Source organism: Vombatus ursinus, unplaced genomic scaffold (genome assembly GCF_900497805.2).
Source record: "Vombatus ursinus unplaced genomic scaffold, bare-nosed wombat genome assembly UNPS02014839.1, whole genome shotgun sequence".
Classification (NCBI taxonomy): domain Eukaryota; kingdom Metazoa; phylum Chordata; class Mammalia; order Diprotodontia; family Vombatidae; genus Vombatus; species Vombatus ursinus.
This window is the reverse complement of record NW_020954617.1, coordinates 5,447,146-5,503,566: the sequence shown is the minus strand read 5'-3', so window position 1 is coordinate 5,503,566 and position 56,421 is coordinate 5,447,146. Positions and strand designations below refer to the sequence as shown.

General features: G+C 40.4%; 2 protein-coding genes across 4 annotated transcripts; one reads left to right on the top strand and one right to left on the bottom strand.

Moving 5' to 3' along the window:
• Positions 1–9,699: 9,699 nt before the first annotated feature.
• On the top strand, positions 9,700–14,290 carry OPN1SW (opsin 1, short wave sensitive). The gene is made up of 5 exons (XM_027840210.1): positions 9,700–10,045; positions 10,672–10,840; positions 11,398–11,563; positions 12,586–12,825; positions 14,171–14,290. Exons 1-5 carry the CDS (start codon positions 9,700–9,702, stop codon positions 14,288–14,290), a joined length of 1,041 nt encoding a protein of 346 aa, XP_027696011.1.
• A 1,293-nt stretch (positions 14,291–15,583) lies between these two features.
• Positions 15,584–48,031, bottom strand: CALU (calumenin). Of its 3 annotated transcripts, none has more exons than XM_027840144.1 (7): positions 47,940–48,031; positions 31,722–31,955; positions 26,559–26,752; positions 22,504–22,670; positions 21,304–21,364; positions 19,295–19,494; positions 15,584–18,024 (listed from the first exon to the last, which is right to left on the bottom strand). In XM_027840144.1, exons 2-7 carry the CDS (start codon positions 31,940–31,942, stop codon positions 17,920–17,922), a joined length of 948 nt encoding a protein of 315 aa, XP_027695945.1. In that variant the 5' UTR covers positions 31,943–31,955; positions 47,940–48,031; the 3' UTR covers positions 15,584–17,919. The 3 variants fall into 3 exon arrangements, with proteins under 3 accessions (XP_027695945.1, XP_027695944.1, XP_027695946.1); XM_027840143.1 differs by having other exon boundaries at positions 31,722–31,950; XM_027840145.1 differs by lacking the exon at positions 26,559–26,752 and adding an exon at positions 26,297–26,490 and having other exon boundaries at positions 31,722–31,950.
• Between the last annotated feature and the right edge of the window lie 8,390 nt (positions 48,032–56,421).

Below are 56,421 nucleotides of genomic sequence, written 5' to 3'. Positions count from 1 at the left end.
GGGGGGGGGGGGGGGGGGGGGGGGGGGGGGGGGGGGGGGGGGGGGTAGCGGTTAGGTTCCTAGAGTAGCTCAGTTCCTATATAGCACAATCCCAAGTTCCAAGTCCACAATCCCTTTGGTCTCAAATCCCAGCATCCTGGTTTCTTTGGGCAGGGCTTCCCTTCCAGGCCAGCTGACTGCAACATCCTGCCTGCAATCCGATCTCCAAGATCAGCATAGCTAGAACTCCCAGGTCCAGGATGAATCCTAAAACTGAGGACAAGTAACAGAACAGAAACAAACACCCTCAGGCCCATTTCTTGGATCTGGGGTAAAGGTTGGGAGAAGGTATCCCCCCTCCCAGTTCAGTTCATGGCATCCACACTGTGGCTGAGCTGTGATCTTCACCCTCCGGATGCAGTGAGAAAGAGTGTAGAGACTGTCTCAGTCTGGCCTGTTTTGGCCACACAGCCAATCAAAGGAGGCCACTCCTACCCATGTGGTAGGAAAAGGCAGGATGCTGAGGGGCCTCCTTGTTGGGAATTCTGGACATGACCCCCCCCCCATCAGTCCCCATACATAAGCATATATGAAATAGATGCAAGGTTGAAGGGCAAAGACAATAAATTCACTCTGCTCTGCAGCATCTCACTCTGGGCTAGTTCCAATTGCTAGGAAGGCCTTCCTTACTTCAAGGATAAATTAACCTCTATGTTAAATTTGAGCCATTGCTTTTAGTTCTCAAGCAAAACAGATCTAATTACTCCTCCATGAGACATCTTTTCAAGTACTTTAAGACAGCTATGATGCCCTTTCCCATCTTTTAAGGCATCCCTTCTCTGGGCAAAACATATCTAGTTCCTTCAATGATTCTCACACGATGAGGACTTGGTCTAATGCAGGGGTGGAGAACCTGTGGCCTTCTAGGTCCTTGGGTGCGGCCTTTTGACTGAGTCCAAGTTTTACAGAACAAATCTTTTTATTAAGGGGATTTGTTCTGTGAAGTTTGGATTCAGTCAAAGGGCCACACTTGAGGACCTGGAGGGCCACAGGTGTCCTCGAGGCCGAAGTTTCCCCACCCCTGGTCTAATCCCTTCACTGTCCAGGTTCCTCTCCTCTGGACAATCTGGATTATCAATGTCTTTCTTAAAATGTAGTGCCTGGGAGCAGCTAGGTGGCGCAGTAGATAGAGCACCAGTCCTGAAGTCAGGAGGGACCTGAGTTCAAATCTGGCCTCAGACCAAACACTTGACACTTACTAGCTGTGTGACCCTGGGCAAGTTACTTAACTCCAATTGCCTTAAAAATATTTAAAAAAAAAAATGTAGTGCCTGGAGATGAATACAATGGGACCCCTACCTCCTAGCCCTCAATACTTCCTCTTTTAATGCAGTCTGACAAGAGCCAACATTTATATGGCACTTTAAGGTTTGCAAAGGGCTTTATAAATATGATCTCAGCTGATCTTCATAACCACCCTGGGAGGTAGGTGCTATTATTATCTCCATTTTACAAATGAAGAAACTGAGGCACAGAGGGGATAAGTGGCTTGCCCAGGGTCATACAACTAGTAAGTGTCTGAGGATGGATTTGAACTCAGGTCTTCCTTGCTCCAAGACTAGTACTCTATCCACCTTGCCATTTACCTGCCCCTAAGATTCCATTAGCTTTCCTTGCTGCCATAACACATATTGACTGGGGAAGTCCTGAATATTCACTGGAGGTCTTTTAGTTTTAAATTTTATTCATTTTTTATTCTGAACATAACACACAACAAATAAAATGAGCATTTCCATATATAATGCAGAAAAGGAAATTATACATTGAAACTGTGAATCTCTAATATATACAGCTTGCTTTTAAGTACGTAATAAATTCAACATGTAACTTTCAAGGCTGTTCTGCTTGTCTGGGAACTCCTCTGGTTTTCTGTCTGTTTTTTTCCTAATTTTAAAAGGAGACAAACTCAGTTTCTACCCACTTCTCCCTCTTATCTCCCTACCCACTCCAGCCCCACAGTGAAAAGAAAGGCAAAAAAAAAAAACTCCTTTATAACAAATATGTATACTCAAGTGAAACAGATTCCTACATGGCCACAGCCAAGAATGCGTGTCTCATTTTGCTGCCTGAGTCCATCATCTTGCTGTCAGGAGGTGGGTAACATGCCTTATCATTGGTCCTCTGGAATCTTGGTTGGTCATTATAATGATCACAATCCTTAAGTCTTTCAAAGATGGTTGCTTTTCTCTGTTGTTGTTACTGTAAAAATTGTTATACTGGTTCTTCTTACTTCACTCTTCATCAGTTCATATAGGCCTCCCCAAGTTTCTCTGGAACTATCCCTTTCATCACTTTTTATGATGCAATAATATTTCATTTTATTTACATACCATAATTTGTTCAGCCATTCCTCAGTAGATGAGCATTCAGTTTCTAGTTCTTTGCCACTCCCAAAACAGCTGTTATACATATTTTTGTATATATAATCCTTGTTCTCTTTCTATGATCTCTCTGGTGATATAAGCCTAGTAGTAGTATAACTGGATTAAATAGTATGCACAATTTAGTGACTTTAGGGGCATAATTCCAAGTAACTTTCCAAAATGGCGTGAATGCAGAGCTCCACTGACAGTGCATTAATGTACCTGTTTTCCCACAGCTCCTCCAGAATTTGTCACTTCCCTTTTTTGGTAATCTTTGCCAATTTGATGGATGGCTTACTAGAGATTTTCAACAAAGGATGGATGACCCAGTACTGCCAGGGGGTACAACGGATAGAGTACTGGGCTGGGGTCAGGAAGACTCATCTTCATAAGTTCAAATCTGGCCTTAGATACTCACTAGCTGTGTGACCCTGGGCAAGTCACTTAATCCTGTTTGCTTCAGTTTCCTTACCCATAAGATGGACTGGAGAAGGAAATGTCAAACCACTCCAGTATCTCTGCCAAAAACAAAAACAAAAAAAGACAAACAAACCAAGAAAACCCAAAAACCCAGATGGGATCATGAAGAGTCAGACACGACTGAAAGGACCACCAAATGCTGAGATCTTTCTCACATGAACTGCTCACTGCTGCCACCATCTTGCATTTTAAAGTTGATACTCCTCCCATTATATTTCATCTTAGTAGATTTAACCCAATATCATAGCCCATTAAGAAGATCCTTCTGAATCCTGACTCTGTAATTCAGTATCCAGTGTATTAGTTAGTCCTCCTTGCTTTGTGAAAACTGGAAGTTTGTTAAGCATGAATGACACCTGCACCTTTCTCCAACTTATAGATTGTTTCATTTTGTCTGAAGATATGATTTCGTTAGTGTAGCAAATTCCTGGGAAGGAAATTCCCCCTACTAATTCGTATAAGCAATTATTTTGACCTTTACAGTGTTAAAGATTGGCCTGGAGACAAAAAGGAAAAATGATTTGCTCAAAGTCGTGTAGCCAGGTGACCTTGAACCCAGGTCTTCCTAACTCCAAGGCCAGCTGGTTTCACAGTATTCCATTCAAGTCATTAATAAAAATGTTAAATAGTCCAAGGCCATATAGTAAGTGGCATTTTCCTCTTAAGTGATGCATGGCAATAGAGGAAACTGGTAACCAGTGGAAGTGTGATGGGGTTGGTGACCATGTGTAGCCTGTTAAGCTCATGCAGTCCCCATACCTAGAAGCTACTGGGGAGGTTGGTTCTGGAAAACCCGATGACCTGTAATAGAAGCTCCTTGAGAGGTTGGGCAGTGGATAGAGAGCTGGCCTGGAGTCAGGAAGAACTGAGTTCAAATCCAGCCTCGGATACTTACTATTGCGTGACCTGGACAAGTTACTTAAACCTCTATTTGCCTCAGTTTCCTCAACTGTGAAACCAGGATGATTATAATAGCTTCCAGGGTTGTTGTGTGGCTCAAAGGAGACATTTATAAAGAGCTTAACACAGTGTCTGGCACATAATAGGCACTATATTAATGCTTCTTTCCTCCTCCTATCCCTAATTTGGAACACGTGCAGATGTTCTGTAATTGGTTCTGGCCTGCTAACCACATGAGAGAGACAGACTGTTGATTGGATGGCCTAAGGTGGGTTCAAAAGCCATGAACAGCAAGGAGGTCCTCATTCCTACCTGGATGTGTCCAAATGAGAAGGTGAAGACCGAGCCCTCAGTGGGAAGAGAGACGTCAGGCTTTTATCTCCTTACCAAGGCTGTGTGGTGTTGCTCCTATCCCTGTTGTATCTATTCTTTCCTGTTATTAGATGAAGGATGTTAGAGATGGCTAAGAAGTTGTGAGCTTCAAAAGGTCAGAAGAGTGAATCACTAGAAGTCTGTGAGCTGCAGTCCACATTGGGATTTGCCAGAAGCCAGATGGTGCAGAAGGAAGTCCAAAGTGACCTGCTTGACCCAGCCCAGCAGTAAAAAAAAGATGTGGATTCATCTATCCATCAGCCATGTCTCATTTGGGAAGTGGATTTGGTGGAGTAAATACTATGTAGAAATTGTGTTAAGCCTGAGCCCTTTCTCCCCAAGGACTAATGTGATGTAAGGAGTGGTGTGTCCCCACCCCAGGTGTTGGGGAAAAAATGTTTATAACTTCTATTCCTGTTATATGTTCCCAAAGCTAATTGGTGTTGATTAGTTAAATGGAACCAGGGCATAATTGCTGGCAGTTAACAGTGGGGGAGACACACTGGAAAGGGATCTTGAACTGGCAGCATCACACCCCAACCAATGAAAGGTACCCCTAGAACTGTGAGGGGCAGATGGAGCCAGTACCACTCTGGAAGAATGAGTGCAGAATAATCAAAACACGGAAAAGAAACAAAAAGGAAAAGGAGTCTGAGAGGGGAATGTTGGTCCCTTGAGAAAGGAAGAGTACTCTGGAGGTTTTGTCTTTATTTTACACAAGGGAGCAAGAGCACTGAAAATTGGAAAGAGGGCATAGTTTGCCTTTTCTAAGAAACTACGGTTTACAGAGCTGATGAGAGCCATGAAGAAAGACTGAAGGAGATGGAAGAAAAAAAATACACCCCTCTGGTCCCCCTCTGTAGCAAGCAGAGAGAAGTTGTGGAAGATGAGATGGAGGGTGCTCCACCGTATTGAGGACTGTACATGACTAGGGATTTACATATATCCTTGGGACTAGTTCCTGCCCTCAAGTGGCCAGTCAGCCATCATTTACTAAACACAACTGCCTTCCATTCATAAAAATGCAAGAGTGAGTCAGAGACCTCCTCCAGTCTTTGCTTTGATCAGGAGTCAGTCCACAAGAATGATCTGTATGTCACTTTCAGTAAACTCTTAGGCTATTTAGAGCCTCCCTTTGACCCGTCCTATTTCTGCTTCTGCCAAATATTGATTCTGACTCTATCTTGATTCCTTGCTGCCTGCTCTGTCGATACAATATAGGGACCTCTGTCCCTGTTCCGACTATGGGAAACCTAGTGTTGTTATTAATAATATATTTTATATGAGCCTTTAAGATGCCCCAGTGTTCTCCCTACAGTAACCCCATGATGTGGGGGATCTCCTGCAACTTTCACTCATTGTTCCTAGTTCTTCCTTCGGGGACCAAGCAGAACAAATAATAGCAATAGTAAATAATAATAGCTAACATTTGTATAGCACTTTAAGGTCAGCAAAGCACTTTATATATGTCGACCCACTTGGTCCTCATAACAACCTGTGAAGTAGGTGCTATGAATGAATGATTGAATGAATGAATAAAAAAAAGATTTATTAAGAACTTAAAATGTACAAAGTACTGTTCTAAGCCCCACGAATACAAACAGAAAAGCAGGATAAGGATAGTCTCTGCTTTCAAGGGTTTAAATTCCATTGGAGGAGACAAAACATATAGAAGATTTTAGCTGCAAGGCAGATGAAATGGTCCCGTAGTCCTTAGGGCACAGTGTTAAAGCAGATCACAGTGTTCTTCATCAACAGAATTTCCACTGATAAAATCATATCAGTTTCTAATGTCAAACCACTTGATAGTGCAAAGGACTTTGGTGACAAGAACTTTCTTTTCTGGGTCATTGGTAGCTGTGGTTGTAGCACCTGCTGGAGCCATTACCAGTTTGAATCTCCATTGAGTTTCTTTCCTAGGATGATGGCTGATGGCTGATGGCCGATGGCTGATGGCTCATAGCTCTGGGCTGGAAGCATTGCTATTCATAAGGCTCTTATCTCCATGGTCCTGAGATATCTCCTTAAGGGTCTGTGGTTTGACTTGCCTGGCCCCTTCTCTACAGGAGTTGCTTGCCTAAATGATGGCTGTGAAGGTTGGGCTGCAAGGACTGAGTGAGATTGGGGATGACAGAGGGGGCAATCTGCTGGAAAACTTAATGTTATAATCTCACTGGCCACGGCCAGGTAGAAGAGAACATTAACAATCTGCCTAGATGACCAGTGTTGATAGACTTAGCTCTTTTCAGCAATGCAATGAACTAAGACAACTCCAAAAGACTCATGATGGAAAATTCTATCCACATCCAGAGAAAGAACTATGGAGTCTGAATGCAGATTGAAGCATACTATTTTCTCTTTTTTTTCCCTTTGGTATTTTCTTTCTCACAGTTTTTCCCTTTTGTTCTGATTCTTCTTTCACAACATGACTAATGTGGAAATATGTTTAATATGATTGTACATGTATAGCCTATATCAGATTGCACGTGTCTTGGGGAGGGGGAGGGGGAGGAGAGAAAATTTAAAACTCGAAATCTTATAAAAATGAATGTTGAAAACTAAAACTAACTAACTAAATAAATAAATAAATAAAACACCCAAACCATCTGCCTAGAAAACAAAGTCCTGTACAATCTGAGAATAATCAGGTACTAAGGTATGGTGCTGGCCATAGGAGTTTGATGAAACAGAGAGATTGACCTGGGCCTGAGTACTGAGAGAAGGCATCATGGGGGTGGTGGATCTTAAGCAGTGGCCTTGAAGGAATCAACAAGCCTTTATTAAAACTACTGCATGCCAGTCAGGCACTGTGTTAAATGCTAGGGATAGGATAGGATTAAAGTCTTTGATTTCATTGGTACAGGGAAATCCTGGATGAAAAAAACATTTATGCCATTGCCAGGCACTGTGCTAGATTTTGGGATAAAATCCAAATAAGCAAGACAATCCTTGCCCTTAAGGAGCTTGCATTCTAATGAGGGACAACAACACATAAAGGGGAGCTGGGAAGGGGGGGGAGGAGGACCGGGGAAAGAAGCAATGGGGGCATGTTTTGGAACTGGCCAGGAAGTGAGGTGGAGCCCTGTATTGGGCCAAGATAAGGGGTGAAAGATCACCTAACAGAGTTCAGGGTGATTCCAGGAATGAAGTCCAAGTTTCCAGTGTCTTTCCATATTTGCCTAGACCACTGTTGTTGTTGTTTATCCTTCGTTCTCAAGAGTACCAATAACATGACGGTGGTGTCCTGGCTTCCCAGTGAGTTGGATTTAAGCGAGGCAGAGCTCAGCAAAGTCGTCAGCCTCGCTCCCTCCTCCAGAGTCATCGTCTTACTTTAGAAAGGCCAAGGTCACCCACTGCGTCCTGGGCCACGCTCAGTTGCCTAGAACACTGAGAGTTCAGTGACTTGGCTGGGGTTACACAGCTAATACGAGTCAGAAGCAGGATCTGAATACCAGGGATACAGGTGCTAGAGATACAGAGCTAAAAATGAAACACTCCTTGCTCTCAAGGCATTTACAAATTATGAGTGGTGGTGGCAGAGAGACATAAGTACACACGAAATAAATACATGGTAGGTTAGGGAGGCTTAAAGATAGGTAGGATTTAGATGAGCTTAGGAGAGATGAGTAGGCTAGTACAGGTATGAGAACAGATGAGCTCAGGCACCCCTAGAGATAAAAATTCAGCTGGTGTGTAGCAGGAGGTGTGGGGCCTCCATGGAAGCAAGTCCTCTAAGACTTCATCTTGGCACACAGTTGACCTTGGTTTCTCAAAAGCTAGGCCAGCAAGGCAGAAACACCAGCAGGGCCTTTCCAAGCTTTAAGTACTAGCCTGCCCGCTAGTTCTGGAGAGAAGATTTGTCTTAGAGGGCCAGACCAGCTCAACAGTTCCTTATCATATCAGCAGCAGGGCAATGGATTTCTTTAGCTATAGGAACTCTTAAAGCTCACTCACCAAGTAGAAAGGGGTTGCAATCTCCATCAGTGGAATAAGTGTAAACCAATAGAACCATAGGTCTTTAAAGTTATGAAATTAGTGAGGGAGCCTGGCAGGAACAGCATTTATACCTTAGAATAGTGAAAGAGAAACTGGAAATTAGGATAATACTCATCAATTGGGGAGTGGCTAAAGAAGTTGGGGTATATGAATGTGATGGAATACTACTGTGCTGTAAGAAATGACAAGTAGGATGGTTTTAGAAAAACATGGAAAGACTCACATGAGATAATGCTGAGTGAAATGAGCAGAACCGAGAGAATGCTGTATATAGTAACTGCAATATCATTTGAAGATTGTGAATTAAGACTAAGCTTTTCTGGGAGAATAGTATAGGGGCAGCTACATGTCGAAGTAGATAGAGCACTAGGCCTGAAGTCAGGAAGACTCATTTTCATGAGTTCAAATCTGGCCTGAGACACTTACTAGTTGTGTGACCCTGGGCAAGTCACTCACCCTGGTTTGCCTCAGTTTCCTCATCTATAAAATGAGCTGGAGAAGGAAATGGCAAATCACTCCAATATCTTTGCCAAGAAAACCCCAAATGAGGTCATGTAGAATTAGACACTACTAAAATGACTGAACCACAAAAGCTATTCTTTGTAATATGAATATTCAAATCAACTATGAAGGACTTATGAAGAAAAATATTATCTACCTCTGGAGAAAGAACTGATATTGGAAGTGTGTATTTTATGTTTCCACATATATATCCAATCAATGTTGGCCTTCCCTAATTCGGGGTTGGCAGGAGGAAAGGGAAGGAAACAACTCAAACACAAAATACAACTCAAAAATAAACTAATTTTAAAAGAAGAATAGTGAGAGACAAGCGGAAAGGTAAGTAGGAGAGGCTTGCAAAAAATTTGCCTTAGAGCTGGACTTCAACATGTCACTGTTAGCATGTTCTTAGTGATGACCTCATTGACTCTTGGCATCCCCTCCTGAGCTGGCTTACAGCCTGGCAGCATTGATCCTGTGGCCCTTGACCCTCCAGTTCACCCCAGGTTCTCATCTTGGTGTGGGGGAGGGGGATTTGGGGAACAGTGAGGGCTCAGGGGGGAGGGCAGCAGCAGGGTGATAGATTTCCCTGCCCCCTCCCAGTGCTGAGGTGGGGAAGGGCAGAGAGCAAGAAGCCTTGCTGCTGAGTAGGACCCCAAGTGACATACTGGTGTTGAATAATGGGAAGGTAGCCTCTAGCGTTCTTAAAGGGTTGATAAAGGAGGTAGTGAAAACAGACCAGTTCGTATGAACATTTCCCAGGTCCTGGTGATCTAAGGTCTTTCTACTTATGCCCTAACCCCAGCTTTAAACTCCTTGACAATAAACAAACAGCTCTGGGGACAGGGAGCAAAAAAACAGGAGGATTAGAGAGCTCAAGGGTCCCTAATCCCAAACTTTGTCTTTAGGATTTAAGATTCTCACTGATCTTCCAGGGGACCCATAAGTGGCTTTGAAGGATTTTTCAAGGTGGTTTATGGTAGGGGTGGGGGAGCATAATCTATAAGAGGAAGGAAGTGGGTGTACTGATAGACAATCTAAGAGCAAGATGTCAGGGGATGAGGAGTTCTACCTCTTCAAAAACATCTCATCAGTGGGACCATGGGATGGCCCTCAGTACCACATTGCTCCTGCCTGGGCCTTCCACTTCCAAACGGCTTTCATGGGTTTTGTCTTCTTTGTAGGGACACCACTCAATGCTGTGGTGCTCATTGCTACACTTCGCTATAAGAAACTGCGCCAGCCACTCAACTACATCTTGGTTAATGTCTCCTTGGCCGGTTTCATCTACTGCATCATCTCTGTCTTCACTGTCTTCATCTCTAGCTCCCAGGGCTACTTCATCTTTGGCCGCCATGTTTGTGCTATGGAGGCTTTCCTGGGCTCTGTGGCAGGTACTGGCAAAGCAAAGGCAGGCAGAAAGCAGGGCCCAAATGTTGGGCCCTCCAAAGACCAGGCTATTGGGCTTGGGGTCCACTACCAAAGGAGCATATTGGGAAGGAGAATATTGCGGATATTGAGTTTGAGAGTTAATGAAACATAAGATAAGGGAAAAGGGCAAGAGTCTAGCCTGGTTCTTTCCAAAATGGGATGTCTATGTTCTATGGCTTACATCTATTCTTTTCTCATTCCATCTGTGCCTTCCCCAGAAGATGCTCCTTCATGTCCTGAACTTGAGTGTCCATAAATCTGCTTTCCCTAGACCGAGAGTTCTTTACCTGGGACCCACATAGTCCTCAAGTGGGTCCAGGAACTTGTATGGGAAAGAGTTACACCTTTATTTCAATATAATTGGTTTCCTTTGTAATCATATGTATTTTATTTCATGCATTTAAAAACATTGTTCTGAGGTGTCCACAGGCTTTACCAGACTGCTACAAGTACCTGCAACATGCAAAAAAAAGGTTTAGATCCTCTGTTCCAGACTAAGCACCTATCATTTTTTTCCATCTGCCCCCTTCCATGCCCTACATACCACATGTCTTTGCTTTGCTCAATTTGTCCTCACGTTTGGCCTCAGGTTTGGTGACGGGCTGGTCATTGGCCTTCCTTGCCTTTGAGCGCTTCATTGTCATCTGTAAACCTTTCGGCAACTTCCGCTTCAACTCCAAGCATGCGATGATGGTGGTCCTGGCTACTTGGGTCATTGGCATTGGTGTCTCCATCCCACCCTTCTTTGGCTGGAGCCGGTGAGATGAAAGGGGGAGGGGTGTGTGTGTGGAATTGAGCTGGGATCCTAAAGCTAGGGGCCAGGGGCCTGGGAAAGGAGCTAAAATATTATCTGCCCCCACCAGGACTTTCATCACCTAAAACATAAAGCTGAATTCAGTGAAAAATTCAAGAGCTAAGGCCCTAGATGGAGGTTGAGGAGGTTTAGATGAGAGAAATGAGTACTAAGAGAATTGCTCTCTGTGATACTAGTCTATACTATGACTGATACATGATAACAACTCTTTCCTGCCCTGAGTTTCTAGATAGCCAGTGTCACAGATCTAGCAAGATCCAGAAATCTTGACTTCTCCCTAATACCTGGGGTTTAACTTTTTTTAAAATTCCATTTTATTTTCAGTTCCAAAATCTATTCCTCCCTTCTCCCCCTCTCCCACCCATTGAAACAGCAAGAAAAGCAAAATCGGTTACAAATATGTGTAGTAAATGTGTGGAACAAATCCTGGCCTTACCCATGATGAACTTTCCTGGAACTGTCTTCCCCATCCATACGATAGACTGCCCTTGCCCATTGCAGGTATATTCCCGAGGGCCTACAGTGCTCCTGTGGCCCTGACTGGTACACAGTAGGCACAAAATACCGAAGCGAATCCTACACTTGGTTCCTCTTCATTTTCTGTTTCATCGTGCCTCTCTCCCTCATCTGCTTCTCCTACTCCCAACTGCTGGGAGCCCTCAGAGCTGTGAGTACTTGTTTGACCTGAAGATCAAGAAGGGAGAGGGTCTGGGCTGCTGGAAGGAGTGTTGGTCAAGTGAATGCTTTCTTCTTTTTTTTTTTTTAATTAATTTATTTTTAGTTTTCAACATTCATTTCCATGACATTTTGAGTTCCAAGTTTTCTCCCCATCTCGCCCCTCCCCCACTCCAAGAGGGTGTGCATTCTGAATACCCCTTCCCCTAATCTGCCCTCCCTTCTATCAACTCCCCTCCCTTCTCTTATCCCCTTCCCCTACTTTCCTGTAGGGCAGGATAGATTTCTATACCCCATTGTCTGTATATCTTATTTTCCAGTTGCACATAAAAACAATTTTTAACATTTGTTTTTAAAGCTTTGGGTTCCAAATTTTCCCCCTTTCCTCCCTCCCCACCCACCTTCTTTGAGATAGCAAGCATCTCAATACATGTGTAGTCATGCAAAACACTTCCATAGTAGTCATGTGAAAAACTAATTGTATATCCCTTCATCCTATCCCACCACCAGTTTATTCTGTTCTCTTTTGACCCTGTCCTTCCTCAGAAGTGTTTGCTTTGGATTACCCCCTCCCCAAATCTGCCCTCCCTTCTATCATCTGTCCCCTCTTATCCCCCTCCTCCCATTTTCCTGTAGGGTAAAATAGATTTCCATACCCCATTGAGTGTTCATGTTATTCCCTCCTTAAGCCAAATCCAATGAGAATAAGATTAAGGTGAATGCTTTCTAACACGACCGTGCTGTGAATCCTTGTAGCAGAGAGAAGAGTGAGTCCAAAAGTGTTTCATATGAAGTATGTGTATCAAGGCAGAAGCTATAAGACTAGGAGAGTGGGAAGGTAGGACATTATAAACCAGGTGTGAGAACAATCTGAAGATACCAGAGATCACCAACAATGATTTCCTCCTGGAACCAATGCCAAAGGTCATGGGCACAGAGAGGTCCAGCCAGAATCTGGGATGAAAGTCTGAGAGTGACAAGGCCCCAGGGCTCACCTCTCCCTTTTTTCCCCAGGTTGCAGCCCAGCAACAAGAGTCAGCTACAACACAGAAGGCAGAGAGGGAGGTGAGTCGCATGGTGGTGATGATGGTGGGTTCCTTCTGCCTTTGCTACATGCCCTATGCTGCCCTGGCCATGTACATGGTCAACAATCGGAACCATGGGCTGGACCTACGGCTCGTCACCATCCCTGCCTTCTTCTCTAAGAGTGCTTGTGTCTACAACCCCATCATCTATTGCTTGATGAACAAGCAGGTGAGGCCCTTTCCTCAGCAGTATCAGAGCTTTGATATACCTGCGTGCCTGAAGAACTAAGCCACAGAAACTTAGTGGCTAGCTGCAGAGAGGGTAGAGGTCATTATGGCTGAACTTGAGAGGGAGGATGTCCAAGGGACAGCATAAGATTAGTCATGAACCGGTGCCTGTGAATAGAATGGACACATTCTCCATGTCCTTACAAGGAAAGATCAAAGTCCCCCCCAACCCCCGGCTCCCCCCCCGACCCCCTTCCCCCAAAGTCTTCTTTCTTTAAAATACTCTAAACAACTTTTCCCCAACCTTTGTGCCCCATACTCTCTTTTCGAATCTTTCGAGCCCTCCCAACTCATCAATCTGGCTCCTCCTCCTAGCCCCTAGCTCTGACCTAGACTATCTAAAAATCTCTAAGTACTAACGAAGAAAGCCTTGAGTCGGGTTATTTGAAGATTGACAGCTCCTGCTCAGCCCTGAATTCCCTCTTGGTTTAGACTTGTGTGTGTTCTCTGAAGAGCAGGCTTGAGAATGAACAGACCTGCACTAGGTTGGTGTGAGGAAAACTCCCAAATCTGGCAAGGCAAAACACACTGGAATATTGCTGGGTACCACTTTGCTCCTTCCTCTAAGGGATAATTCAATTTCAATTCAATACTAAAGGAGGTTGAATGGGGACCTACATTCTAGGAGATGGAAGCTTTACCCAGCCAAAAGCCATCTCTTTGGAGAGTATGCCCTAGGAGGCTGGTGCCATTCTAGGACGAGCTCCTGAGTTTGGCTGTTCCTTTGGGCAGTCTCCTAACTGATCTGGCTTTCTAGGCTGGGAATCTCACTCTAGAATGAGCCAAAGGTTCTACAAATTTAATGTTTGAATAACTTTCAATATATCAGTTTCCTTTGTAATCCTATACATTTTATTCTTTTAGAAACATTATTCTGCAGATTGAAGCAAGCTACTTTTCACTTTCTGTATTTTTTTTTCCCTTTTGGGTCTGTCTTCTTTTGAATGACTAATACAGTAATATGTTTTGCATGATTGAACATGTATAACCTCTATCAAATTACTGTCTCAGAGAGGGAGAGAAAATTTGGAACTCAGAAATTTTTTAAAAATGTTAAAAATTGCCTTTGGGGAAAAAAATTATTTAAAAAAAATTTTTCTGAGAAGGGGTCCATGATATATACATAAGGTTAAGGAGCTCTGGTCTAGATTAGCCCAAAATGCAACAAAGCCAGGAATTTGAATGGGAAGATGAAGAGTTTCTCTTTTCCGTATTAGACCACTTATATGAATTCTAGATTGTTTCCTACTCAGTAGACTGATTTCAATTGTCTTATCCCTGTATAGTTTCACGCCTGCATCATGGAGATGGTATGTAGAAAGCCAATGACAGACGACTCTGAAACATCCAGCTCCCAGAAAACTGAAGTCTCCACTGTTTCCTCCAGCCAAGTGGGCCCTAGTTAAGGGATCCCGTAGCGACCCTTAACCTGAGAAACCTGCCTGGGTACAAGTTTTCAATTCCTTTGTCTCCCCCACTTAAGACTCCTACAAGGTGGTGGCCACATGGGGGAAGATAGCTAGGGGTGTTCATTATCCTTTTTTCTTCATATCCTTCCTACTCTCATCTTAATGAGACGCGATGGTTCATAGCTTTTTTTTTGTTTTTTAAGGCAATTAGGGTTAAGTAACTTGCCCAGGGTCACACAGCTAGTTGTGTCAAGTGTTTGGTCTAAGGCAGGATTTGAACTCAGGTCTTCCTGACTTCAGGACTAGTGCTCTATCCACCGCACCACCCAGCTGCCCTGATAGCTCTTCTTGATTAGTTGACTCCCTAAACTAGTGGCTGAACTGAAAAGTCACAAACTGCATTGGTGTAACTTCTATTCTGAGACAATTTCTACACGGAACTCTGAAGGAATCACTTATTTTCACGTGGCTTGTGGACTTAGTCTCATTCCTTTAATACTGTGTATAGTTTTCTCTATCAGAGTTTATGCTGGGCTCACTACATCCTGAGATAATCTCCTTTCCTCCTCTGCCTTTACAAGGCCCTGAAAAATTAGGTCAGAAACAGCACATCAGGCACAGGGCAGTGCCCTGCAATCGCTTGCTCTTCACGCTTGCTCCAGGCTGGCCGGGGCTTTAGTAGCATCTGATTACCAAAAAGCCCTGAGCCAGCATGAGCATGCTTCAAGCACCACCTTTGTTCTTTTGCTGAGTCCTGGATGTTTTATGTACACACTTTGCATTTTATTCAAGAAACCACAACCCCTTGAATAAAAATGGCAGACTAAGCCTATTTATGAAGTCCTTCTGCCTAAATGTCTGACCTATAGAAACGTCTCTATAGCCCTGAAAAATCTAGGAATCATTATGAAATAATCCAACTGGTATAAATGTAGCATGTGACTCCAGGAGTGGCTTGTGTTTTGGCACCAGCAAACAGTAAGTACTCATATTACAACGGCATGCAGCTGGACTTCATTCTAGCAGTGCAGCACTTGGGGAAACAGGGAAAAATCAGCAAGATTAGTTAAGCTGCAGTGGGAGAGAAAACCCGCTCACAAGATTTTAGGAAGGATGTTGTCAAGCTGGTAGATGCAAGCATCTGAGTGGACATCGTCAACTTAGAATGTTTCCCTCTTATCAACCCCACTACCCTTGGCCCCTTCTTTTGGATGACCTTAATTATAAAGCAAGTATCCATGGTACCAAGAGTTACACCCCCATGGCCTGAAGAGAATATATACACACAAATACAACGAATGTAAACGGTTTTATTGAGAAACAGATAGGAACCTGTTTGCATTACAGAATATAAAACTTGGTTTACACTCCATAAAAAACAAAACACCCAAATCAAGAAGAGAACCAGCATTCACAGGACACACGCTGTGGAGGTGTGGCCTGTTTGCTCATCAGCTTCATGCTTTCTTGAAACCAAAAATAACCCAGGGACTTCATGAGGGATTTTAGTAAAATGCACACTGCTGAGCACCCAGCATGCAGAAACTGCTGCTGCTGTAATATGCTAAGATTCACTCTTTGGGTGGGTGATTTAAAAACTAGAGCTGGGCTCTGTGCACTGTTGTGTGAACCCTCCCCACACAACTCATGACTGAATTGCATTAAGTAAGCTGAGGCTGGGGTATGGACCACTAGGCATCATCAGCCATTTGGCACCAAAACCGGGGGTCTATTAGGGCATCAGACCTCAAATCAGGGGTCAAACCTAGTGGATTAAGAGTCACCCACACTAACCAGTCTTTCTCAACATGGCCATTAGAAGATCAAAGTCCTGACCTTGTTCAGAGTATTCACCCAGTTCCACCTGATGCTATCAAGTTATATCAAAGGTGTGTTATCTATAAAGAGATACATGAAGTAATAAAGGATATATATACACATATGTCTTAGTGACCCCAAAACTGCTTACTTGGAACACAAAATGTGTTTTCATAAGAGGTCTACCTACAATTAAGGTCCCTCAAAAGATACAGTTAGTGTTGTGTGAAGCAAGGGAGGAAGGGAGTCTGTGGAGTTGAAAAAGAGCCATTTCTTTGACCATACTTGGAAAATATAAAGCCTTTACCAAATTCCCCTTCTCCTCTAAGAAGGGTTGGCAGCCTGCTTAGCCATGTAAAGTTTTATTTTGGGGGGGTGGGTGTGGGCAATGGCACTCAAACCATAGGGCCCCTGCCAGGAAAGCCATCTATTGGTGGTGTTCCCATCTCCTCTAGACTCTAGCCATGGATTTATCCTAGCTGACACCAACTGAGGCCTGGGCAATTTTCATCCAAGAGAAAGTGGGAATAAGTGGTTTGCATTTTGAGGTATGAGGATCCCTGGTAAATTTGGCAGCATGTGGTTTTAGGAAACCAGCCCACGAGGATATAAAGAACACTGCAATTGAGATTTTTACTAATACTGTAAGAGGGAAATAAGAATACCCTATCCTACCTGGGGGCATTTCCAAGCGCAGCAGCTTTCATATGGTGGGGTTTACCAGAGTTTCTTTTTACCTTGAGGTTCCATAAAAGAAATGCCTTCACTGATCATCTCTCTTGGCAGGTAAAGGCACTTCAATGACATGACTGAAAATGAGTAAACGATAACTTTTTGAAGCAGGAGTCATTTGCCCAGTGCTACCAGGCTGGCCTGGAGAGCATAGGGCAGGGGGTCTGTCACCCACCCACCTGCTGGCTGGCAACTCAGCAGATAGTAAAGATGATTTCAACAGCTGTCATACAAGCCTGCCCTGGGTATTTCAACGAGTAAATCCACACAGACCTGAGTGAGTGAAGAAACTCGTCTACTTTTCCTTCAGTTCTCCAGTCGTCCCTAGCGATAGCTTTGTGAAAGGACAGATCATACCCACAACATGATTGATTTTCAAGTCACTGGTCCTAACCCTTTTCAGCCCAGCTGTGCTTGTCAGAATGAGTAAATTCAGCTCCTCCGGCAGAAAAACTGCATCAGGGCAAGACTGGCCCAGATTTACAAATAAGAATCCTTTCTTACCAGGGACATGAGGAGGGTCAGGTCCTGGAGAGTTAACTGGTCACAACGAACAGTTGGGAGATAACATACTTTTAGGCAGACAGTGCCATGATGCTGTCTCTTTGATATGAAATATCGGGCAATTTTTTCTTTTTCTCTCCTCTGGACTTTTCCTTGTTGATCTTAGGCTTTACAAAATTAGTTAGCTAAGCAAAAAGTACAAAAAAATTATAGAAAAGGTTGGGGATGGTGATAGACTAACATGAGTGTGAGGTGAGGACGGGCATCCTTCATTTCATACTCCCAACCAGAAAACAAATACAAAAATAAACACAACTTGTTATACATAAAACAAAGTGTAAATCTAAAAAAACACAAGTGTCATAATTACAGTTTCTCATCAGAAGCACAGAATGTCCCTCCAGTCCCTTTGGGAGGAGGAAAGGAGACGGGATATGTTTTGCTGTTGTGTTTTTTCACTGCTTTAAAGTTTGTAATAACAGTCTCAGTAGCGAAAACAATTTTCACGTGAAACCAGAAGCTGTAAAAAATAAATTACTTTTGAAGAAAAACGGGTTTTGTCTGTCAACAATTCAGAATTCATCATGTCGTACTAAGGCCTCGCCGAAATCTGTGGCTTGGCTGCCCACAAACAAATCGTACTTGTCAACGATCTCCTCCTTAGTAAGTTTGCCATCCTGAAACCAAAGATTACATGTCAGTAAGGAAGTCTTTTTCCCACCCCAAGTTCAGAAGCACTAATGGAATACAGAGGCTAAGCAGAATTTAAGATTACGATTCTCTTCCTCATTATAACTAAACACATGAATCCTACCACTACCAGAAAGGAAGTAATCAGTAAGTAATACACCTGCTTTACAGATAAGGAAAATAAACCATGGCAGAGGGAAGTGGGTAGGTCAGTTACAGATGATTTCTTTAGCTCAGTGACAAAGTTTGCTTCAAGGAGAGATCTTTCCAAAAGATCAGAGGCAAATGCTTTAAAGTGATTCAAGTCATCATAATGTCTGACCACTGTCAAATGGAAATTTGCTTATTAAAACCCCAATAACCTTCCCGCCGAGATCAGTTGCAGTCAAGAGTGCTGCTGTTCCTCATCTCAAAGGTTAACAAGAGTCAGAGGACAGATTTCAAACACCTGAACCTCTAAGTGACACTTTCCTTTTCTCAAGTGCCACGGAGTCAAGAACTTAAAGGAGGGCCTTCTCTAAACATTCTTTGACACCTACTGTGTTATAAATATATCATCAGATGTGCCTTGAGATAGCATATGTAACGTTAAAAAGAATTACTGGCTATAGGAAATGTTATTGTTTTCGAAATATGGCAGAGATGGGGGGAGAGGGGATCCCTAATGTTATATTCTTTATGAAAGCATTAGCTGCTTTTGTTACATTTTTAATAATAAGCAACCACTTCTACACCTGAGGAAAACTAGAACAAAATGCAGTCTAAAATATTTGCACTGAATTGTAATTTCTCCATTAGTTTAGTCTGGAAACTTGTCTGTTTTAATACATGTTTTTAAAATGCTGTATGTAAAGGAAAAGCTGCAGACCACTGGAATACATTTGTTAAATTCTCAAACTGCAGGGACAATGGGTGATATTGGCAGTGACTTCTACATTGAGGCTTCGTTTGGTTTATTTATTAAACTGTACAGATTTTAAAATTCAAACATAGCTTTATTTAAAACACTATGCTGAACTAGTCATGTCCATTCAGACATAACCTGAACTACTGAAAAGACCAATTTCCAGAAGGTTTATTCTGTATAAACTACATATTTTAGTCCGTAGTATTTTTATTTTTGTTTTGGTTGTTTGATGTGCAGGTAGTAAAAAATAAACTTTGATCTTCCATTTGCTGGAAAAAAAAATTATTGGGGAAAAAGATCAGAAATGGATTTGGATAACTTCCAAATTGCAGTGGCCTGGCTACTCTTACCTTGTTCTGGTCTGATTCATAAACCAGATGCCTGGCCTCAGCTTCTGCATGATCATAGTCAGAAGGCAGGATCCAGTCTTTGGTTTCCTCTTTATCCATCTTCCCATCACGGTTTTTATCTCGGAATTCCACAAATTGCTCACGCTCGGTCTTCACCCACTCTGGCTCGTCAGCATTTCCATCATGGCTATACATGTCACCTATATGTGCCCATAGACACACATCAGCATTGTACATATGATTTTCAAAAGGCTGTCTCAGTGCCAATCAGACCAGCTAACAAAAACTAGCTATTCTGGTTAAAGAAGCCTCAGACATTCTTCAAGGTTTCAATACTACTTTTCCTACTGAACAAGAATTTGTGTGTGGGATAAGAATAATCTTATAGCTTAAAAACAAAAAATAATGGGAGAACACTCACACTCAAAAAACCCAAAAAAAGGAAGGTGTTTATAAAAGATTCCCAAAATACCACTCTGAGTGTCAAAGCACCACTGTGAAATATTTCTTTAAAATCCAAGAGATCCACAAAATCTGCATTTGATAGCTGAAGGCAAAATATCATCGTGGTCAGAGTCTCAGCATATACACTCTCTACTACATGTAGGTAGCATGAAATTACAGGTTTTTCACACACCCTTCCTGATAGTGACATTGTCCATCAAAACTTCCTCCCCAGAAGATCTGATAGGCCAGCATTATTCCTTTAGGTCTGTTGCTTTTTTTTGTGGGAACCAGGCAAATCCTTGCTCCATCCCTTTGCTACCTTTCACCAAATGCCTCCTGAAACTAAGTACACTCTGAATGAGGGGCTCAAAGCCCTGGAATTTTGTGACTTGGGATACCAAAAAAAGCAGAAAACCACTATTATTCAGGTTTAGGGAGAGGCAGTGTAGTAGAGAACTGGCCTTGGAATCAGTTAAACCTGGGTTCAAATCCTGCTGGGACACATAATGACTGTGTGATGACAGACAAATCATTTAACCCCTCAGTGCTCTGGAGCAACTCTAAATTGCAGAAAAGTTTGTCAACCTGAACTGATAGGAGTTTCTTCATTTAGTAGTTCCCTATACTAATGAAGGCCAGTCTCTTTCAGGTTTTACCAAGCAGGACCAAACAGTAAAAGCTCAATACCTAAAAGAGCAAAGCATTACTATGCAAAAAGAAAAGTCACAATTTCCAAGGAAACTTCTATCTTCCAAATCTCTTTGCCATATTTATATGGCACTTACTTCCACTGTGCCCTATGCAACCAAAAAAACTGCTCTCTCCCTACATCCTAAGTGGTTCAAAGTCCTTCATGGAGGCTTGAAAGAAAATGACAAAACGTGAAAATTACTCATCTAATGAGATTGGATCATCCATTCCACTGGAAAGTCTGAAGAGTTTATTTCTGGAAACACTAAAGCTCATGATAAACTTGCCCAATGTAATTTGAGAAAACTATTGGTATGCTTAGCCAGGGCTAAAGTCTCCCCTTCAGAAATGAACTGTATTTTAAAAGGAAGAATTCCAGGTAAAGTATCAGGAACCCTAAAGTGGCCTGTGAAACCGCTTCATTAATATGAGACTGCACATACCTAATTAGCGAGAGAATAAGGGATTGCTAATTGCTGTTAACGAAGGACAACAAAATTCTACAAAGTGTGGAACAAGTAGATGCTGTCTTTTAAACAACCCATATGAGGGGTCAGTTATCTGGCCACAACTCTGTGTAACTGATATCATTGCTACACGATTCCCTTTGCTTTCCTCTGTTCCTTGACTCATTCTTGGGTCTCCATAGATGCAAACTGGGCTTACTGTAATTTTTTCTGTACCTTAAGTGATAACTATCTGTAATGTCAATGCAGATCTGAGGTTGCTAACATTAGCCCCCTAGCATGTTCCTCTTTGCAGGATCTTTAAAAAAACTGCTAACTATGACTGGCCTAACCAGTAAAACTATTTTTCTAGGTAGACAGAACTCCTAGCTTCTTTAGGGAAAAACTCTCAAAAGAGGAACTCACCAATGTATTCTTCCAGATCAATGAAACCATCAGCATTTTTATCTATGTCTTCCATGGTTTCCTAATCAGGAGAGAAAGGGATAAAGTTCGTTTGTACTCGTGAAAACTATGAGTATAACATAGCCAAACACTCTTCATACACACGCGCGCGCACACACGCACCTACAGTACTTTCCTTATAACGACCCTTTGAGTTAGATAGAGCAAGTATTATTACCCCATTTTATGGATGAAAAATCTGAGCCATCAGAGTAGTTGCCCACCTTGCCCACACTCACATACCTAGTAAGTGCTCTTGGAGCTGGGATATGAATCCACATCTCCAGATTCCAAGTCTAGACTGCTTTCCACTACAGAGATGAAATTAAGCAAAGATTAAAAAAAAAAAGGAAGAAAATGAAACTGAGAGGATTCTACATCCCCAAATTCATCTTCATCCCCTTCTCTTTACCTGTGGTTCTCACAGCTAGATAATGCCGAGTGGCTTCTAAGACCACGTGTAGCTCAAGACGTTCAATTCAGTCGTTTTTTCAGTCATGTCCAATTCTTCACAACCCCATTTGGGGTTTTCTTGACAATGATACTGGAGTGGTTTGCCATTTCCTTCTCCAGTGCATTTGACAGATGAAGAAACTGAGGCAAACAGGGTTAAGTGACTTGCCCAGGGTCACATACTGACTGTCTGAGGGCAGATTTGAACTCAAGAAGATGAGTCTTCCTGACTCTATTTACTGTGCACCTATAGCTGCCCCTTATCTCAATAAAGGTAAAGTCAACTCCCTCTCTGTTTAAAAAAAAAATACAAACGTGGCTCATAATTGCGTGGTAATTAGACAGCCTGTCCAATCTTTGGTGAAAATCACTATTCTCATGGTTTGTCTGATAGTCATAGGTTCACAACTGATTAAAGATTATATGGAAAGTAGACCTTTTCGTTCTTTGTATAGGTCACTATCAGGACTTCCAATAAGCTGGTAAAAAGTGTTATCTAACACATGGTAAAATTGAGGTACACTAAAAAGAAACTGCTCCCTCAAGGTCACAGGGAAATGTCAGCTCTGGTTTGAAAGACTAATAGCCACTCTACTCTATATAGAAAACATTCAGCCAAACACACCAGAAAAAGGATAGAGAGAGCACTAGCAGCATGGAAAAAAGAATTTAGTTTATAGTCATGGAATCACCTGGCCTGATACCCACCTGAACAACTATATCTTTCATGTAGTCATATTCTTCAGGGTGAAGAAAAGCTGTGAACTCTTCTTTTGTGGCAATGAGATCTCCATCTCTGTCAGCCATTTTGAACCTCCGCTCATCTCTCATCATCATCTGTTTATAGTTAAACCCATCATCAGGGTCTGGATCATCTAGACAATAGCAATAGATCATATCCATTAGAATCCCAGAGAGAAAGAAAAGTGCTGGAACAGGGAACGCATCAAGGTAAGTACAAACTTCACCAGTCTAAATACCAAGACATATTTTAGGCTGAAGCAATAGAGGATAAAAAGAATATCAGGCCCTAGCTTTATGTTAGTAGCTACTGGCCAACCTGGAGGCCTAGTTCCTAGACTAACACTGAAGGCTTCATCCAAATATAAATATTATGACCACTGAAGAAGTGGATTTATAGAAGCCATATGTAAATACAAATATGTGGTGAAGCAGAATGAGGAAGCAAGAAGAGTTTGCTTATAGTTTATTTGCATGACCTTGGGCAAATCATTTGAATGATCCGGGTCTCAAACGTTCTCATTTGTAAAACATGGAGCTCAGAATGGACAAGTTCTAAGGTTCCAATTCCTTCCAGCTCTGGATCCTATCCAAGTTAAAAGGCTAGATTCCAAAGCTAATTTGGCCTTAATCCTAACTCTATGGTTAAGTCCTAACTCCTCCATCAATTTGTGTGATAGATTCCCAGGTATTGAAAAGGTAAAGAGTTATTTAAGCTTGGCTACTCTTCGTTTGGAGATGCCATACTTGGTACATTTGGTGTTCTTCCCAAACATAGAAAGTTCAAATACTCATGGAACTACCAGAATCTAACATGGAGATGTGTGTCTGCCCTTGAGATAAATTCATGAAGATTTTAACCAGTCTGGATTTGAAACCGCCCAGATTTTTAATAAACTGAACTGAAAAAACTGAGTTGAGGGACAATTTATTCTCTATAGATAATAGTGGCTCCCTCTAAACTGAGAAGCTATGAAGGAATCATTTTAGAAACAAGAATAAAAGTTTATTCTCTACCTACCTCACAAGATTACTGTGAGGATAAAATAAGATGACAGACAAAGTTCTGGAACTGAGTCAGGAAGGCCTAGATTCTAATCCCATCTGACACTTACTAGGTACATGGTTTGTAAAATGAAGGGGTTGGACAGATACCCTCTAAGGTCCCTTCTATAATCCTATATATCAGAGCACTCTTAAAAGTAAAAGGCATTTCAAAAGTGTAAGGAATTATTATTACAACAAACAAAGCAAATTCATTCAGATATGACATCAACTTTATAAAAACACTGTAGGGCTTCTTCACCACTAACTCTATACTGGCAACCTACTAAAATAGTTCTAAGCACAGCTTTTCTATACACCTGCAGTATAGCTGTAAAAATATTACTGCACTATTTTAAGAGTAGAACTTAAAGCTTCACTCTTTAGTGTCAAAAAACTCCACAAGTTCATAGGATTACAGATCCACAGGATTATAGATTTAAAGCTGGAAGGAACCTTAGAGGTTATCTAGTATACAAGCCCCGCTCCCCTTTTTTTTACAAATAAAGACACCGAGACCCCAAGAGATCCAAGTGTTTGTTCGTGGTCACATAGCTAATATGTGTCAGGCAGTATCTGAACCCAGTTCTTCCCAGGTACAGTACTTCGAACTCTATACCACTGTCATAAAAATCCACACTTTCAATGAAAGGAAATGACACTTCAAAATTGAAAAGACCATTTTAGTAACTACCTTCTTTAAATAGCAAGTCATCTTTTTACTCCTAAATAAAAATATAGTAGCAACTATGAAAGAAACACATGGAAGATAAAAGATTAATATTGGATTCTTAGTAAACAATCTTCCATTCCTTCTATGAAGGCTTAAACAAAATCTAAAAGACTACGGAACTATGATGTGCAAAAAGTAAAAGAGAAAGGAAGCAAGCATAAATGCAGATGTCTATTATTGCTCCTCATCTTACCTAGGCAGAGATTTATTTGCCCAAGCTGACGTATACAACACCATAGGCAGGATCTCAATCTCTTGCTCTGGGTAAGGTAGATCTCAATGTCGTCAATTTATTTTGCTTGAAACAGAGACAAAGCTTTCTTTCTCTCCCCGATGAAGTTTGTTTCATTATGACAAACTTCAATTAAAAGACTTTCTTATGTATTTCTGAACCAAAATTGTTAACCAAGAATGAAAAAAAATTTACACAAGGAAAAAAAAACCCCAAACTCTTAATCCCCTGAGAGCCACGCCTTCAGCACTCCAGGCTGGGAAGCCTTATAAAGGCACTGCTATTCCCAACCAGCGCTTCAGAACTGCGTAGTCTGTCCACAGAAACACAAACACCCTTTATGTTGAATCGTCTTCTCTTAGAGGATACAGAGCTCTCAAAGGGCAGGCAGGCACTCACATGCACTCGCGTGTGTGTATGCATATGCATATACACACACACACACACACACACTCACACACTCTCTCTCTCTCTCAGCAAAAAACGTGAGAGTGCACCTCAGACTGAACCACAATTTATTATCATGCCACTGTGCTTAGATCACCAACAACCTAGTCTCTGCTTAATATTTATTCTTAATAACAGATAAATCAGGAAGACATCTGCATGCCAGCTATCTAGCCAGGCAAGCCATACTTGATGCCTCCCCATCTGCCCTGACTTTTGAATACACATGTTCTTAAATTAGGTGAAGGGATCCGAGCAGTTCTTGGCTATATGCCAAGCATTTGAGAGATTTCCACCTTAGACTTAGGAATGAGAACAAGCTGGTCACAGACATGAAAGCCTCTTTACAAGAAATGCATCCAGTCCTACAATTAACACAAACAGCTGGTTCTCTAGCAGGAAAAGATCATTACATAGGCATCAGCTGTTAATATGTATATGTTTGTGTGAAACAGACCACTTTAAAAAAAGAAGCTTGCCTAATTTATAGGCTAAAGGTGTAGGAAGGAATGACTACTTGTATCATGTTGGCAGTTAATGTCACCAAGGCACGGGGGCATTCTCACCACTCATAATCCTTCCTGAATAAAATTCTTAAAACAGTCACCCGATAGTTAGCAGTAAGCAATCCAAAAAGGATAAATTGCTAACAGGTGGTTAGCAATGGTAAGGCTACCCACCACGCTAATAGAAAGCAATCCAAAGCAGTCAAGTAAATTCATGGGCTCGAAAATGCAAGAGGAAGGATCAACCTTCAGAAAGATTAACTCCACAGCAGTTAAATTTTGTCAGGGAATTAAAACGGCCCTATCCCACCCATTTTGTACCTTATTAATCCTCATTATTTCCTATGGTACCTCAAACAGAACCTTACACAAAAAGGCACTTAAGAAATACTTTTTCTTTTATTCTAAGTACCAAGACGATAACTGATGTGAATTTGGGGTACAATGTTGCTAATCAAATTGCATAAAGAGCTACAGCTTTTTATTTTGAGCCACAGCTGCTTATGTGAGGTCTACTGCAAATAATCCTTTGTAAAGGACATAAAAGAAAAAAGGGTCAGGGAAAAATATACTTGCAGAAGAAATGCTCAACTTGGAGCAACAGCAAAATCACAAGAGCAAAATAAAAACCACACATGCTTAAAATTATTAAGATTTAGGGAAACCAGCTCAGTTTTTGAACTTAAGCTGTTAAAGGCACAGCAAAAATTCTTTACCCTTTCCCTTATTTTGCGACCCTTTTATTTCTTTGATTCAAGACCGTGTCAGCCTCTGTTAGGCTGCCATCTTGCCTCTTACCCAGGTAAGTGCCATAGGTCACGTTTCTGTACTCATCCCAGGAGATTAAGCCGTCTTGGTTCATGTCAAACTCCTGCCATTGGCGTTCAACATTGTCAGACATGTATTTCTTCTGGGTGTGCTTAAGCCAGGACTTCAGCTCCCCCTCGGTCACAAACCCATCTTTATCCATGTCTATTTTATCTACAATCATTCTACAAGACAAAACAGTTACGTTTCAAGGTGCCGGCTCCACAAAGACTTTCACCCAGACAAGACCTACCTAATATGTAGCCGTAGGTGGCATTTTTATATTCCTCCCAAGAAACAAGGCCATCCTCATTGAGGTCATGCCCCTTCCACTGGCGCTCTACATCCTCGTAAATCCAGCGCTTTTGTGCAAATTTAATCCAGTCTTTGAGCTCATCCACAGTGACAAACCCGTCCTTGTCGCCATCTATTTTACTTACAATCTTTCTGTAGAAAATGTAGAAAAATCCAGCAAGAGGTTAAAGGATACAAGGTTCTAGATCTGGCAGTGCTCAATGTTGTGACCACATGTGCTGTCCCATACTATAGCAACAGAAGTAAACTAATTGTATCCAAAGCAGAACACGAGCAAAACATCCCAATGTGGTAGTAGGTTAAATAGCTAGCTCACTATTGCTCTTGTGGTGATTTGCCAAGAAAAGTTACAGCTACCACTGGCATCCACATGGACGGCCCAGCGTGACTGGTGGGTTATAGGCCATGATCAGACTATGAGAGTTTTAAAAATATGGTTTCTTCTATAGACTTTGTGTATATAACACTGCAGTCTCAACACTTATTTTCTAAAGGAAAATTCTCAGTGCTTGGTAAAGCACAATCACTGACATAATTATTTTTGTAATCCACAGTACTTTAAGATTTAAAGCAGATGTCATATTGGGGAGGGGAGAGAAAATGTTGGAGAAATAGACAAAATTCTGAAACTCACACCCCCACAAAACAAAACAAAAACACTGTTCTGGAATAATGTATCATCCACAAAGTTCAGGTGCACAACAAACCACGAAAAAAACCAATCATTACTGCTGCAGCTTAGCCCAGGCAGTGAAAAGGGTACTTACTATGAGGTGAGTAGGGGACTTACAGAGTAAGGTGTTAAATTTGAGTTTTATGTGTAGCTATAGAGAAAGACAACTTCCAATAAAAATGTGCCCCGTACGTATGTAGTCTACTTAGTAAGGACACACATCCTTCAATGTGAGCATGTAAAGCAAGGTGTGGATGCTAAAGTGGCCTGGGAAATGGCTTTCCCCTTTTCATTAGTTCTTCTTTCCTTCCAAGTTAAACTAGTCATATTCAATGTGGAGATTTCAAAGACCTGTGTACATCAACTTATCCCCATTTTACAGGAGGCATTCTGTACAATCCCCATCACCTGAACAGTTACACACAGCCACCAGCAGGGTGTGCCATGTAGCTGACTTGTACCATAGCTTGGTGGCTGGCAGTTCTGAAAGACACTCTCCTTGGTGACACTGTCTTTCCTACTTACCTAGGATTCATCCTATAAAAATATCAGGAAAGAATTGTTGCACCTAGAAGCGTTGTCTGTCCCCATGCTGCTGTAAGCCTCACTACAGAGGGGACGACAAGTAAAAACCAGTCTTCATCCAAGTGTACTTACTGCCCTGGTTCTGGCTAAAGAACTTCCAAGATGTTTGTGGGGAGTCAAAGGGTCTAGGTTTAAGTCTACTACTCACTAGCTGTGGAACTTTGAGAAAGCCAAAACCTCAAAGGTGATTTCTTTCTGCAAAATGGGGCTATGTACACAACCTATATAGCTGGTTAATCAAATTAATGATCTCATTTCATGCAAATTGGAATGCGACTGAATAAAAGGGGACTGGATTTGTGATTTAAATGGTATAAGGTACTTTTGGGTGAGGAAATTCCCTCTACCAATGCAGGTGAACATCTCTGCAACTTAAAGAGTTCTAATTTCTAAGAAAGCTGCCTAGTGTGCTGAGAGGTTAAGAGATGCTCAGGGTCACACCACCTGACATGTAAGGGGGCAGGATCGGGAACCTGCTCTTTCGGATTGTGTGGCCAGTTCTACCAACTTTGGCACAATGTCTCTCACTGTCATGTAAATACTGTTACAATGGTAATGTGCCTATTTTGATTGAAGCAAAGTATTATCAAAGTGTTGGCAAAATCTAAACTAGCTGTATTATGCCAACAATTAAGCTTTGAATGTCTTGTCCAAGAGGACTCAGTGCTGAGCTTAGAATGATACAGGTTGCTGATACACACCACAGTACAATTAAGCAAAAGTCTGGTTATCATAACCACAGAACAAGTATTACCAAACTAAATAAAAGGGTCATGTGCAACAACAGGAAAAAGATTCCTGAAATAAGGGAATCATAATTTCAAAGAGAGAATTTCTTTCTTGAAACTTTATTCTATTTATATTATTAGTAGGAGTATCCTAACTGGCTTCTTCATAAAGTAGGACTAGTTTTCTTTGTTACAAGGGAGGAGTGTGGCACATGAAGAAATTGTGATGGAAAAACAAAAGACAAGATTAAAACTTGTTTTTCAAAAATTGGGAGTAAGAGAACATGGGGAGGTACAAAGAAAAAGCTTTAAACTTTGATCTTAACAATCTTTATTTTTACAAATTCATAAAGGTACCAACAGTGTTAGAATATCAGAGGATCCTTCAAGACATGGGAAAATTACTTATGTAGTTATGTTAAGGTCCCGAACAAATATTTAGACACAATTGAGATTACACTACTCTCCTTAACTGACTGGAAGCTTTGCCTTGCGATTGGTACAAGCAAACCCAAAGTGTTTCTTTTTGTAAGTTCTATAGGGGCAGAAGGTCTTTGCTCTATTAAAAAACACTGAACCACAAAGAAAAAAAAATAAACTCCCTCCCTGCCAAAAAAAATTTTAAACTTACTTAGACAAGAGAAACAAAAAATATTGTATTCATTGACCTTTAAGACTATATATACTTCAATTCTGTATAATGGACTGTTTAAGGGAGAACAGGCAAATGGGAACAGAAGAGCAGAAAATGAAGAAGGGGAGAAAGCCAAGGCAAAAGAAACCAGGATCACAGGGTTGAAATACGGAAAGTGGTTTGTAAAAGAAACTCTTAAATGCTATTTAAATATTAGCTATTATTACAAAAAGATGTAACAAAAATGAGCTGACTTTCATAGAGTAACATCTTCATCTAGTGGCTGTTCGAGGTATTACATTTGTACTTAAATGGACACTACATATTTGTAACAATAAGCATCAAGAGTGTTCTCTTAAGCTCTGGCCTCATAAACAGCTCGAAGTTGAGGACCACAGTATGTGGTTTATTCAAGTTTTGCTTTTCACTAATATCCTAGGACTTCCTTGGGCTTCAGTTTCCACACCAGAAAAGTGAGGGTGCTGAAATAGAAGGCCTCTCCGGTTCCTTCCAGCTCCCTATCTTGAATTCTAGTATATGTATGTATTCTCAACAAGGTTACTCCTGGTTTGGTGATCTTCAAGTAAACAGATAAGTTTTGTAACCAAAGTTGCAGGGAGAGCCATTCTCTTGAGAAGAGAACCCAAATCTCAAGGCCCTTAATAGTTCTGAGTAATCCTGGAAAGTGAGTTATATTAATGCAAAGTGGGCTGATCAGGGCACAAAAGAAAACGGAAAATTGTATGGACTGCCTGGTGGGCAGAGGCTTGATGTACAATAAAAAAAAATACACTTATCTTTCCAAAAAGATTTATAAGATATAAAGTAAGCATGCAACTAAACATGAAACTTTTGTGTGAGTAAACATTCTGTTTAACAGTTTTTTTGTGTGTGGCACTTGTTCAAACTAAAGCTTATTTTGTGCCATGGACTCCGCTGGCAGTCTGGTGAAGCTTGTGGATCCCTTCTCAGAATAAGGTTTTATAATAATTGAAGGAAATGCTAAATTTCACTGAAAATGAAGATGTAGGGTTTTTTCTTACCCAAGTTCACAGACCAACTGAAATAAGTTAAGAACCTTTGCTTTATAAAGTAAAAACATACAATTGCTTTTCCTCATCATTCAAAGGTATATCCTCCTTTTTGTGAACAAGTCTGTGAGGAAGGCTTCAATACCTAATAGAAGTTAATCTTGACACATTCCTCACAAGAAATCCTGTGACAAACCACTAGTCAAGTTATTTTTTGAAGGTTACACAGGAAAACAGGAGTTTCAATCTTAGAAAATGCAACTTATTCATATGAAGAGTCATGGTTCAGTTTAAAATATGTATCCTTTACATCCACTGCAAAACAACTTTTTCTAACTCACTGACCTACACCTAGAGGGTAAGTAGTTTTTGAGATGAACGAAGAGAACATTTCTTTCTTCCCTTAGGGCCAAAAATCCCCTAAAGATCTTAGAATAGGGAAAAAGATTCTTGAAACAAATGTGGTTTAATTATAATGAAACAACTATCACACTTAAATAGAAACAGGAATAGCTTTGCAGATCGACACATTTATCCAAAAGAACCCTCAGACAGAAGCAAATAGGAGGCATGATATTTAAAAGAATAACTTCCTCTACATTTAAGTGCTACTCTGATACATCTTACCTGGCAGGAAAAACTTAGTGATAAACTCTTTTTATCTGAGGGTCAGTTCAATTAAGATGAAAAGATTTAATCACTCAAATATAACAGGTAATAAATTTTTCAGCTCTGGAAAATGCATGAAATTTATCAGTAAGGAGTACTCATTTGCTAGTAAAAACATGGCTCATTAAAAAGTTTTAAATTTAATGTATATAGGAAAGGATATGCTCCCAGAGGCTATGGAACCTGGACTTTCAATTGCTCTTAAACTAAAGGGATAAGGAACTGAAAAAGTTCAAGCCCTAAAAAGCCACAATGACAAATGGAAAGGCTTCCACAATTACCATGGTCCCACTCTTACTGTGTCAGTCCTTATGTCCTGGCACTAAAAGCTATAATTGGCACAAACCTGTAGCCAATAAAAGCTTTTTAGCAGCAATTGGAATATCTGGAGGCTGGGACCTAACAGAAGGCAGTCTTAACGGAAGGCAAAGAATCCAAATAGTAGTTTATTACTCACAAAATAATGTGACCTCAGTCAGAGCTTGTGATGGCATGCTGGTATTAAAACTAATATAAAGCATCAGCATTGTATTAAAATAGTAGAGTACAAGAAGAAGCCTTTACCCACTCTTCATTTTTATGTAAAGATGATTTGGTTTTGTCAATATGTACTACTATGAAATATTTCATAAGGAGATTTAGGAAAGCAGACTCTCAACCTTTAATGGTACTGGTTCTTAGCTGGGCTTCAGGTTATAGTTAACACAGATCCAAAGGAGAGGAAAGCTAGAGAAGAAAAAGGAGAATGATTTAGATATCCCTCTCAGGGCTAACCCCTTACCCAAGTCGCTCCTTGCTCTCCTCTGGTGTCAGCTGATCAAAGGTCTTTGCCTCTTCTGCCCCCAGGAATGCATCATGGTCATAGTCAAAATTCTGGGCATCATCATGAGGCTTGTCACTGAGCTGAGGCTCATGGTGTACTCTTTCCTTTTTCTCTGTGGGCTTGCTCAAGGCACAGACTGTACACAGGGATAGGCACATCAGAAACTGTCGCAGGTCCATGACTTGATCTGATCTCAAAGAAAGAAGAAGCAGAGAATTCATATGGCAGTGTGGTTTCCTGGTTATAGCGCTAATTTGTTCTTATTGTATGAACCTGGGCAAATCACTTAAATCTTCCTGTTTTTCACCCTAATTTTATTTTTTTTTTTGGTGAGGCAATGGGGTGAAGTGACTTGCCCAGGGTCACACAGCTAGTAAGTGTCAAGTGTCTGAGGTGAGATTTGAACTCAGGTCTTCCTGACTTCAAGGCCAGGGCTCCATTCACTGCACCATCTAGCTGCCCCTACATCCTAATTTTAAAAAACTAGGATGGGAGCACTTAACAGATACCCTGCACTACAGTACTCGGGATGTATTGTCACAGCTTCCTTTATTTGTCTGCAATTTGAAAGTAAGTTTATGTTTCATTTTGTTCATTTCCCCTTCAAAGCACTCACCTTGGGGAAAGGGGTGGTAGGAGAGAATTTGGAACTGATAAAAACAAAACAAAGTACTTCAGTTGAAGGGATAGATTAACTTTTAGTGAAACTCCTAGATCCTACTATCAATTTAACTAAAATTAAGTACCCACCATATCCATACAATATTTGCTAGGTATGACCCTTAAAAAAAATTAAATAGAACAGTTCCTTCACTCAAAAAGTTTATACTCCATTAATTAACGCATTATCTCCTAACCCATAAATATTATCCATTATTATCTCAGCAAAATATAGAAAGTATCTATTCCTTGATTCCTTTTATAGAAATGTGAGAATTGATAGTAAAGGGGTCATTAGCAGAGAAGAGCTAATGATATGCCATACTGACTGAGGTAAAAAGGGACAGGGGAGAAAAAAAATTGGCTAAAATTATATAAAGGTCATTCTCCTTCCATTCAACCTTTTATATTTTTCTGAAGCTTTAAAAAGAAAAAAATTTCAACTAGATTTGTTTTAGTTTTTCCTCTAGTTTTTACATCTCAGAGAATCATAGCTTTAGAGCTGAAAGGGACCCTCAAAGTCAGCTAATCCAACAAGTAAGGAATCTGAGGCTTAGAGAAGTTGTGATTTCTCTATGGGTCAATCAGTCAAGCGGCAGAATCAGGATCTGACTCCCCATCTAGCACTTTTTCCACTGAATTTTTCTACTAACTCACAAGCAGATTGGCAAACAATTTGAATTATTTCATTAGTACTGAAAATGGGTTTGTGTTCATTCATTCACTCCCTCTTACTCCATTCCAGTGGTGACTGAATGCATCTACTTGAAAGACAACTGACTGGTTGCTGAAAGCACAGTATGTGGCACAGAACAAAAGTGAATAAAATGGCCCACATGGAATGTAAATCTACAACCCTGCCTAATGAGTACAGTGCTCTTACCAAAGGACTTTTAATTCATCATATAGGAAGTCACTGGTAGTGAATCTGGTCTAGGTCCCTATATGTCTGCATGATATAAACCAGTTCCTAACCAAATATTTAAAAAAAGATACAAAAACTTCTATCTCTGGTGATAACACTTTAATCAGGACTGAATCTAGACAAAGAAATGATCTCATTGAAAGCTAAAGCATAATTTAAGGCAGGGCTTACTTTTTCCACTCTCAACCCCTTCAGTGTTTCTTAAACTGTGGGTCTCGACCTTATTAAGGGACAGTCACAACAAAAGAACCTACTCTGAAATACATTTCAAAAAGGAGCATTATTGGGGCAGCTAGGTGGCACAGTGCACACCGGCTCTGGAGTCAGGAGGACCTGAGTTCAAATTCTGCTTCACACACATAACACTAGCTGTGTGACTCTGGGTAAATCACTTAACCCCAATTGCCTCACATAAAACAAAAGCAATAACAACAACAAAAAAAGATGTGAATGGAGCATTACCTACCCAAAACCACCCCTAAGTTCTATGGTTTAGCCAAAATTTGAGAACTAGGTGGAGGGAAAGAGGTGTGGGGGGAGCTGGGGAGTTGGAGGGTTGAAAAGGGTTAGTACCCTAGGAAAAAGAAATCAATGGCAGCAGAAGAAATGTAGTTTCCTCCATATCTGAATTTCTGTAATCAACCAACCAACCAACAAGCATTTATTAAGGACCTACTATGCACCAGGCACTGTGGATGTAAATACAAATAATGAAACAATTCCTACACTCAAGGGACTTAACAATCTAAGGGAGACAACAACGAGATACACATACACATGTATAAAAAGAACAAATACAAAGTAGTCAAATACAAGGTAGTTTGAGAGGGAAGGTTCTATCTAGCAATTGAGGGGATCAGGAAAGGTAGTGCTTGAATATGTCTTAAAGGAAGACAGGAATTCTATGAGGCAGAGATGAAGAGAGAGTCCATTTTCAGGCAGGAGGGCAAGCTAGTGAAAAGGCACAGAGATGGGAAATAGGGTATCATGCATGAGAAACAGAATGTAATTAGATCACAGAGTGTGGGTGGGGGGAATACATCTAGAATGCCGCCAGTTCTCTAAACTGAATATATAAAGTTCTACTGCATTACCATGTATTAATGTACTTTTCAAACCAGAAAAAAACAGCTTTTCCCCTAAAGTAGTGCAAAAGCTAAATGACAAGTATGTTATTTAAAGGCACAGGAAAGGAGAAGATGGAAGTAAAAGATAACTTACATTTTAACACTACTTAGGAAGTTGATTGCACTAAGGTATATAACCCTGACTCTTCATTAAAGATTTCTAGACTATCAAAGAACAGAATACAATGTGAAAGAACAGAAACAAGGTGAAAAAACCTTGGGGGATAGATGCTCAGGAGAAAGAATGAAGAGATTCATCCTGAATTAGCTGAAAGGACACCCTTAAGCCAATAAAAGCTTTTCCTGCAAACAGGTTTCTAGAACAAACACAAGACATTTAACAAGGTAGATCAAAATTCTTTACTCAGGTGGTAAAGCAAAACTCTTTCTACTGTCTCTTCCAAACTGAGACAGTAGTTTATATTCTGTATTAATGTTATGAAAACTATTTCTGTAAAGTATAACATACTACTTCTGTTAAATGACACTTTTTAAATGACACAAAACTAGTTACACAAGAAATCAAATGAAGATACAAATAACAAAGAGAAAAATGAAGGTCTCGAGAGTCAATAGAATTATGGGTTTTTTGTTTTCATTTTTTTACCATCTGACCAAATTATATATTTAGCACGGGCTTCGAGAATGAAAGATGATGTTACATTAAGCATTAAAGAAAATTCCCAGGGGGCAGCAAGGTGGTGCAGTGGATAGAGCAATGGCCCTTTAGTCAGGAGGACCTGAGTTCAAATCCAACCTCTGACCAAACACTTGACAATTATCAGCTATGTGACCCTAGGTAAGTCACTTAACCCCAATTGCCTTAAAAAAAAAAAAAAGAAAAGAAAAAAGGAAAGAAAATTCCCAGAGCAAGTGTCATGATCATCTTGTACTAGAGATTGTATAATTCTGTTAAACAAAAATCCACGGAGAGCCAGACAGCAAACTTCAATCCCAAGGTGGATGATATTTAGGAGATACAAAGTCAGAAGTGAAAAGAAGTGCAGATTTAATAGAGACCTTGACACAGGGCTCATTCTACTGATTATATAAGCAAAGGATTTCAATTTCAATAAAACTTTTTAATGCTAAACTATACCCATGAGAAATTGAACACTGTACACTAGTAACTCTTACAAACAACAAGCATTACAGCATAAATGTTTAAAGCCCACTTCATGATCAGACATAGCAAAGCAGGAAGCTTGTAAGACTTAACATTTAGTGAAAGTTAACACTTCCAATATTGTAATGTCTTTAGAGGAGAAAACAAAATGCAGAGTCAACATTTGAGGTTGGTTATTTTGACTCAGAAGCAGCATAACTTATCAGAATAAGCAATGGATTTAAGAGTCAGATAACAGGCTTCAGTGCTCTAGCTCTGCCATTGACTATGATTTTGTTTGATGGATGGTCACAAATTTCTGCTTCAGTTTTCTCTTTATAAAAGAGAAATTACTACTTTATCTTCTAGAATAGTAGCATGGTATGGTAAAGCACTGCACTAGGAGTCAAAAGACTTGAGTTCAAGTCCTAATTCTGACAATTGCTAGCAGTATAACCACAGGGAGACTAACCTTTTCTGTACCGATTTCATCTATAAATTGAGAATACTAATAACTTGCACTATATACTTAAGAGTATAGTTATCAGTAAAAGGCTTTGTCAAGCTTAAAAATTGCTATAAAATGTGACTTATGCCTAGTTTCCTTTCAACTCTTCCACTATGTGATTCTCAACAAATCAAACTTTCCCTGAGGTCATCTCTTTATTGATAAGGTGGAGGGGGTTTGGATTAGATGATTCCTCCATCACATATAAGACCTCTTCTAGCTCCAAAATGCTATTAATTCAGCAGTGCTTTTTGTGATAGCAAAGAACTGGAAACAAAGTAGTTGTTCACAGACTGGAAAATGGCTAAATAAATGGTGGTACATGAAAATTATGGAATATTATTGTTCCAAAGAAAGACCATGAGGAATTGAAACGTGGAAAATATAAACTGATGTAAAAATAAAGTGATCAGAATCACGAAAACAATATTCACAATGACGACAATGTTAAAACAGAAAGAATAATAAAAGCTGAAAGCTATATAATTGTGATGACCAAACTTGGCCCTAGAAAGGGGAAAATCACGGGAATGGAATGTTGCATATGTCGTCAAATGTGATCGATGTTCTGGTTGGTTTTGCTCAACTTCCCTTGCAAAGTTTTTTTTTTTTTTTTTTAAAGATTTGATGGGTGGGGATTGGGATATATTTGGAAATAAAAGCAGCTTCATCCATATACATATATATATATGGAAAGAGAAGGAAAAGGAAAAGGAAAGAGAGGGAGAACTTTAAAGTTTGCAACCTTACTTTATATCTCACATTTTTATCTCTTTATATCTAACAACTCTCTGAACAGCTTTATTGCTGTTATTATCCCCTTTTTACAGATGAAGAAACTTCAGCTGAGAGAGGTTACATGACTTGTCCCAAGGCTCTAATAAGTGTCTTGGGAAAGATTCAACTCAGGTCTTCCTGACTTCAAGTCCAGCACTCTACCCATTATGTTACCAAACTATCAATAAAATGAATATAAGGTTAAAATAAAAAGACTTCATATAAAATTTTAATGCTATGAATTCTAAAAACAATATATTTTGGGAGCTGTGGAGTGAAACTAATCTAAAACTCCCCAAATGTGAAGGCTATTTTATACTTGGTTGTTTCAAGATATATAATATATATTTACAAAATTGGCTCCTAACTGCTTTGGGTCCACATTCGAACACATAACAACACATGGCTAAAAAGACTACTGTAGGAGAGTAGTTTTGTTTAGGGAAATAGCAGTTTCTTTGCCAAAATGTTTCTTAAAGTCAGGTAAGACAGAAATATAGGTTAAGCCAATTTTTTCTAAGAGTATATGTGTTGCTAGTACATCACTATCTTGTCTAGTAAATTGCAGTTCACTGATGTCATCAAAGAGAATTGGCCTAAGAGTTGTGGTATAGTGGAAGGGCATAGGCTTTAAAGTCAGAAGATGTGAGTTCAAATCCCAGCCTTCATGCTTACTATGTGACTTTTGGCAAGTCGTTTAATTTCTGCACCCTAGTTTCCTAATGTGTAAAATGGGGAATAATAATAACCACCACTTCAACTCTCCAGAGTTATAATGAAAAAACACTTTGCAAACTTTAAAATGAAATATGAAATATATGTCAAGTATGACTTACCTTGGGCTGCTGTGGTGTGCATAACAGTTCCCAACCTTTGAGTTATGACTATAATCACTTTTAATGTGGGGGAAAAAAAATCCCTTCACAGATTCACAGTGATCTCTGTACTATTAGTATACGTTAAGAAAATGGATAATGACAGAAAGTTATTACAAATTCAGCAACTTTAAAATCTGTATTTTTATAAATCACAACAATCTATATATTTGAAAAACATTAATGCTCCTTCATGTAAGACATGGATTCAAAGATCCCCTGGAATAACATGGAACCCTCTCTCCCAACCCACTCCAGGGTTCCACAGCCTAGAGACTAGGAATGCTGGTAGAGTGGAAAAAGTATGGTATGGGTATGGAGTCAGAAGAGTGTTCGAGATCCTGGCTTTGTCACTGACTGTGATTTTGGACTAGTTGCTTATATCTCTCTGGGCTCCAGGTTCATTTGTAAAATGAGTGAGAATACCAACAGTGCTTCTCTCACAAAATTGGTAAAATCAAATGAGATGATGCATAAAACATTTTGTGAACTACAAGGTGTTATATAAAACATCACTTATAATGATGGCACTAATATAGTTATGCTCCTTGTTTTTAATATAGTCAACACCAGTATTTGAATGCACAACTTGTTAGAGAAAGCTGTTTTATTCATTATTGGCAAAAATAGAGAGAGAGAGAGAGAGAGAGAGAGAGAGAGAGAGAGAGAGAGAATGAAAAATGTAGGTGATATAAAAACAAAAGACAGCAACAAAAACCTGAGTTGTTAAACCAATTTGTTTCTGATCTAGAAACTAATCCAAAAATTTGGGAGTCAAAGGTTCAGTTTTTGAAGAAAAAGAGTTCCTTCCTGCATGCATGCATGCTGTGTTGAAGTGTTAAATAAGTAGTAGTAAAGGGGTGACCCCTAATAAAGATCTAAAGAACTCTTTATGGTTCACAGAAGGAGCTAAACTTATTAGGCCAGGGTAGTTCTTGGCCAAAATTCGGTAGGGAGAAAGAAGCCCTAGTAGCCAGATCCCTTTTTTACCACCACCACCATCAGATGCAGAAAACATGCTGAAGCAAACATTCAGACTAAGGAGATTTGGTGTTAGAGATTTCCTTTTAAGTTGTTATGATACTGAAAAGCAAAGACATATGAACAGGAAGAAGGAAATGCTCTTTTGCAGTTTTAGTTAAGATTGCCATCCAAAGACCAGGCAACAATTTGAAATTGTTAGGTGCTGTGGTATGGTGGCCCAAAAAACATTCGTGTTTTTAGGGCTCTCTGAAGTTCACCTGTGACAGGATACCTCTGTTCTAAGAATATCTCTTCCTCAAGGTCCTGCTCTCTCCCATAATTTCCTTTGTTGGAATGGAAACCTCCATGCTCTACACCTGGGAGAGTGGAAGTGTTGCCTCCCTGGCCAATATCTAAGCTCCCTGCTTATGACATCATAATTAAAAAAAAAAACCCAAAACAAAACAAAACCAAAAAAAACCAATCAGATGTGCCCGAGACCCTGCCCTTCACTACACAAAATTCATGTTCCTCTCAGGTGGTAATATTGCTCCTCTTGACTACCCAGAGCTTCGTTCATGAGAGCAGGCCTAACGGGAAGGGAATTATTTTGTATCCCTTCTTGGGTTTTAAAAGTATTGGAGGCTGCAGGTACTTAATAATTGCTTCTAGACTGATCAACTACTGTGGCTGGTTCTGGAAGTTTATGTTGGGGGCTGTACTCATTTTGAAAGTGTCATTTGCTGCCAGGCTATAAAACCTTTCTTTACTCCCATCCCTGGATTTCTCCACAATTTGAAAATGATCCCAACTGTTTATTACCTGTGTGACCATGAGCAAAACATTTAACTTCTCTGGGACTAGGTTTACTCATCCGTAAAATGAGAGGGCTGGACTTAGATCAAGGGTTTTAAACCTTAATTTTATCATGGACCCTCCTTTTGGCAGTCTGAAGTCTATGGATCCCTTCTTGCAATAATGTTTCTAAGTAAATGAAATACTAAATTTCAGTTAGAGGTTAGTGAAAATAAAGATGCATTTTTTCCCCATCCAAGTTTAGACCACCCCCCCACCCCCAATCTATACACAGAGCCTTTGAGAAGTTGGTCCTTGGACCCTCAGTTAAGAACTAAAGGGCTAGACGACATGCTGTAGAAGTGGTCTCAATTTTATGCAGTCTGAGTTGTTTTGCCTTTGAGGGAATGGGGAAGGTCATTCTTAGTATTACCATTAGTTTGACTTCCTTGCTGACAAGAGCATAAAAGGTCCAGTCTATGAGGAGGCGATGTTTGAGGTTTTAGCAGAATATCCATTGCCCCATAGGAACAAAACCCTTCGGACCTTAGAAATTGTAGCCTTTAAATCCTTTTTTAGCAAAGTCATTTCATTGCAATTTACAGTCCATTAGTGCCTCATTGTATCTTTAGTTTGAGTCACTGGACTGGCCCAAGTTAGGCCTACCCCAGAATAACCTCTGAAGTCTTTTATGGCTCTAAATGTGTGATACAACTCTACCCAAAACTCCTGCAAAGAACTAGAACCATGATGTCAAACTTAGATAGAAAGCCCTTCCCCCCAGCTTTACAAAAAGATCTTGGTGGGTTGCATAATGACTTAGAAACCATGTATTAATATTATTTGTGTTCTGCTGTATTTTTATTTTTTGTTAAATATTTTTTCAATTATATTTTAATCTGGTTCAGGTCACTCTGAGTGCCTGACACCTCTGGACTTTAGAACTTATTGAATCTTGCCTTAAAACATGGTATAGTGATAAAAGCACTGGATTTGGGGGTCAGAGAATGTGGGTTCAAATTCCAGTTCTGATATTACTTCTCCATGTGAGCTCAGGCAAGTTACCTAACATTTATGGGTCTTGATTTCCTCATCTGTAAAACAAGGGTGGTGGTGGTTGTGGTTTAGGTGACCTAAGATCCCCCTTTCAGCCCTGTATAGATGACTGCTATGACTCTTAAAAGATGCTTCCTATCTCCTTTATGTATCTATAGCATATTACGACATTCTCCCACAAATTTACTGATTTGAGTTTTTTACTCCCATCTAAATCAGTGATTTTCTCAAACTCTTCCCCATTCACAGACCACTTCACTAGGGCAAAAAGAGAACCTTACCCTAACCTACCATGTTCCCTCCCCTTTTAAATCCCTCAATGGAACTAATGGGACAAGTAATTCTTTTTTTTTTTTTTTAAACATACTAAGGTGCATTTGATTTCATTTACTTCACACTAAAAAGTATGGCAAATTGTTACATTTGAAAAATTAATACCAGCAACTGGAAAAACCTCATTAATCAGTAGTTCTTGGACTATATTTAAAGTACCCATTCTCTCAGAAAAATATAAAATATAGAAGAGGACACAAGAAATGTGGGAAAATTAAAGTAGTAATAGTTCACATTTACATAGCAAGCTATATTTACCTAGTACTGCCCTCAACACATACAAGGTAAATAGTGAATTATCTTCATTTTATGCACAAGATCAAAAAGATCAAGTGACCTGCTTGTCCAACTAATAAGTTTTGAAGCTAGAACTTAAATACAGGACTTCTGCTTCCAAATATACAGTCACCTACACTATACCACACTCTCTAAAAGTCATACCTTTATATTATATTCAGTCATTGTTTAGTCCTGTCCAACTCTTCGTGATCCCATATGGGGTTCTCTTGGCAGAGATACTGGAGTGGTTTGTTATTTCCTTCTCCAGCTCATTTGACAGATGAAGAAACTGAGACCAACAGACTTAAATGACTTGCCCAGAGTCATACAGCTAGTAAGTGTCTGAGGCCAGACTTGAATTCGGGAAGATCAGTCTTCTTGACTCCAGACCAGGCACTCTTGCCCACTGAACTACCTAGCTGCGCCCTCTAATATATAGTAATAGCCTAATTTTTACAAATTATTTTCATGAACTGTTTAAATAACTGGTAAGTGGAGAAGATTAATGACTTGTGTAGCATGAAATTTTGTTTATAACAAAATCCTAGGAATTCACTTTCCTTAAAAAATCTAAATTATCTTATGTTCCTCCTCACTCCCAATTAATTCAGTCATTTTGGATGAAAGGTTATTTGTTGACAGAAAGAGACCAACTGTGAAGAAGTGTAGTCACTCAGAATATGACTTGACTAAACTCATTAACTGGAGAGGGAAATGGCAAACCACTCGAATATTTTTGCCAAGAAAACCCCATGAACAGCACTAAATTGATAAATCAGATGACACTGGAAGATGAACCCCTCATATGAGGTGTCCAATAAGCTACTGGAGAAGAGTAGAGGACAACTACAAGTAACTCCAATACTAAAGAAGTGTCTGGGCCAAAGGCTAAAGGAAGTTCAGCTGCAGCAGATGCATCTGGCAACGAAAAGAAAGTCCAATGCTGCAAAGATATAGACAGTGTCATGAAAACAACAAACATGAACTTAGACTTCAAGAGACAGTGGAGGACAGAAGGGCCTGCTGTAGTATGGTTTAAACAGAGTCAGATACAACCGAACAACCAAAAAACCCTCAATAATACCTTCTAATTACTACTAAAACTTTATTTTTAAATTCAATTTTCTTTTCAGCACTCAATTTCTCTCCCTCCTCCCCAATGAGGGGAAAAAAAACACAACCTGTTACAAACATCATCAAGCAAAACCAATCCCCCCATTGGCCATGTCTCCCCCCCCCCCAAAAAAAATCCTCATTCTGCAGTCTGAGACCATCACCTCTCTATCTGGAAGTGGAATGTTTCATTATGAGTCCCATGTAATTGTGACTGGTCATTGTGTTGATCAGAGTTCCTAAGCCTTCCAAAGTGTTTCTTCCAATACCTTCCAAAGTATTAAGTGTTCCACTCAATTCACTTTGCAACAATTCATAAAAATTTTCCTTGGTTTCTCAAGAAACCACTCCCTTCATCATTTCTTCCAGCACAATGGTATTCGATCACATTCATATACCACAACTTCTTTGGCTACTCCCAACTGATGAGTACCCCCTCAATTTCCAATTCTTTGCCACCTTGAAAAGAGCTGCTATAAGTATTTTTGCACATATGGGTCCTTTTCTTCTTTCTTTAATCTCTTTGAAGGTACAGACCTAGTAGTGATATTGCTAGGTGAAAGGGTATGTGTAGTTTAATAGTTTTTTGGTACAACTAAATTTTCCTAAGGAACTCTAATAAGCAAACAATTCTTTTAATTGACCAAATACCTAATGCTCAATGCTAAATCATGGAAGAAGTGAATGCAGTGACAAAATACCTCCTTTCTGAGCTAGAGTTGGAAGGGAAAGGATTTCCATAATTAGTCAAAGAAGTGCCTTATTGTATAAAAGTGGTCATTTCAACCCAAAGAAATAAATTAATGGATTCCAATAACCTTCCAAAACTAAGATGAACTCAAGAAAGATAAATGCTATAAAAGTCAAATTCCTCCATTATCTAAAATACAGGATCTTCACTTAAAAAGCATTCTTACAAGTAACACCCTGCCCCCTACAACAGGCTGGCTCTTTCAGTCATCATCCAGGGGAGCAACACCTGTGGAGAAGAGGCCTATCATTTCTGCCATTATCAACACCAACTATCAACCATCTTCTACTGTCGGAGCAGGTAAACCAGCCTAGTCAAAGCAACAATTGACAAGCAAGTCAAGCCACTGCTAACCACCTCAACCACTACAACTACCACTTCTCATATTTAGGCAGCATGGTGATAACATGTAAGGTCCAGCACTTCCCTGACAGATTCTTCCTTCTCACCTACAACATATGGAGGTTTTACCTAAAAGATAAAGCTGACTTCAGGACTTGATTGGCCTATGTGATTCATCCCTTCTGTGACCACAGCTTCCTTTTCCCTTCCCTTCAGAGGCAGCTAGTAGGATAGAGCATTGGGACTGGAATCAAGAAGTCCTAGGTTCAAATCCAGTCTCAGACACTTACTAGCTGTGTGCCTGTGCAGGTCACTTAACCTCAGTTTCTTTAACTGTAAAATGGGGATAAATAGCACCTACTTTGCATGGTCTTGAGGATCAAATGAGGTAGTATTTGTAAAGTGCTTAACACAGCGCCTGGAACACGGTAGGCACTTGATAAATGCTTAACATCTTCCTTCCTCCTCTTCCTAACCTCCCTCCAGTCAACATGGAGTGGGGGAGTCCAAGAGAAGCTAAGTGCCACTGTATTTGTGCTGAATATCCTTGCTAAGTGGGGGCAAAGCAAACTTGTGTCAAATATTTAATGATTTTCAAGTGCTTCATTTCGTCCTAACATCACCTCAGTGTTGGTGTTACAGCCAATACTGGCCCTGCTCCCAGCCCAACCTAGAAGCCATCATCCAGGTGAAACAAATCCTGTGAAGAAGCCCCCTATCTCTGCCACCACCCATACCAACTGTCAACCAACTGTAAACTCAAGGGTCCTAAGTACAGTAGAAATAGATTTGATATCGTTAATGGAAATGACACTAAAGAAGATGCATTACCATCTCCCTTGCCACAGTACTCTTAAGGAACACGATGCCTTTTCATCTGCCCTGCAGCTAAAACTTCCCAGATGTGTTATCTCCCCTATTAGAATTAATCATTGAAGAGTAGAGATTGTTTTTCTATCTGCATCCCCAGTGCTTAACACTGTGTTCTGCACACATTAAGTGTTTAATAAATGCTTTTTCACTGACATAAAAAAAAGATGCCTCTCTGATCTACCATGTATTTTAAGTTGTTTCTGTAGCAGTCTAGTCTACTTCAGGGGTTGTAATCTGAGGTCCATGGGCTTCTTTTTAAATATTTTGTTAACTATTTCAATAAATTAGTTTCCTTATAGTACTATGTATTTTATGCATTTAAAAACATTCTAAGAAGTGATTCATAGGCTTTATCAGAATGTCAAAACATTCCAGATAATACTAAAAAAAAAAGTTAAGAACCCATAATCCACTTGCTTTCACTCCATATATACTCTTTTATGATCAAGGACATAAATAGCTAATAGGACCTAACAGAACAGTGAAAAGTTAAATAGGTCAGACAGTGACTGAATCCGTGACCCTGAAATCATTAGTACTATGATTTGAAATAAGCAACAGACAACACAAGAACTCACAAGGTCAAATAAAAAATAAATTCTAGAAAACACATTGTTTTTCTCCATCAGCCAAATTTGTGTAATTTACATTATAGGACTAGCCAAACAAAAATACTAACTAAAGCAAAAGGTAGAAATAACAACTTAAGTTCAAAAAGTTCTTGTGACCTTGGAAATCGACATTTTAGTTCTCTACGCTATAATTCCAAATGACAAATAGTATTTATCTACAAAGAACTTTAAGAAACTGACTTGTGTCTTTTAAATATTAAGCTGTCTATGAAGCTTGCTGTGATCATTTCAATTCAAAATAATCTCCCTGGCCTCTAAACTCTTTACAGAACCTGTCAATAACATTTTTTTTTTAAATCACATACTACCTTGGTGTAGTTATGTATATCTGTACATCTTATCTCCTATAATAGATTGTATATGAAGAGCAATTACTAGGTCTTATATACTCTGTATATCCCTACAACACCCTGCTTTGACTTGGCTAGGATCCAACAACAAACAGGTCAATATGTGGTTTCAGCTGTTCTAAGTGAAGGACATATGCTTCCTACTATCACTACTCTTTATTTTTAAGTGTTTACATTAACATACAGCAAATAACCCAGGAACTCATAAGTCTGGAAAACATTTTCATTGACTACTATTACCCTCCCTTTTCCCCTGGCTCTCTACCAACTCTTCCCATATATTTATGATTATGATATGAGGTGGTACAATGGAAAAAGAACTGTTTTAGGGCTAGATTGTTTCTGTGATACCAGGCAACTTTCTCACTCTAAAAAACTGAAGGTGTATACCTCCATTTGCGGAGAGTTTCCACACAAGGAGTTTCCCACCAAACAGGAATAATATTTGTACTAGCCACTTCATTGGTCTGTTGTAAGGAAAATCTATTGCAAACTGTACTGCATTGAGTTATCATCATTATATACACCATTTTGTATATTAGGCTCTCAATAAATATTTGATTACTAATGGGTGAATAAAGAACCACCAGCATTATTTAGTAGTAATAAAATGTTAACTTCAAAATGCCTAAGAAATCTGTTTTAGCAGCCTATGTAAGCCTACTCAAATAACATGCAAAAATACTGCTTTGAGAAACTTTATGCAAATGTGCTTTTAGTTTCCCTAATTATATTACTACAGGATAAGAGCCTTAGAAAAATCCTAATGGAGACCACTGATACTCAAGCAAAAATCTCTTATTAGTTTGAATGCTGTTACTTTAAATTCAAATTCAATTCCATTTATGTACAAATACATTTCTAAACATTATACCTGGGGATGTTCTGATATAGAGTACTGATCCTTAAGTCAAAAAGACCTGGGCCTTAAGGTAGCCAGAAATCTCTTTACCATCAGTACAGAAGTTACTGTGTGACTAAATGGATAAAGTCATTTAACATCTCAATGCCTATGCTGTAGAATATTTTGTTCCATTCTTTCTTTAAATTCAAGGAGGAATTCACTGAAGCATGTATGAGTGTGTGTGGTGGGAGGAGTGGTGAAAGGGAGCAGCAAACCAGACCATTTTATGTGGGTGAGACAACCTTATTGCAACGACAAATCTTGGTCCAGAAGCACAGATGATTAAAATTTTCTTCTGGTCTCAGCAAAGAGATTTCAGGCAGAATATCGATCTCATTGCTTAACTTTTTGGGGGGGGGGGGCGGTAAGGGGCTGGCTCTGGAGGAATATTGGTAAAATGAGTAAGGTGTAAAAAAAAATGATGAAACTTTTAAAAATAATGGGTTCGGGTCCAGCTCTAGACACTTTTTTCCTGACTGAGCATATCACTTAATCCCAGACAACTCTCTAGGAATATAAACTGAAAAGTGCAATACATAAAAGGCAGTGAGAGATTCCTGGGCTGGGGCAAGGGGAAGGTTCCCTAAGTTAATGAAATGGGGCGGGGGGGGGGGGGGGGGGAGATATCCTTTTACCTACATCTTATTTAAGCCAACTTTGTAAAGTAGGTTCTCAAATATTACTATTTATATACCCCAATTTATTTTATCTGTACCTTATATACTTATATATCCCAATGTGTCTTATCTGTTTTATGTATTTTTGTAAACATTCCAATTTATTGGGACATATATATATATACACACACATGCCAATTTACTGGGACATATATTTACATACCCCAATTTGTTTGGATATATACTTATACATACACATACATATATATTCACACATACATACACACAATTTATATATCCGTTTTACAGACGAGGAAACTGCACCTCGGATTACTTTGTGACCTTGGACAAGGCACCTGGCCTTTCGGGAACTCGGTTTCCTTTTGTGTAAAATGAGGGGGTGGGGACTAGATGGCTCCTCTGGTTCCTTCCAGCTTGAAAGCTACATGATCTTAGGACCTGTACTCATAGTCCCACAGGTAATAAACATCAGAGACGAGTTTCAAGGTCAGGTCTTTCCTGACTCCCAAGTCCAGTGAGTTTCCAAAATACCATGCACGCCTTAAACTTTAAATATTAAAGTTTTAAAATGCTTTTCCAGCTGTACGACTTAACTTTTATTTTTTTATAGGCGTTAGACGGCCTGCTCTCTCAGATCTCTCCCACCTGTGGACTGACGGCTCGTTCTAGGATCGGCTTGGGATCCCATTGAAACAAAACGCCGCACCGAGCAGTCGCTTGAACGCTGGCCGGTTCGGTGTGTCACGGTGCAGAGCCGCGCACTCCCCAGTGCGGCCAGACCAAGAGCGGAGGAGCATCCCAAGCAGCCCAGGAGAGGCTACGTTCCCAGGCCTTGGCTTACAGTCACCAACTTTGGCTCCACGTCCTCACACGGACTGTGGCGGGGATTCTGTCGCCGGCTAACCCGGGGAGCGGGCAGCCTTGCCGACCAGGAAAGTGCCTTGGCCCATTCTCTCCCCCCAAGCCCCATAAATAAGCCGGGCCGGTGCTTCCAGGCAGCCGCCCCCCACCCTCTCAGACCCGGCCTCAGGAGAAGACAGCCCTGGAGAAGAAGGGCCCTCCGGGACGAGGGGGTCCCGGGAAGCCGAGGCGGCCTCGGAGCCCTAGGGCCCAGGCCGCCGAGCCTCGGCGAGCGCCACAGGATCGGCACGGGTATCGGGGCACGCTTACCACTCCGGCAGAGGCGAGCGAGGCCGTGGGAGGAGATCAGTCACGTCCGTTACCGGGGCCGCCGCCGCCGCTGCAGCCGCCGCCTCGCTCGGGCCGGTTCGCCTCACGCGCGCACGCACCACCCAACCGGAAGTGGACGCACGCACCTCCCTCGTCCGCGCTGCCGGCTCCACCCGGACCAATCCCCGGAGGTCCCGCCTCCGACGCCCGGCCTCCTCGGGCGGCCATTGGCCCGATAGGCACGTAGCCCTGATTGGCTGGAAAGCGCCACGTCCCCACGAGCTCGCGGAGTGGCGTGGACCCGATTCCCGCCCAAGCGCTTTCCCTGGAACCGGGTCCTACCCGCTGGCCGTCTGCTGCTCCTTCCTTCGCTCCCTACACGAGCCAGGGGACTGGGGTCTTTGCGTGGACGTCCTCAGGGGGGATGCGCTTTAAAAATCGATTATGAACCTTATAAGAACCTTATCAGCTATTGATACTTCTTTGCGGTCCTTGGCCTCCAGTCCTCAGGTGCCACCCGGCCTCTCGTTTTGTTGTTGTTCAGTTTGACAGTTTTCTTGGCAAAGACACTGAAATACTTCGCCATTTCATTCTCCAGCCCATTTTGCAGATGAGGACACTGAGGCAAACAAGGATTAAGTGACTTGCCCAGGGTCACACAGCTACCAAGTGTCTGAGTCTGGAGTTGAACTCAGGTCAGCGCTCTACATCCACTGTGCCACCTGGTTGCCTCATGTCCTCTTATTTCACAGATGATAAAAATGAGGCTTAGGGTGGTATAGTAACCTAATTCCGGGTCACACGGTAAGGGGCATTTGAACTGAATTTGAACCCAGGTCGTCCCACCCCAAATTTAGGGTCTTTGCTATGCTTGGAGCTCTCACCTCATTGCATATCCAAGACCTGAGAGATGGATGAAGCATATTCATTTTAATTTGTTCCGTTAAGTTCAGAAAGTTTATTGAATTTTAAATATATATATATATATATAAATATAAAATAAAAATTTTAAATTTCAATTCAATTCAACAAGTATTTATTGAATAGTTGGGCCAGCACAAAATTACCATGTTGCATATCTGTGACCTAAGAGTTACATGAAGCATATTAATTTTAATTTGGTTCCACTAAGTTCAGGGAGTGTTTATGGAATACTTGGCCCAGCAAAAAAGGAGAGGAGGGAAAAGTAACAATTAGTAAATGCATTCACCTCTTTCTATTGCTTCAGGTTTTTGTATGCAGGCTGGATAAGCCCCGCCCCTTCCCCAACCCAGCCCCAGGAATGTTGTGAAGGACATTGTTGTTCAGGTACAGGTTGGAATAGATGACTTCTGAGCCCCTTACAATTTTGAGATTTTAAAATTCTAGAAAATAAATGCTTATTGACCGACCGGTGTATGTTCAGGTTCTTATAGCACAGGAGTTTACAATTTAATTGGGACAAGATATGTGAAAAAAGTTTAAAAGTTATAAAAGGCAGTGTACATCAAGTCCTCTGCTGACGAGTCATTTGAGGCTGTGGGAATGAAGCTAACTGGATTCTAAAGGCTACGTTAGCAGAGTGCAAGTTTTGGAAGTTTTCCTCAGGCCTGGGAACAGTAGACCAGGCTAGCTAAGTTAAGAGCTCATTCATTCAAGGTTATCCCTCAGATTATGATTTTTTTTTTTGGCCATATGAACTCATGTCAGTCAAGGGGGAAGCTTATGAGTATTCCAAACTTACAGTCTTGATTGAGTGGAAGTGGGACAGAAGCGAAAGAAATAGCTGGATCTAAGTTTAGCTCCTGTTGCCGTTTACTGAATACGAGGAGCATGTACTCAGTTTTTAAACCTTTGTAACTTTCCTTTGTTGTTTGTTAAACCCCTGGAGTTAGTAGCAATGAAAAAAAAAAAAACAAAACCACCCAACAGAGGTGCAGTGCACATATTTGCACTTTTTTTCCCCAGACTCCAAGGTGGGAGCAAAGTTGGAAACTTGGCATTGTAATTTTTCCTTTTGTTTATCTTGTACCCCGTGTCTCTCTTTCCCTGTATTAGCAATAAATACCAATAGAAAATCTAAGAAAGGTTTGGTTGGTTATTATCAGGAGAGGGTTGGAAGCATGGTTGCCCTTCCAAATGAGACCTGATTGAGAACTCCAGATGGAGAAAGGAGGAACAAATAAAAACTAAGAGAAAACAGACAAACCACACCCTGGGTCTTGAATATGTATTTTTTTTTTTTAAGTTGGGAGTCCACACCATATTTTGAAAGTGCTTCCAGATGTTCAACCCCGACAGGACAGTCCTCTGTTCCTCTCTAGGCCCCCAGCTCCCATGATTAAATGCAAAGATGAGGCATTCAGGCAGCAAATTCAGGAATTCAGAAAAAGGAAACTATAGTAACCTTGAGTCATCAAAGCTTTCATAAGAATGTAGGACTTGAATGGAAACTTGAAGAAATTTAATAGACAATTTATTTCTGTAGATATTTATCAAATTTCCACTGTGATAAGAACATTGTGCTGGCTCTGGGAAAGATCCATTTTGGTTAAGGATGGAAGTTGCTTCCCTAAAGGACCTTACAATCAGTTAAGTATGTATGCGTCTAACACATACACAAATTACACAATAATATTTGTATAGGAGAGATGTATAAGCTAATTAGTAAGTAAAGTCTATGATAGGAATTTTCAACTGGGAGAATCAGTGTAGGCTTCCTGAAGAAGTTGACATTGAGTTGGTCTTTAAAGGATTGTAGGAGTTTGGGGGTAGGGAACCATTTTAAGAATAGGGAAGAGCATGATGAAAAGCATGGAGTTTCAAGTTAGAATGCTTGCTTTATTTTTTTTCCTTTAAAAACATTATATAATATAAAAATATTAACTTATGTGGAATGACTCTCTAGGAAAGGGAAGGGAGAATTTTACTCAGTATGCAGTATTTCCTACATCCACCCTGGACCAGTAGAACCTGTTTGTAGCAACTCCAGATTTTCTTCTTGGCCCAAGTGTGCAAAATCTAGGGTGCGCTTTCATAGCTGTGAATTGGGGGGCCTTCTATAGCACTAACTATTTTCTCAGTCCTCATGTAGATTCAGTGATAGCCTAATGCTCCAACTTGTGTCATTGCCTCAAAAACTGAGTACCCTCTAGGGAGCTGAGCTTGCACTCCCAAATACGATGCCTCCTTTTCTTGTCCAGTATCACTTCTTGAAGACAGTCATCTCACCACTGTGCTCATCACCACTCATCCAGGGCAGCTGGGCTAAGGGTTGGGGAAGAGTTCAGTGCACTATATTTGTTGGTACTGATGGAATGTGGCGCCCTAGAATGAGTGTTGGGTTAAAAGTCAGAAGCTGATTTAAATCTCAGCTCTGTCTTTCCAATCTTTCCAATGCCTCATCTTTTAAAAGTTAGGAGGTTCTCTTATGTCCCTTTCAGCTCTACGTCCGTGTTCCTATGACTATAGGCTTTCTAGCAGAGTTACTTCAATCAATCAACAAGCATTTTTTAAGCCCCTTTGTGTGTTGGACATTATGCTAGGTGTTAGGGATACAAATAAAACAAAACAATTTCAACTCACAAGGAGTCTACATTCGGATGGAGAAAACAAGGAAATAGAGAAGTATAAATAATTACAAATTAGGTGCAGGAGGAGGGCTCTAGCAGTGTAGGGGAACAAAACAGGTTTCTCTGATAAAGTGGTGCTTGTGCTGCTTTTTAATGAAAGGAAAGAATTCTTTAAGGTGAAGGTGAGGAGGCATGCATTCTAAGTTTGAGTAACAGCCAGTACAAAGATACAGAGACTGAAGTTGGACTGTCCTATGTCGGGAGCAGAGAGGAGGCCAGTTTGGCCATATTTCGGAGTGAGGGAGGGGCAGCAATATGCAATAAGGGTTGGGGCCAAATTGTGAAGCGCTTGCAAAGCTAAAGAGAAGAGTTTATATTTGATTCTAGAGATGATAGAAAGCCACTGGAGTAGACTGAGTGGGGTGGTGGCATGATTGTATCTGTGCTTAAGAAAACTCACTTTGGCAGCGTTGTAGAGGGTGGACTGAAGTGGGGAGAGATTTGAGGCAAAGAGAGAAAGAGGAGGAGGCCATTCGAATAATCTAAGTGAGAGCCTGAGCTGAGGTGGAGAAAAGGGATTGGATCAGAGGAGGGATGTTGTGGAGGTAGAAACAATCTTTGGGAACTGTGATTGGCTATGTGGAGGGAAAGAGTGTGAGGAGGTCAGGATAATGCCAAGGTTACAAACCTGAGAAACTAAAAAAATGGTGGTTCCTTCCACAGAAGAAGTTTGGCAATTTCCCTTTCTCTTTTATTTCTCTATTCCTCCTTCCCTCTTTACCTCTTCTCCAGGTTTTTCTCTTAATCTCTCCTATTCTCTGTCTACATTTCTTTGTTTTAAATCCTCATTTGTTTTAAACAAAACTAAGAATAGTTGTTTCTAGGGTTTTTCTTTCTTTTTTCCAATGGGGAAGAAGGTACGTAGGAAGATGGAATAAAGTGTAGAATAACAAAAAAAGAAAAGAAAGAGGCATCTTTGAAAAAAAAGAAATGTAGAGGAGAAAACAGAAGGAAGGTCAGAAGGAACCACAGACAAGCAGGACAGCTTTGAAAGCTACAGTTTAAATTTATCATATACTTAAAAAGAAAAGCAAGTTGTACATGATGATAGAGATCTTGATTAGGATTTAAAGAGAATTACTCAATAATTGTTATGGCAATTGAAATTAAACAATTTAAATGTAATTACAACATAAGTTTTGTTGGCTTCCCCTCCTCCATTTTCCCAGCCTTTCTTGTATCTCCTCTTCTCCCCCCCCCCCATTTTTAGACCTTTATCTTCCTGTTAACTCTAACTAGGGAAACACTGAAAACAAGTAAGAATTCCTGGGGGCCCCAAAGACAAACTTCATTTACAGGGTAACTACCTAATTCTGATCTCCATATCTCAGTTTTACAGCCAGGAAGTTGACTGTACTGGTGGAAAGCCCAGGTGTCCTGGATTTCTGTGGGTGCATTTTCCCCTAAAGGCATACCTGTTTCAATCAGTGGGGCTAGAAAGAGTGTGGAAATTATCTGAGTTCCCTACATGGCTTAATATAAGTCAAGGGAGAGCACTGGGTGCTCAGGGCATGGCACCTCCTCAGTGCTCCAAGGTGTGGTTCTAAGCAATTTGAGGTGAGGGCAGGGAACTACAATGCAGCTGGAACAGTTTCTCCGTCCTGGAAGGATGCTGACAAGTAGCTTCTCTAAGAAGAAAGGTTATGCTCACCATGAAGCAATCCTAGCTTTTCTTTATTTGCCACTTTTTCTCCATTATCCATATATAATCCCAGCAGAGAACAAAATACTAAAATTATATATTTGAAATAGTAGGGTGAGGGGAAGAGGTTGAAGGAATTCTCCCCATTTGTGTCTAGAAGGGAGTTCAGATAGTTCCCTCTTACAAGTGAATGGTCCAAGGTCAGTCAGAGAGAAATTAATCAAGTTCCAAATTTCCTGATTTTCCCAGTTTACTTGTCTTATTCATGTCAAACTTGTTTTATGTCTGATAGTGTTTCCATACAGATACCTTAACTGATCATTTAAAATTTTGAGCTGTTGCATCTGAATTGAACAACTTGATTCTCTTTTGGCTTTGGAACAACTCCCTGTCTCCTCCCCCATTTCCTGTGCTTTTCCTGAAACAATTGCTGTTAGTCCTGTAAGTTTATTGGCTAATTAAAGAGGCAAGGAGCGATAATAGAAAGATTATTGGACTAGGAGTCAGGTAGCCCTAACTCAGATCACTTGAGCTTTTTCAGTCCGTTTCCTCATCTGTCAAAAAAGGGGATAAAAATACCAGCAGTACCTGCTTCATGCGGCTATTGCAATGCTCACATAACATAATGCATGTAAAGCAAATATTTACACATCTGCCTTTTTTAATTCCCTTGGTTTTCCCAAGATATGTGGCAGAAAGTAGAAGAATAATGTATGTTGATAGGAATGTGATGCTCTAAGGAGGAGAGATTCTCATATTGGTTGGAAGCAGATGACCTCTAAGACCTCCCACAGCTCTAGGATTTTATGAATTTCTTTCCACATGTTTAATTTTTCTGGGCTCAATTCAATTCAACAAACATTTATTAAGTGCCTACTATATGCAAGACACTATGTTAGGCATTGGTGGGGGTACATCAAAGACAAAAACAAAAAAACCCCTGTCCTCAACGAGCTTACATTCTGCCAGAGTATACAACATGTACACAGATAAATAAATAATATATGCATAGTAATTTCAAGACAGAGAGGGAGGGAGGGAAGGAGGAAGGCAGAGAGGGGGAAAGGGGGAGAGAGAGGGAGAGGGGGAGAGAGAGAGAGAACACAAGAGCAAGAGCATGTGAGCATTACTGGGGGGAATTGGGGACAGGCTTCTATGTAGCACCTGAGTTGTACTTTGAAGGAAACTAAGAATTCTAGAAGGTGGAGGTGAGAGGGAGTGCATTCCAGATATGGCAAGCTCTATCAGCTTTGTCTGCTTTCTTATCACAACACCTGTATTAAGAAGGCCTTTATGACTTCTTAATTGCCCAGATCACTTTTCCTTAGTTTCCTCATTAAAGACAGATTGTCAGAGTAGTTGTGTAGTTTGACCACTTTAGTATCACTTGTCCGATTTCCATCATAATTTTTAAAGGGTCTACCTTGATATTCATAGTTTTGTACTCCCTTAGGGCAGCTTTGAAATTCAGCTTTTCCGCTGCTGTTGAGTTCATTTTCCCTGTTGTCATTTCCTTTTGAGCCTTAGTTGATTCTAGAGATCCATGTTTGGTCATTGCCTCTGCTGTCACCTGTCTTCTCTGCTCCTCTGGTTACCAGTTACTGTTGTTGCTGACTGACATCTGCAGGTTTCTGTTGCTACTAGCTGCTGCTGTTCCTAGACACCTCTGCTGGGTAACCCCGAATCCCTTCAAGACCATCAGCCACCTTTTCAGACAGCACCAGACTGCCTTCTGTTGTTGACTACCTTATTGTTCTGCCAGCCATCCCTTTTCTTGCTGCTGTTGAACACTTTCTGCTGCAAAATCCATTGCATGATCATGGCTGCACCTCCTAATTTAGGACCAAAAAAGATAGTATAAAAAGTGTGCATATTACGCAAGTAAATAAAGCAATTTTAGCAACTGGATTCTGTTCTGGAAACTGGAGTATGTAAATAAGAAAGATAATCCTTTGAAGGGATGTAAAACAGGGCTACTTATGATGATCTATTTTTGTCACAACTAAAAAACTCTATGTCTAATCTTTCTTACCATGGACACTTTATTATAATAGAGTGATGTAATGAAAAGTGTGCCCAATTTGGAGTTAGAAGACTTGATTTTGAGTCTTGGCTCTGACCCTACTGGCTGGGTGATTTGGGCAAAGTACTTTAACCACCCGTTCAGACTCAACTTTCTTGTGTGTAAAAAAAAAAAAAAGTGGATAATGCTTGCATTACCTACACTTCATAGGGTTGTTGTGAGGAAAGTGCTTTATAAACCTTAAGTGTTCTAGATGAATATGAATTGTAGCAGAAGAATAAGTACTATCCCAGGACTGCACTATTGACCAGAGTTTAGAACAACCCAAGATGGATGCATCGGCAAGAAATATGATTCAGAAGTCTGGGAAGTGAGTATACATAACCTGTGTCTTTTATCCAATATTGAGGTGCTTAAAAAACAAGCTATCCAGTTTTCAGATGAAGAAATTAAAGCTCTCTGTAGTCATATGAAAAATGCTCTAAATCACTATTGATAAGAAAAACGCAAACTAAAACAGTTCTGAAGTACCACATCACACCTGTCAGATTGGCTAACATGACAAAATAGGAAAATGATAAGTGTTGGAGAAGATGTGGGAAAATTGGAATAATGCCTTGTTGGTGGAGATGTGAACTGATCCAACCATTCTGGAGAGCAATTTGGAACTATTCCCAAAGAGTTATAAAACTGTGCATACCCTTTGATCCAACGATACCACTACTAGGTCTATATCTCAAAGAGATCATAAAAATGGGAAAAGTACCCACATATTTATAACAGCTCTTTTTTGTGGTGGCAAAGAATTGAAAAATGAGGGGATACCCTTCAATTGGGGAATGGCTGAATAAGTTGTGGTATATGAATGTAATGGAATACTGTTGTTCCATAAGAAATGATGAGCAGATGGCTTTCAGAAAAACATGGAAAGACTTACATGAACTGATGCTGAGTAAAGTGAGCAGAACTAGGAGAACATTGTACACAGGAACATCAACATTATGTGATGACTAACTTTGATAGACTTATCTCTTCTTAGCAATGCAAGGATCTAAGACAATTCCGAAAGACTCATGATGGAAAATGCTATCTACATCCAGAAAAAGAACTATGAAGTCTGAATGCAGATCGTAGGATACTATTTTCTCTCTCTTTTTTTTTCCTTTCTCATGGTTTTTCCCTTTTTGTGCTGATTCTTCTTTCACT

Bases quoted from the DNA above. Each gene is read 5' to 3' on its own strand.
- CALU (XM_027840144.1), bottom strand. From the start codon at position 31,942: ATGGACCTGCGACAGTTTCTGATGTGCCTATCCCTGTGTACAGTCTGT. The intron at 22,671-26,558 runs GTAGGTCTTGTC...GCTATTGTCTAG, and splicing joins CACCTACGGCTACATATTAG to ATGATCCAGACCCTGATGAT. The intron at 21,365-22,503 runs GTGGGTATCAGG...TCTCCTGATTAG, and splicing joins TGAAAGATATAGTTGTTCAG to GAAACCATGGAAGACATAGA.
- OPN1SW (XM_027840210.1), top strand. From the start codon at position 9,700: ATGTCAGGGGATGAGGAGTTCTACCTCTTCAAAAACATCTCATCAGTG. The intron at 10,046-10,671 runs GTACTGGCAAAG...GTTTGGCCTCAG, and splicing joins TTTCCTGGGCTCTGTGGCAG to GTTTGGTGACGGGCTGGTCA. The intron at 11,564-12,585 runs GTGAGTACTTGT...TTTTTTCCCCAG, and splicing joins TGCTGGGAGCCCTCAGAGCT to GTTGCAGCCCAGCAACAAGA.